Source organism: Lolium rigidum, chromosome 6, assembly GCF_022539505.1.
Source record: "Lolium rigidum isolate FL_2022 chromosome 6, APGP_CSIRO_Lrig_0.1, whole genome shotgun sequence".
In the NCBI taxonomy this organism is placed as follows: Eukaryota; Viridiplantae; Streptophyta; class Magnoliopsida; order Poales; family Poaceae; genus Lolium; species Lolium rigidum.
Window position 1 is genome coordinate 350132549 of NC_061513.1, and position 72089 is coordinate 350204637.

At 41.5% G+C, this 72089-nt stretch overlaps 1 protein-coding gene across 1 annotated transcript; it reads left to right on the forward strand.

Annotated features, from left to right (window-relative positions):
* Positions 1-2179: 2179 nt before the first annotated feature.
* On the forward strand, positions 2180-37018 carry LOC124664947 (uncharacterized protein K02A2.6-like; the record flags this gene model as incomplete). Its single annotated transcript, XM_047202358.1, has 4 exons — positions 2180-2371; positions 27264-27801; positions 27964-28047; positions 36648-37018. Coding segments are annotated over exons 1-4 (1185 nt in total), but the record flags the coding sequence as incomplete, so codon positions are not given.
* Positions 37019-72089: the final 35071 nt, after the last annotated feature.

Below are 72089 nucleotides of genomic sequence, written 5' to 3' on the forward strand. Positions count from 1 at the left end.
GTTGGATGATGAACACATTGCGTAGGATTACACGAACCCTCAATGCCGGAGTTAACAAGCTCCACAATTAATGCTCATGTTTAAGTAACCTTATAGTGTAAGATAGATCAAAGGACTAAACCAAGTACTAACATAGCATGCACACTGTCACCTTCATGCATATGTAGGAGGAATAGATCACATCAATATTATCATAGCAATAGTTAACTTCGCAATCTACAAGAGATCATGATCATAGCATAAACCAAGTACTAACACGGTGCACACACTCGTCACCTTTACACACGTGCAGGAGGAATAATACTACTTTAATAACATCACTAGAGTAGCACATAGATAAATTGTGATACAAACTCATATGAATCTCAATCATGTAAAGCAGCTCATGAGATTATTGTATTGAGGTACATGGGAGAGAGATGAACCACATAGCTACAGCGGAGCCCTCAGCCTCAGGGGTGGATTACTCCCTCCTCATCATGGAGGCAGCGATGGCGGTGAAGATGGCGGTGAAGACGGCGGTGGAGATGGCTCCGGGGGCAATTCCCCGTCCGGCAGGGTGCCGAAACAGAGTTCTGTCCCCCGAATTGGAGTTTCGCGATGGCGGCGGCGCCCCTGGAGTCTTTCTGGAGTTTCGTCAATTGGTACTGCGTTTTTAGGTCGAAAGGGGTTTTATAGGCGAAGAGGCGGCGCAGGGGGGCGCCTGGGGGCGCCACACCCTAGGCCGGCGCGGCCAGGGTCTGGCCCGCGCCGCCATGTAGTGTGGTGGCCCCCTGGCCCCTCTCCGACTCTTCTTCGGTGTTCTGGAGCCTTCCGGGAAAAATAGGAGGTTTGGCGTTGATTTCGTCCAATTCCGAGAATATTGCCCGAACAGCCTTTCCGGAACCAAAAACAGCGAGAAACAAGCAATCGGCCTTTCGGCATCTTGTTAATAGGTTAGTTCCAGTAAAATGCACGAATATGACATAAAGTGTGCATAAAACATGTAGATAACATCAATAATGTGGCATGGAACATAAGAAATTATCGATACGTTGGAGACGTATCACCTATCCCTGACCTCAACCACATCCATGTGGGTGCCAACTCGGGACCGGCTCCTGTAAAGAAGGCATTGGTGATCCCGTCAAAGAACATGCCCGTGCCTCGCAAGTTTTTTGATGGAATGTGGAATCCTATGCCAGACAACGAGGAATTCCATAAACCCATATGCTTGGTCGTCCATTATCATTTTCCAATGGCCTTGTGGTACCCAATGATCGACAGGAATACTATGCCGAAGACAGGGACACCTACATGCACGTTATGATCAATGGTGGTGGCTTCTTCCCGGATGATGGCATTGGGATAGAAGTAATAACTCAAGGGTACGACATCGATGTGGAGCCTTTGTTCGATCAATATGGACAGCCAATGAGCCAAGACACCGTTGTGGATGTTGATGCCAAGGGTGAGAGTGACGGCGATGGTGATGCCGACGGCCAGGACCTGGGCAGCTTCGCCAGCACCGGTGATCCAAAGAAGAAGGTGGGCCAAATGACCACTGGCTATACCGGCGAAGAAGATCAGTGCCTTTGAAAATATTGGGTTGCAATTAGCCAAGATCCTATTTGTGGTGCCGGGAAAAAAGGAGGTCTTATTGGAGGAAGGTCACCCAAAAATTCCCTGAGCGCCGGCAACAAGCTTCCTTCCGAATTCATAGCGACCGCAACCAACTATCAATCCAAAAAGGATGGGGCTACATCCAACAAGAAACAAGTTTTGTGCAGCGAATGATCGCTTGGTTTCCCACATGGTGTGTAGCCTTCGTGGTGGCCATGTGGTAAGGTCATTGCCATTTTCCTTCCGCCTATGAACATTCTTGTGCATTTTAGCACATCTAACGGTTTGCAAATGTGTGTGTTCCCCGTGCTTTGGAGTACTTCAAGGTTATTTGGAAGAAGGGATACCACAAGGTCCAGTGTTGGAGGAGGGTCAAGGATTGCCCCAAGTGGAGGCTAGGCTATATGAGGCCTACAAACATAGCATCAAGAATGGGAGTAGAGGCGACCATTGATCCTCGAGAAAAAGCCCCGGGCAAGGTGCCCTTCCATCTCAGCCAAGGAGCCACAAGGCCACCAAGGAAAATCTGATGTGTGATGCTTTGACACTTGTGTTGAGTGAGACCTTGAAGGCGTTAATGGCTGAGAAAGAGGAGGCCATTGTCAAGAGGAGGGAGAAGAGGTGCCGAGAGAAAGAGGCCATATGTGCCACCTTCATCGACCTCACCAAACAAGCTATACAAGTCCAAACGTTTGAGGCTGAGGGCAAGTTGCTCGTGGAGGAGAGCCAGATGCTCGCCGACTTGAGCCTCATGGTGCCAGGACAAAGGGTTGGTTTGAGAAGAAGCGAGCCATCATCCTCCATAGATGTTGGCTCAACACCTCTCGCTCCTAAGAGGAAGAGAATCAATCATCTTGAGTTGGTGAGCAAAGATTGGAAGGGTATGCCTACGGAAGAGTTTATCAAGGCCCGAATCAAATTTAATCCCTATGAGCATCCGCCAACTGATATGGATGAAATGTTATATTGCAAGATATGTCACCATATATATGAGTTCTTTTGTGGCGGATTTGCACACCCAGTTGTTCGCCAAAAACATATGGATGTTGATTTCATTGCTGAGCATTATCCAGAGGCGATGGCCATATGCAAGCATCATGATGTTGTCAAGCTCGAGCCCCTCGAGCAATACTACAGTGTTGAGCTAGTTATGCAATTCTATACTCTGCCGTTCACTTCCATGAGGATGATGCCGACTTGGATGAGTAGCAGAAAGTGGTACACTCGCACCTTGTGCATTGTTGGGTTATGAAGTGAAGGATCCATGTGACTCGTACTACAGGAGGATTCACTCTCCAAAGAACTCTTACCACTTTGATATGTATCTCTAAGTCTTCTATACCCCTGGAGATGGTGAGTTGTATGCTCCCTACATTGTTCATATGACTGATACGTCTCAAACGTATCTATAATTTCTTATGTTCCATGCTACTTTTATGATGATACTCACATGTTTTATACACATTATATGTCATTATTATGCATTTTCCTGCACTAACCTATTGACGAGATGCCGAAGAGCCAGTTGCTGTTTTCTGTTGTTTTTGGTTTCAGAAATCCTACAAAGGAAATATTCTCGGAATTAGACGAAATCAACGCCCAGGGTCTTATTTTTCCACGAAGCTTCCAGAAGACCGAAAGGGAAACGAAGTGGGGCGACGAGGCGCCGACACAACAGGGCGGCGCGGCCCAGGTCTTGGCCGCGCGGCCCTGGCGTGTGGGGCCCTCGTGTCGCCCCTAAACCTACCCTTCCGCCTACTTAAAGCCTTCGTCGCGAAACCCTCTGTACCGAGAGCCACGATACGGAAAACCTTCCAGAGACGCCGCCGCCAATCCCATCTCGGGGATTCAGGAGATCGCCTCTGGCACCCTGCCGGAGAGGGGAATCATCTCCCGGAGGTCTCTTCATCGCCATGATCGCATCCGGATCGATGTGTGAGTAGTTCACCCCTGGACTATGGGTCCATAGCAGTAGCTAGATGGTTGTCTTCTCCTCATTGTGCTATCATGTTAGATCTTGTGATCTGCCTATCATGATCAAGATCATCTATTTGTAATGCTACATGTTGTGTTTGTTGGGATCCGATGAATATTGAATACTATGTCAAGTTGATTATCAATCTATCATATATGTTGTTTATGTTCTTGCATGCTCTCCGTTGCTAGTAGAGGCTCGGCCAAGTTGATACTTGTAACTCCAAGAGGGAGTATTTATGCTCGATAGTGGGTTCATGCCTCCATTGAATGCGGGACGAGTGACGGAAAGTTCTAAGGTTGTGGATGTGCTTGTTGCCACTAGGGATAAAACATCAATGCTTTGTCTAAGGATATTTGTGTTGATTACATTACGCACCATACTTAATGCAATTGTCTCGTTGTTTGCAACTTAATACCGGAAGGGGTTCGGATGATAACCCGAAAGTGGACTTTTTAGGCATAGATGCATGCTTGGATAGCGGTCTATGTACTTTGTCGTAATGCCCTGATTAAATCTCATAGTACTCATCATGATATATGTATGTGCATTGTTATGCCTTCTTTATTTGTCAATTTCCCAACTGTAATTCGTTCACCCAACATGCTATTTATCTTATGGAAGAGACACCACTAGTGAACTGTGGACCCCGGTCCATTCTTTACATCTGAAATACAATCTACTGCAATACTTGTTCTTTACTGTTCTCCGCAAACAAACATCATCTTCCATACTATACGGTAAATCCTTTGTTTACAGCAAGTCGGTGAGATTGACAACCTCACTGTTACGTTGGGGCAAAGTTCTTTGATTGTGTTGTGCAGGTTCCACGTTGGCGCCGGAATCCCTGGTGTTGCGCCACACTACACTCCGTCACCAACGACCTTCACGTGATCCTTGACTCCTACTGGTTCGATAAACCTTGGTTTCTTATCGAGGGAAAACTTGCTACTGTACGCATCACACCTTCCTCTTGGGGTTCCCAACGGACATGTGTTAACTGCACGCATCAAGCACTTTTTCTGGCGCCGTTGCCGGGGAGATCAAGACACGCTGCAAGGGGAGTCTCCCACATCCAATCTCTTTACTTTGTTTTTGTCTTGCTTTACTTTATTTTATTTACTACTTTGTTTGCTCTTATATCAAAAATACAAAAAAATAGTTGCTAGCTTTACTTTATTTACTGTCTTGTTTGCGTTCTCTATATCAAAAACACAAAAAATTAGTTACTTGCATTTACTTTATTTTATTATCATGACTAGTCCTGTAGTTGTTACTCTATCACCTGAGGAATCGATCTTCACTTTTAAACAAAGTAGTGAAGAGAGTTTTAAAGAAGCTTGGTCTAGAATTTTTGATTCTTATAGTAAAACTGAACCTAAAATGACCCTAAGTTTGCTTCTTAGTAACTTTTATTTTGGGCTTATTCTTCGCTATAGATATGCCTTGGATGCTCGTAGTGGGAGGAGATTTCCTTCACTGTGATGGGGATCAAGCTTTTAATGCCATAAAAAAATTGGTTACATCATCTAGCTCCGCTAATAATTTTGATCCATCTCTTGTTAGCATTTATAATAGATTAAACACTCTTGAGACAAATGTATCTTGCTTAAAAGAAGGGTATAGTCGGATTCGTGAGCATTTTGATTATGTTCCAATAAACTCTGAACCTTCAAAGTGGGACCCTACTATTAAAGTTACTATTGATGGTAAAAAAAATTAATGCCCGTTGTGATATTATGACTGAATTTTGCCTTATGTCTGAAAGTATTTATGAATCTTTGACACTTTGGGGACTTACTGAAGGTGGAGAAGGAATAACTCTTACTGATAACTCTGTTATAACTCCTAAGGGAATAGCTGAAGGAGTATTCACAACCCTTCTTGGAAGAACGGTATCCACTGATTATCTCGTTATTGAATGTGTAGGGATAGGACAAATCACACTTGGAAGATCCCTGCTGAAACTCTTGGGAGCAACCATAGGTGTGGGGAAAGGCACTCTAAATTCCTTTGTACCGGGATGTGGTCATATACTCCCTAAACCAAAGAGTAAGAAGTAGAGTAAGAAGGGTAGGCGCAAAGCCCCTGGTAAGAATGCCAATGCTTCATCTCTTGATAATACTTGATTCACACTTTCTGCGCCTAGCTGAAAGGCGTTAAAGAAAAGCGCTTATGGGAGACAACCCATTATTTTACTTCTGCACTTTTGTTTTATATTTGAGTCTTGGAAGTTGTTACTACTGTAGCAACCTCTCCTTATCTATATTTTATTGCAGTGTTGTGCCAAGTAAGTCTTTGATAGTAATATTGATACTAGATTTGGATTACTCCGCAGAAACAGATTTCTTACTGTCACGAATTTGAGTAGCATTCTCTGTAGGTAACTCAGAAAAATCTGCCAATTTACGTGCGTGATCCTCAGATATGTACGCAACTTTCATTCAATTTGAGCATTTTCATCTGAGCAAGTTAAGTGCCCCAGAAAAATTCGTCTTTACGGACTGTTCTGTTTTGACAGATTCTGCCTTTTATTTCGCATTGCCTGTTTTGCTATGCTTGATGGATTTCTTTGCTCCATTAACTTTCAGTAGCTTTGTGCAATGTCCAGAAGTGTTAAGAATGATTATGTCACCTCTGAATATATGAATTTTCAATTATGCGCTAACCCTCTAATGATTTTGTTTTGAGTTTGGTGTGGAGGAAGTTTTCAAGGGTCAAGAGAGGAGGAGGATACAATATGATCAAGAAGAGTGAAAAGTCTAAGCTTGGGGATGCCCCCGTGGTTCATCCCTGCATATTTCAAGAAGACTCAAGCATCTAAGCTTGGGTATGCCTGATGCGTGCAGTTAACACACGTCCGTTGGGAACCCCAAGAGGAAGGTGTGATGCGTACAGTAGCAAGTTTTCTCTCAGTAAGAAACCAAGGTTAGCGAACCAGTAGGAGTCAAGGAACACGTGAAGGTTGTTGGTGACGGAGTGTAGTGCGGCGCAACACCAGGGATTCTGGCGCCAACGTGGAACCTGCACAACACAATCAAAGTACTTTGCCCCAACGTAACAGTGAGGTTGTCAATCTCACCGGTGATACGTCTCAAACGTATCTATAATTTCTTATGTTCCATGCTACTTTTATGATGATACTCACATGTTTTATACACATTATATGTCATTATTATGCGTTTTCCGGAACTAACCTATTGACGAGATGCCGAAGTGCCAGTTCTCGTTTTCTGCTGTTTTTGGTTTCAGAAATCCTAGTAAGGAAATATTCTCGGAATTGGACGAAATCAACGCCCGAGCATCTTAGAATTCCACGAAGCTTCCGGAACACCCGAGAGGTACCGGAGGGGAGCCCCGGTGGCCCCACACGTGTGGGCGGCGCGGCCAAGGAGCCGGGCGCGCCGCCCGTTGTGTGGTGGCCCCGGACCCCCTCCGACTCCGCCTCTTCGCCTATTTAAAGGTCCCCGACCTAAATCTTCGATAAGAAAAAGCCACGGTACGAGAAACCTTCCAGAGCCGCCGCCATCGCGAAGCCAAGATCTGGGGGACAGGAGTCTCTGTTCCGGCACGCCGCCGGGATGGGGAAGTGCCCCCGGAAGGCTTCTCCATCAACAACACCGCCATCTTCATCACCGCTGCTGTCTCCCATGAGGAGGGAGTAGTTCTCCCTCGAGGCTAAGGGTTGTACCGGTAGCTATGTGGTTAATCTCTCTCCTATGTACTTCAATACAATGATCTCATGAGCTGCCTTACATGATTGAGATTCATATGAGTTTTGTATCACTATTAGTCTATGTGCTACTCTTGTGATGTTATTAAAGTAGTCTATTCCTCCTTCACGGTGTAATGGTGACAGTGTGTGCATCGTGTAGTACTTGGCGTAGGTTATGATCATAATCTCTTGTAGGTTAGGAGTTAATTATTACTATGATAGTATTGATGTGATTTATTCCCCCTTCATAGTGTAAAGGTGACAGTTTGTATGCTATGTTAGTACTCGGTTTAAATTGCAAAGATCTATTATGCTCTAAAGGTTACTTAAATATGAACATCGAATGTTGTGGCGCTTGTTAACTCCGGCTTGAGGGAGCTCTTGTAGCCCTACACAACGAATGGTGTTCATTATCAAACAAGAGTATATGTAGCACAAAGGAAGAGAACTTATTTATTTATGTGATCAATGTTGAGAGTGTCCACTAGTGAAAGTATGATCCCTAGGCCTTGTTTCCAATACGCAATCATCGCTTGTTTACTTGCTTTTACTGCATCTTTACTTCCTGCAATATTACTACCATCAACTGCACGCCAGCAAGCACTTTTTTGGCGCCGTTACTACTGCTCATATTCATTCATACCACTTGTATTTCACTATCTCTTCGCCGAACTAGTGCACCTATACATCTGACAAGTGTATTAGGTGTGTTGGGGACACAAGAGACTTCTTGTATCGTGATTGCGGTGGTTGCTTGAGAGGGATATCTTTGACCTCTTCCTCCCCGAGTTCGATAAACCTTGGGTGATCCACTTAAGGGAAACTTGCTGCTGTTCTACAAACCTCTCGCTCTTGGAGGCCCAACACTGTCTACAAGAATAGAAGCACCCGTAGACATCAAGCACTTTTCTGGCGCCGTTGCCGGGGAGGAAAGGTAAAAGGCACTCATACTCCGGTCCCAGGTAACTAAGTACTTTTCTATTGCTGTTGTGTGTGTGCTCGAAGCTATTTCCTTCAGATCCTGCAATTGCATCTTTTTGTTTCTTGTTAAACACTAGTAAGGCATAATGGAAAACATCTGTGAGCTTTTTAAACTATTTCCTGAGTCAAGACATGAATGGTTTAATGCGAAAATTAAAAAACCTATGAAACCTTATTTGCATGCTAGTAGTAATATTAGTATGAACGTTTTGAACACCATTGTTGATAATGATATAGAAAATTCTAAGCTTGGGGAGGTCGGTTTTGATGAAAATGATCTCTTTAGCCCTCCGGGTATTGAGGAGAAAGTTTATGTTGATTATGATATGCCTCCCATATATGATGATTATAATGATAGTGGTCTTTTGGTGCCGCCTACTATGGAGGATAAGTTTAATTATGATTACAATATGCCTCCTATATTTAATGATGAGAATAATAATGATAGCTACTTTGTTGAATTTGCTCCCACTACAACTAATAAAATTGATTATACTTATGTGGAGAGTAATGATACTTTTATGCATGTGAATAAGAATGTTTTATGTGATACTTATATTGTTGAGTTTGTTCATGATGCCTCTGAAAGTTATTATGAGAGAGGAAAATATGGTTGTAGAAATTTTCATGTTACTAAAACACCTCTCTTTTTGCTGAAAATCTTGAAGTTGCGCTTGTCTAGTTTTCCTATGCTTGTTGCATTATGCCTACATGACTTGTTTATTTACAAGATTCCTTTTCATAGGAAGTGGGTTAGGCTTAAATTTGTTTTGAATTTGCTTCTTGATGCTCTCTTTTGCTTCAACTCTTATTTCTTGGGAGTGCATCATTAAAACTGTTGAGCCCATCTTAATGGCTATAAAGAAAGCACTTCTTGGAAGATAACCCATGTTTTTATTTTGCTACAGTACTTTTGTTTTATATTTGAGTCTTGGAAGTTGTTACTACTGTAGCAACCTCTCCTTATCTTATTTTATTGCATTGTTGTGCCAAGTAAAGTCTTTGATAGTAATGTTGATACTAGATTTGGATTACTGCGCGAAACAGATTTCGTCCGTCACGAATTTGGGCAGGGTTCTCTCGTAGGTAACTCAGAAAAATCTGCCAATTTACGTGCGTGATCCTCGGATATGTACGCAACTTTCATTCAATTTGAGTATTTTCATCCGAGCAAGTCCAAGTGCCTCTAAAAAATTCGTCTTTACGGACTCGTTCGTTTTGACAGATTCCGCCTTTTATTTCGCATTGCCTCTTTTGCTCGTGTTGGATGGATTTCTTTGTTCCATTGACTTCCAGTAGCTTTGGGCAATGTCCAGAAGTGTTAAGAATGATTGTGTCACCTCTGAACATGTGAATTTTTTGATTATGCACTAACCCTCTAATGAGTTTGTTTCGAGTTTGGTGTGGAGGAAGTTTTCAAGGGTCAGGAGAGGAGGATGATATACTATGATCAAGAAGAGTGAAAAGTCTAAGCTTGGAGATGCCCCTGTGGTTCATCCCTGCATATTTCAAGAAGACTCAAGCGTCTAAGCTTGGGGATGCCCAAGGCATCCCCTTCTTCATCGACAACTTATCAAGTTTCTTCTCTTGAAACTATATTTTTATTCGGTCACATCTTATGTACTTTACTTGGAGCGTATGTGTGCTTTTATTTTCGTTTTGTTATTTTCATTCTCTGAATAAATTCATGTTTGTGTGGGAGAGAGACACGCTCCGCTGTTGCGTATGAACACATGTGTTCTTAGCTTTACTCTTAATGTTCATGGTGAAGGTTGAAACTGCTTCGTTCATTGTTATATGGTTGGAAACAGAAAATGCTGCATGTGGTGATTGGTATAATGTCTTGAATAATTTGATACTTGGCAATTGTTGTGCTCATATAGATCATGTTTAAGCTCTTGCATCATGTACTTTGTACCTATTAATGAAGAACTACATAGAGCTTGTTAAAATTTGGTTTGCATGATTGGTCTCTAGAGTCTAGATATTTTCTCGGTTAAGGTGTTTGAACAACAAGGAGACGATGTAAAGTCTTATAATGCTTACAATATGTTCATATGTGAGTCTTGTTGCACCGTTTTATACTTGAGTTTGCTTCAAACAACCTTGCTAGCCTAGCCTTGTATTGAGAGGGAATTCTTCTCGTGCATCCAAATCCTTGAGCCAAAAACTATGCCATTTATGTCCACCATACCTACCTACCACATGGTATTTATCTGCCATTCCAAAGTAAATTACTTGAGTGCTACCTTTAAAATTCTATTCTTTGCCTTTACAATACATAGCTCATGGGAAAATAGCCTTAAAAGCTATTGTGGTGAAGAATATGTACTTATGTATCTTATTTCTTAATAAGTTGCTTGTTGAGCGGTAACCATGTTTCTGGGGACGCCATCAACTTTTACCTTTGTTGAATATCATGTGAGTTGCTATGCATGTTTGTCATGTCTGAAGTAAGGGCGATTTTCATGATCAAATGGTTTGAGTGTGCATATTGTTAGAGAATAACATTGGGCCGCTAACTAAAGCCATGAATCATGGTGGAAGTTTCAGTTTTGACACAAATCCTCAATCTCTTATGAGAATATTATCTGTTGTTGAATGCTTAAGAATTAAAAGAGGAGTCCATTATCTGTTGTCTATGTTGTCCCGGTATGGATGTCTAAGTTGAGAATAATCAAAAGCGAGAAATCCAATGCGAACTTTCTCCTTAGACCTCTGTACGAGCGGCATAGAGGTACCCCTTTGTGACACTTGGTTGAAACATATGTATGCAATGATAATCCATGTTAATCCAAGCTAATTAGGACAAGGTGCGAGCACTATTGGTAATCTATGCATGAGGCTTGCAACTTATAGGATATCTTATACATAACGCATATGCTTTATTACTACCGTTGACAAAATTGCTTCTATGTTTTCAAAATAAAAGCTCTAGCACAAAAATAGTAATCCATGCTTCCCTCCTCGAAGGGCCTATCTTCTACTTTATTGTTGAGTCAGTTTACCTATTCCTTCTATCTTAGAAGCAAATACTTGTGTAAACTGTGTGCATTGATTCTTACATGTTTACTTATTGCACTTGTTATATTGCTTTATGTTGACATTTATCCATGAGATATACATGTTACAAGTTGAAAGCAATTGCTGAAACTTAATCATCCTTTGTGTTGCTTCAATGCCTTCTACCTTGAATTTATTGCTTATGAGTAACTCTTATGCAAGTCTTATTGATGCTTGTCTTGAAAGTACTATTCATGAAAAGTCTTTGCTATATGATTCAGTTGTTTAGTCATTATCTTTACTATCACTTCATTCACTTCATATGCTTTACAATAGTATTGATCAAGATCATGTTGGTAGCATGTCACTTAAGAAATTATCTTTGTTATCGTTTACCTACTCGAGGGTGAGTAGGAACTAAGCTTGGGGATGCTTGATACGTCTCAAACGTATCTATAATTTCTTATGTTCCATGCTACTTTTATGATGATACTCACATGTTTTATACACATTATATGTCATTATTATGCGTTTTCCGGAACTAACCTATTGACGAGATGCCGAAGTGCCGGTTCTCGTTTTCTGCTGTTTTTGGTTTCAGAAATCCTAGTAAGGAAATATTCTCGGAATTGGACGAAATCAACGCCCAGCATCTTAGAATTCCACGAAGCTTCCAGAACACCCGAGAGGCACCAGAGGGGAGCCCTGGTGGCCCCACACGTGTGGGCGGCGCGGCCAAGGAGCCAGGCGCGCCGCCCTGTTGTGTGGTGGCCCCAGACCCCCTCCGACTCCGCCTCTTCGCCTATTTAAAGGTCCCTGACCTAAATCTTCGATAAGAAAAAGCCACGGTACGAGAAACCTTCCAGAGCCGCCGCCATCGCGAAGCCAAGATCTGGGGGACATGAGTCTCTGTTCCGGCACGCCGCCGGGACGGGGAAGTGCCCCCGGAAGGCTTCTCCATCAACACCACCGCCATCTTCATCACCACTGCTGTCTCCCATGAGGAGGGAGTAGTTCTCCCTCGAGGCTAAGGGCTGTACCGGTAGCTATGTGGTTAATCTCTCTCCTATGTACTTCAATACAATGATCTCATGAGCTGCCTTACATGATTGAGATTCATATGAGTTTTGTATCACTATTAGTCTATGTGCTACTCTTGTGATGTTATTAAAGTAGTCTATTCCTCCTTCACGGTGTAATGGTGACAAGTGTGTGCATCGTGTAGTACTTGGCGTAGGTTATGATCATAATCTCTTGTAGGTTATGGAGTTAATTATTACTATGATAGTATTGATGTGATTTATTCCCCCTTCATAGTGTAAAGGTGACAAGTGTGTATGCTATGTTAGTACTCGGTTTAAATTGCAAAGATCTATTATGCTCTAAAGGTTACTTAAATATGAACATCGAATGTTGTGGCGCTTGTTAACTCCGGCTTGAGGGAGCTCTTGTAGCCCTACACAACGAATGGTGTTCATTATCAAACAAGAGTATATGTAGCACAAAGGAAGAGAACTTATTTATTTATGTGATCAATGTTGAGAGTGTCCACTAGTGAAAGTATGATCCCTAGGCCTTGTTTCCAATACTGCAATCATCGCTTGTTTACTGTTTTACTGCATCTTTACTTCCTGCAATATTACTACCATCAACTGCATGCCAGCAAGTACTTTTCTGGCGCCGTTACTACTGCTCATATTCATTCATACCACTTGTATTTCACTATCTCTTCGCCGAACTAGTACACCTATACATCTGACAAGTGTATTAGGTGTGTTGGGGACACAAGAGACTTCTTGTATCGTGATTGCAGGGTTGCTTGAGAGGGATATCTTTGACCTCTTCCTCCCTGAGTTCGATAAACCTTGGGTGATCCACTTAAGGGAAACTTGCTGCTGTTCTACAAACCTCTGCTCTTGGAGGCCCAACACTGTCTACAAGAATATAAGCACCCGTAGACATCAACCGGCTTGCTGTAAACAAAGGATTAATTGTATAGTGTGGAAGATGATGTTTGTTTGCGAAGAACAGTAAAGAACAATTGCAGTAGATTGTATTTCAGATGTAAAGAATGGACCGGGGTCCACAGTTCACTAGTGGTGTCTCTCCCATAAGATAAATAGCATGTTGGGTGAACGAATTACAGTTGGGCAATTGACAAATAAAGAAGACATAACAATGCACATACATATATCATGATGAGTACTATGAGATTTAATCAGGGAATTACGACAAAGTACATAGACCGCTATCCAGCATGCATCTATGCCTAAAAAGTCCACCTTCAGGTTACCATCCGAACCCCTTCCGGTATTAAGTTGCAAACAACAGACAATTGCATTAAGTATGGTGCGGAATGTAATCAACACAAATATCCTTAGACAAAGCATCGATGTTTTATCCCTAGTGGCAACAGACACATCCACAACCTTAGAACTTTCCGTCACTCGTCCCGGATTCAATGGAGGCATGAACCCACTATCGAGCATAAATACTCCCTCTTGGAGTTACAAGTATCAACTTGGCCAGAGCCTCTACTAGCAACGGAGAGCATGCAAGAACATAAACAACATATATATGATAGATTGATAATCAACTTGACATAGTATTCAATATTCATCGGATCCCAACAAACACAACATGTAGCATTACAAATAGATGATCTTGATCATGATAGGCAGCTCACAAGATCTAACATGATAGCACAATGAGGAGAAGACAACCATCTAGCTACTGCTATGGACCCATAGTCCAGGGGTGAACTACTCACACATCGATCCGGAGGCGATCATGGCGATGAAGAGCCCTCCGGGAGATGATTCCCCTCTCCGGCAGGGTGCCGGAGGCGATCTCCTGAATCCCCCGAGATGGGATTGGCGGCGGCGGCGTCTCTGGAAGGTTTTCCGTATCGTGGCTCTCGGTACTGGGGGTTTCGCGACGAAGGCTTTAAATAGGCGGAAGGGTAGGTTTAGGGGCGGCACGAGGGCCCCACACGCCAGGGCCGCGCGGCCAAGACCTGGGCCGCGCCGCCCTGTTGTGTCGGCGCCTCGTCGCCCCACTTCGTTTCCCTTTCGGTCTTCTGGAAGCTTCGTGGAAAAATAAGACCCCGGGCGTTGATTTCGTCTAATTCCGAGAATATTTCCTTTGTAGGATTTCTGAAACCAAAAACAAGCAGAAAACAAGAATCGGCTCTTCGGCATCTCGTCAATTGGTTAGTGCCGGAAAATGTATAATAATGACATATAATGTGTATAAAACATGTGAGTATCATCATAAAAGTAGCATGGAACATAAGAAATTATGGATACGTTTGAGACGTATCAATGCCCAAGGCATCCCCTTCTTCATCGACAATTATCAGGTCACCTCTAGTGAAACTATATTTTTATTCAGTCACATCTTATGTGCTTTACTTGGAGCGTCTGTTTGTTTTTATTTTTGTTTTTGTTTGAATAAAATCGGATCCTAGCATTCTTTGTTTGGGAGAGAGACACGCTCCGCTGTTGCATATGAACACATGTGTTCTTAGCTTTACTCTTAATGTTCATTGCGAAGGTTGAACTACTTCGTTCATTGATATATGGTTGGAAATAGAAAATGCTTCATGTGGTAATTGGTATAATGTCTTGAATAATTTGATACTTGGCAATTGTTGTGCTCATATGGATCATGTTTAAGCTCTTGCATCATGTACTTTGCACCTATTAATGAAGAACTACATAGAGCTTGTTAAAATTTGGTTTGCATGATTGGTCTTTAGAGTCTAGATATTTTCTGGTTAAGGTGTTTGAACAACAAGGAGACGATGTAAAGTGTTATAATGCTTACAATATGTTCATATGTGAGTCTTGTTGCACCGTTTTATACTTGAGTTTGCTTCAAACAACCTTGCTAGCCTAGCCTTGTATTGAGAGGGATTACTTCTCGTGCATCCAAATACTTGAGCCAAAAACTATGCCATTTGTGTCCACCATACCTACCTACTACATGGTATTTCTCTGCCATTCCAAAGTAAATTACTTGAGTGCTACCTTTAAAATTCTATTCTTTGTCTTTGCAATATATAGCTCATGGGAAAATAGCCTTAAAAACTATTGTGGTGAAGAATATGTACTTATGTATCTTATTTCTTAATAATTTGCTTGTTGAGCGGTAACCATGTTTCTGGGGACGCCATCAACTTTTACCTTTGTTGAATATAATGTGAGTTGCTATGCATGTTCGTCTTGTCTGAAGTAAGGGCGATTTTCATGATCAAATGGTTTGAGTATGCATATTGTTAGAGAAGAAAATTGGGCCGCTAACTAAAGCCATGAATCATGGTGGAAGTTTCAGTTTGGACACAAATCCTCAATCTCTTATGAGAATATTATCTGTTGTTGAATGCTTAAGCATTAAAGAGGAGTCCATTATATGTTGTCTATGTTGTCCCGGTATGGATGTCTAAGTTGAGAATAATCAAAAGCGAGAAATCCAATGCGAACTTTCTCCTTAGACCTCTGTACAGGCGGCATAGAGGTACCCCTTTTTGACACTTGGTTGAAACATATGTTATGCAATGATAATCCATGTTAATCCAAGCTAATTAGGACAAGGTGCAAGCACTATTGGTATACTATGCATGAGGCTTGCAACTTATAGGATATCTTATACATAACACATATGATTTATTACTACCGTTGACAAAATTGTTTCTATGTTTTCAAAATGAAAAGCTCTAGCACAAAAATAGTTATCCATGCTTCCCTCTGCGAAGGGCCATTTTTCTACTTTATTGTTGAGTCAGTTTACCTACTTCTTTCTATCTTAGAAGCAAACACTTGTGTAAACTGTGTGCATTGATTCTTACATGTTTACCTATTGCACTTGTTATATTACTTTATGTTGACAATTATCCATAAGATATATATGTTGAAGTTGAAAGCAACCGCTGAAACTTATATCTTCCTTTGTGTTGTTTCAAAGCTTTCTACTAAGAATTTATTGCTTTATGAGTAACTCTTATGCAAGTCTTATTGATGCTTGTCTTGAAAGTATTATTCATGAAAAGTCTTTGCTATATGATTCATTTGTTTACTCATTGTCTTCATCATTGCTTCGAATCGCTGCATTCATCTCATGTGCTTTACAATAGTATTGATCAAGATTATGATAGCATGTCACTTCAGAAATTATCCTTGTTATCGTTTACCTACTCGAGGGCGAGTAGGAACTAAGCTTGGGGATGCTTGATACGTCTCAAACGTATCTATAATTTCTTATGTTCCATGCTACTTTTATGATGATACTCACATGTTTTATACATATTATATGTCATTATTATGCATTTTCCGGCACTAACCTATTGACGAGATGCCGAAGAGCCAGTTGCTGTTTTCTGCTGTTTTTGGTTTCAGAAATCCTACAAAGGAAATATTCTCGTGATGGCTATAGTGTGGTGAAGGATGTGGATAGTGTGATATGTGTTGGTCATTGATGCGTGCAGTTAACACACGTCCGTTGGGAACCCCAAGTGGAAGGTATGATGCGTATAGAAGCAAGTTTCCCTCAGTAAGAAACCAAGGTTTATCGAACCAGTAGGAGCCAAGAAGCACGTTGAAGGTTGATGGCGGCGAAGTGTAGTGCGGCGCAACACCAGGGATTCCGGCGCCAACGTGGAACCTCGCACAACACAATCAAAGTACTTTGCCACAACGTAACGAGTGAGGTTGTCAATCTCACCGGCTTGCTGTAACAAAGGATTAGATGTATAGTGTGGAAGATGATGTTTGTTTGCGAAGAACAAGTAAAGAACAAGTATTGCGATAGATTGTATTTCAGATGTAAAGAATGGACCAGGGTCCACGAGTTCGATAGTGGTGTCTCTCCCATAAGATAAATAGCATGTTGGGTGAACAAATTACAGGTTGGGCAATTGACAAATAAAGAAGGCATAACAATGCACATACATATATCATGATGAGTACTATGAGATTTAATCGGGGCATTACGACAAAGTACATAGACCGCTATCCGACATGCATCTATGCCTAAATAGTCCACTTTCAGGTTATCATCCGAACCCCTTCCGGTATTAAGTTGCAAGCAACAGACAATTGCATTAAGTATGGTGTGTAATGTAATCAACACAAATATCCTTAGACAAAGCATCGATGTTTTATCCCTAGTGGCAACAGCACATCCACAACCTTAGAACTTTTTGTCACTGTCCCAGGTTCAATGGAGGCATGAACCCACTATCGAGCATAAATACTCCCTCTTGGAGTTACAAGTATCAACTTGGCCAGAGCCTCTACTAGCAACGGAGAGCATGCAAGAACATAAACAACATATATGATAGATTGATAATCAACTTGACATAGTATTCAATATTCATCGGATCCCAACAAACACAACATGTAGCATTACAAATAGATGATCTTGATCATGATAGGCAGCTCACAAGATCTAATATGATAGCACAATGAGGAGAAGACAACCATCTAGCTACTGCTATGGACCCATAGTCCAGGGGTGAACTACTCACACATCGATCCGGAGGCGATCATGGCGATGCGAGGCCCTCCGGAGATGATTCCCCTCTCCGGCAGGGTGCCGGAGGCGATCTCCTGAATCCCCCGAGATGGGATTGGCGGCGGCGGCGTCTGTGGAAGGTTTTCCGTATCGTGGCTATCAGTACAGAGGGTTTCGCGACGAAGGCTTTAAGTAGGTGGAAGGGCGGAGTCGGAGGAGTCACAGGGGCCCCACACGCTAGGGTCACGCGGGCCCCCCTTAGGCCACGCCACCCTAGTGTGGCGGCGCCCCGTGGCCCCACTTCGTTTCTCCCTCGGTCTTCTGGAAGCTTCGTGAAAAAATAAGCCCCTGGGCGTTGATTTCGTCCAATTCCGAGAATATTTCCTAACTAGGATTTCGAAACCAAAAACAGCAGAAAACAAAGAATCGGCTCTTCGGCATCTCGTCAATAGGTTAGTGCCGGAAAATGCATAATAATGACATATAATCTGTATAAAACATGTGAGTATCATCATAAAAGTAGCATGGAACATAAGAAATTATAGATACGTTTGGGACGTATCAAGCATCCCCAAGCTTAGTTCCTACTCGCCCTCGAGTAGGTAAACGATAACAAAGATAATTTCTGAAATGACATGCTATCATAATCTTGATCAATACTATTGTAAAGCATATGAGATGAATGCAGCGATTCGAAGCAATGATGAAGACAATGAGTAAACAACTGAATCATATAGCAAAGACTTTTCATGAATAATACTTTCAAGACAAGCATCAATAAGACTTGCATAACAGTTAACTCATAAGCAATAAATTCTTAGTAGAAAGCTTTGAAACAACACAAAGGAAGATATAAGTTTCAGCGGTTGCTTTCAACTTCAACATGTATATCTCATGGATAGTTGTCAACACAAAGCAATATAACAAGTGCAATAGGTAAACATGTAAGAATCAATGCACACAGTTGACACAAGTGTTTGCTTCTAAGATAGAAAGAATAGGTAAACTAACTCAACAATAAAGTAGAAGAATGGCCCTTCGCAGAGGGAAGCATGGATTACTATATTTGTGCTAGAGCTTTTCATTTTAAAAACATAGAAACAATTTTGTCAACGGTAGTAATAAATCATATGTGTTATGTATAAGATAGCCTATAAGTTGCAAGCCTCATGCATAGAATACTAATAGTGCTCGCACCTTGTCCTAATTAGCTTGGATTAACACGGATTATCATTGCATAGCATATGTTTCAACCAAGTGTCACAAAGGGGTACCTCTATGCCGCACTGTACTGCAGGTCTAAGGAGAAAGTTCGCATTGGATTTCTCGCTTTTGATTATTCTCAACTTAGACATCCATACCGGGACAACATAGACAACATATAATGGACTCATCTTTAATGCATAAGCATTTAACAACAGATAATATTCTCGTAAGAGATTGAGGATTTGTGTCCAAACTGAAACTTCCACCATGATTCATGGCTTTAGTTAGCGGCCCAATGTTCTTCTCTAACAATATGCATACTCAAACCATTTGATCATGAAAATCGCCCTTACTTCAGACAAGATGAACATGCATAGCAACTCACATGATATTCAACAAAGGTAAAAGTTGATGGCGTCCCCGAAACATAGTTACCGCTCAACAAGCAACTTATTAAGAAATAAGACACATAAGTACATATTCAATACCACAATAGTTTTTAAGGCTATTTTCCCATGAGCTATGTATTGTAAAGGCAAAGAATAGAAGTTTAAAGGTAGCACTCAAGTAATGTACTTTGGAATGGCAGAGAAATACCATGTGGTAGGTAGGTATGGTGGACACAAATGACATAGTTTTTGGCTCAAGGATTTGGATGCACGAGAAAAATCCCTCTCAATACAAGGCTAGGCTAGCAAGGTTGTTTGAAGCAAACTCAAGTATAAAATGGTGCAGCAAGACTCACATATGAACATATTGTAAGTATTATAAGACTTTACATCGTCTCCTTGTTGTTCAAACACCTTAACCAGAAAATATCTAGACTCTAGAGACCAATCATGCAAACCAAATTTTAACAAGCTCTATGTAGTTCTTCATTAATAGGTGCAAAGTACATGATGCAAGAGCTTAAACATGATCTATATGAGCACAAAAATTGCCAAGTATCAAATTATTCAAGACATTATACCAATTACCACATGCAGCATTTTCCGTTTCCAACCATATATCAATGAACGAAGTAGTTCAACCTTCGCAATGAACATTAAGAATAAAGCTAAGAACACATGTGTTCATATGCAACAGTGGAGCGTGTCTCTCTCCCACACAAAGAATGCTAGGATCCGATTTTATTCAAACAAAAACGAAAATAAAAACAAACAGACGCTCCAAGTAAAGCACATAAGATGTGACTGAATTAAAATATAGTTTCACTAGAGGTGACCTGATAAGTTGTCGATGAAGAAGGGGATGCCTTGGGCATCCCCAAGATTAGATGCTTGAGTCTTCTTAAAATATGCGAGGATGAACCACGGGGGCATCCCCAAGCTTAGACTTTTCACTCTTCTTGATCATATTGTATCATCCTCCTCTCTTGACCCTTGAAAACTTCCTCCACACCAAACTCGAAACAAACTCATTAGAGGGTTAGTGCATAATTCATATATTCAGAGGTGACATAATCATTCTTAACACTTCTGGACATTGCACAAAGGTACTGAAAGTTAATGGAACAAAGAAATTCATCAAACATAGCAAAACAGGCAATGCGAAATAAAAGGCAGAATCTGTCAAAACAGAACAGTCCGTAAAGATGAATTTTTTAGGGGCACTTAACTTGCTCAGATGAAAATTCTCAAATTGAATGAAAGTTGCGTACATATCTGAGGATCATGCACGTAAATTGGCAGATTTTTCTGAGTTACCTACAGAGAACCCTGCCCAAATTCGTGACAACAAAAAATCTGTTTCTGCGCAGTAATCCAAATCTAGTATTGACTTTACTATCAAAGACTTTACTTGGCACAACAATGCAATAAAATAAAGATAAGGAGAGGTTGCTACAGTAGTAACAACTTTCAAGACTCAAATATAAAACGAAGTGCTGTATTAAAATAATGGGTTGTCTCCCATAAGCGCTTTTCTTTAACGCCTTTCAGCTAGGCACAGAAAGTGTGAATCAAGTGTTATCAAGAGATGAAGCATCAACATTATTACCTTGGGCTTTATGCCTACCCTTCTTACTATTTTTCTTACTCTTTGGTTTAGGGAATACATGGCCGCCTCCCGGTGTAGAGGTGAATTTTAGGGTGCCTTTTCCCACATCTATGATTGCTCCCAATAGTTTCAACAGGGATCTTCCAAGTGTGATTTGTCCTGTTCCTACACATTCAATAACAAGATAATCAGTGGATACCGTTCTTCCAAGAATGGTTGTGAACACACCCTCGGCTATTCCCTTAGGAATTATAACAGAGTTATCAGTAAGAGTTATTCCTTCTCCACCTTCAGTAAGTCCCCAGAGTGTCAAAGATTCATAAATACTCTTAGGCATAAGGCAAAATTCAGACATAATATCACAATGAGCATAAAAAGTTTCACCACCAATAGCAATTTTAACGGTAGGGTCCCACATTGAAGGTTCAGAGTTTACTAAAACATGATCAAGACGCTCACGCATCTGACCATACCTTTCTTTAAAGCAAGATGTATTTGTTTCAAGAGTGTTTAATCTATTATAAATACTAATAAGAGATGAATCAAAATTATTAGCTGAACTATGTGATGCAACCAATTTCTTTATGGCATTAAAAGCTCGATCCCCATCGCAATGAAGGAAATCTCCTCCCACTACAGCATCCAAGGCATATCTATAACGAATCATAAGCCCAAAATAAAAGTTGCTAAGGAGCAAACTTAGAGTCATTTGAGGTTCAGCTTTACGATAAGAATCAAAAAATTCTAGACCAAGCATCTTTAAAACTCTCCTCATCCCCTTGTTTAAAAGTAAAGATTAATTCATGAGGTGGAGAAGTAACAGGTTCAGAGCTAGACATGATAACAAAATAAACTAAATGCAAGTAGCTAAATTTTTTGTGCTTTTGATATAGGAAGTAAACAAGACAGTAAATAAGGTAATGCAAGTAACTAATTTTTGTGTGTTTTTAATATGAAGAACGCAAACAAGATAGTAAATAAAATAAAGTAAAGCAAGACAAAAACAAAGTAAAGAGATTGGAAGTGGGAGACTCCCCTTGCAGCGTGTCTTGATCTCCCCGGCAACGGCGCCAGAAATTTAGCATGATACGCGTAAAGCACACGTCCGTTGGGAACCCCAAGTGGAAGGTATGATGCGTATAGAAGCAAGTTTCCCTCAGTAAGAAACCAAGGTTTATCGAACCAGTAGGAGCCAAGAAGCACGTTGAAGATTGATGGCGGCGAAGTGTAGTGCGGCGCAACACCAGGGATTCCGGCGCCAACGTGGAACCTGCACAACACAATCAAAGTACTTTGCCCCAACGTAACAGTGAGGTTGTCAATCTCACCGGCTTGCTGTAACAAAGGATTAGATGTATAGTATGGAAGATGATGTTTGTTTGTGAAGAAAAGTAAAGAACAAGTATTGCAGTAGATTGTATTTCAGATGTAAAGAATGGACCGGGGTCCACAGTTCACTAGTGGTGTCTCTCCCATAAGATAAATAGCATGTTGGGTGAACAAATTACAGTTGGGCAATTGACAAATAAAGAAGGCATAACAATGCACATACATATATCATGATGAGTACTATGAGATTTAATCAGGGCATTACGACATAGTACATAGACCGCTATCCAGCATGCATCTATGCCTAAATAGTCCACTTTCAGGTTATCATCCGAACCCCTTCCGGTATTAAGTTGCAAGCAACAGACAATTGCATTAAGTATGGTGCGTAATGTAATCAACACAAATATCCTTAGACAAAGCATTGATGTTTTATCCCTAGTGGCAACAAGCACATCCACAACCTTAGAACTTTCCGTCACTCGTCCCAGATTCAATGGAGGCATGAACCCACTATCGAGCATAAATACTCCCTCTTGGAGTTACAAGTATCAACTTGGCCGAGCCTCTACTAGCAACGGAGAGCATGCAAGAACATAAACAACATATATGATAGATTGATAATCAACTTGACATAGTATTCAATATTCATCGGATCCCAACAAACACAACATGTAGCATTACAAATAGATGATCTTGATCATGATAGGCAGCTCACAAGATCTAACATGATAGCACAATGAGGAGAAGACAACCATCTAGCTACTGCTATGGACCCATAGTCCAGGGGTGAACTACTCACACATCGATCCGAGGCGATCATGGCGATGAAGAGCCCTCCGGGAGATGATTCCCCTCTCCGGCAGGGTGCCGGAGGCGATCTCCTGAATCCCCCGAGATGGGATTGGCGGCGGCGGCGTCTCTGGAAGGTTTTTCGTATCGTGGTTCTCGGTACAGAGGGTTTCGCGACGAAGGCTTTAAGTAGGCGGAAGGGCGGAGTCGGAGGAGTCACAGGGGCCCCACACGCTAGGGCCACGCGGGCCCCCCTTAGGCCGTGCCGCCCTAGTGTGACGGCGCCCCGTGGCCCCACTTCGTTTCTCCCTCGGTCTTCTGGAAGCTTCGTGGAAAAATAAGCCCCTGGGCGTTGATTTCGTCCAATTCCGAGAATATTTCCTTACTAGGATTTACGAAACCAAAAAACAGCAGAAAACAACAATCGGCTCTTCGGCATCTCGTCAATAGGTTAGTGCCGGAAAATGCATAATAATGACATATAATGTGTATAAAACATGTGAGTATCATCATAAAAGTAGCATGGAACATAAGAAATTATAGATACGTTTGGGACGTATCATCGGACAAAAAGCTGGACGTGAAGCTGGACATGGAGCTGGCCATGAAGCTGGACAAGAAGACATCCCATGGAAGCGCGAGGGAGGAGAGGGAGGCATGCGCGAGGGGAGAAGACGAAGTCCAGGCCGCGCCAGGCCCGGTCTGACCGGCCGGCGCGCCCGGTCCCAGGCCCGGTTCAACCGGGAGCCTGACCGGCCCAGCCCGGCGCCGACCGGATCCTCTGTTGGTGCCAACCGTGCACTATACAGTATGCACGGAACCGTATCCCGGTCACCACCCGGTGCCAGGCCCGGTTTCAACCGGCCTGACCCGGTCCTAGGCCCGGTCGACCGGCTCTTGAGCCGGCCGTATCCGAGTCTGTCTCGACCAGATCCCGATTTGGGTCGGTATTTCTTGTATTTTCTCGAACCCTGGTCGTCCTGAACCCCTATATAACTGCCCAGGACGCCCCCAAATTAGGTTTAGACCACGTTTAAGATAAACCCTGGTCGGCGGCTACGTGCGCAAGTGTGTGGAGTTGCGAATATCTTGCAGGATTGAGAGTTGTTGCATTGGCAACAGGGAACAATCGAGAGATCTCGTTGTGTCATACAAGTTATCATCCACTTCATCATCAAGTTATCTCCGCTGTGTTCATCCAGTGCTCATCATCACCATCGTTGCTTACTGAGAAGATCGGGCCACCCCTTATCATCTTGGTATCAGATTTCAGTGTTTCCTCGGTAAGCCATCCACAATCCACCCCATAGTTGAGTTGAGTGTTGTTCCTATCCAGAAAAAGCCAAAAATATTAGGGTTAGGATTTGCCATAGTCTTAAATTGCACTAATTTCGATTTTTAGTTGCTTTTCGTAGTTGTTTTTGCGTATCTTTTTCTTCCATCTAGTATTGTTAGGGTTTGTGTTTCCGCTATCATCTAGTTTTCAGTTTATTTCTCCGAGTCCACAGAGCATACAGTGTGCTTGTTCCCAACCATAGACACATCCTTTCGATATACATGACTAGGAACTTTTCCAAAAGAGACTAGTTTTACCGCTCGACAGGCTACTCGTTAGGTTTTCGGTGCTTTGCAATTTCTGTTGGCCGTGTTACAAGGAGAAGAGTCGTGAAATCAAAAAAAAATTACTGTAGCTACAGTAACCGTGAGAAATAGAGAAAAAGAAAAAGTGATTAAAAAAAGAGTGAAAAAAAGAGTGAAGTGCTAGTAAGATCAAGTGAAGGCCTAGTTTACTTTTCTGCACATGTAGTTGAGCAATCTTGTGGCTGTTTCGTTGAGCTTTGCTAGTGTCTCTCGAGTGCATTGCAACCTTTCCATCCATATAGTTGCATTGCCACATTTATCGCCTTGTTTGAGTATCATTGGTTGTCTACGGTCAGCGCTAGAGCTTGTTATTGGTGCAAATAGGTAGCCCACCTACAGCCCCACATATACCCTTGATATTCGCTTCGCTACATCCGTGCACTAATCGTCACTACAAGTGGTAAGCAATACTAATTCACTTTGGAGCGGTAAGATCTCCTTTTCTTATCAGTTTTGAGCGAGTTGTGAGAGTACCACCATATATATTTGTTTTAGTGCACTAACCTACTAACCATGTCTTCTAGTGATGAGAAAATTATTAACCAGAAAAACAAGGATGCTGCTGATGTGATGACATGGAGGGAGTATGAGGCTCTTCGTAATGAGATGCGACGTGAATTCCGCATTCAGGACGAAGAACTAAAGAAGACCGTTGATGAGGTTTCTAAAAAGCTGGATACTACTAATGAGACTGTCAATGCTATGCAAGATCAAATGACGGATATTCAGCGCAATATTCAAGCTTTAACACTCGTTGTCGATAATTTGACCCAATAACAACAACACCGTGAGAATGAAGATGTTGAGCTTCAAGATGAGGCACATGGTGTTGGTCGTGGTGTTGGCTGTGGTAACCGTGGTCGTGGTTTTGTTGAACTCGGACGCCATGGTCATGGGTTTGAGGAAGAAGATGGATTGGGTAAGCCAAAGTTCTCGATACCTAAATTTGAAGGAGGAGCTGATGTTGAAGAATATCTCTCTTGGGAGATGAAGATTGAGAAGTTATGGCGCTTACATAATTACACTGAAGATAGGAAGATCAAGCTTGCTTCTTCCGAATTTGATGGCTATGCATTGCGTTGGTGGGATGGACTTGTTCGTGCTCGTGAAGAAGATGGTGAGCTGCCTATTATCACATGGCGTGCTATGAAGGCGGCAATGCAAGCTCGTTTCGTGCCCACTAATTATTTGCGATCTATATATGATAAGTTGACCCTATTGCGACAAGGTGTGAAGACTGTTGATACTTATTTCATGGAGATGGAGATGCTTATGCAGCGTGGCCGTGTCCGTGAGTCACTTGAGATGACAATGCAGCGTTTTCTCAATGGTTTGAAGTATGATATCAAAGGAATTATTCGTCATTACAGTTACACCACTATGAATGAGTTGCTACATCATGCAAGAGAAGCTGAATCACAGTTGGCTGAAGAAGCACAAGTTAAAGGTCGTGCTACGGGAGCTGGGCGCTACACGCCTAGGGCGCCCCCATCTACGGCGCCGGCGCCATCTTCGCGCTCCGCACCTTATTCTACTCCATCTAACAAGCCGATCTCCAATGTGTCCAACACAAAGAAGCCCGAACCTGCTGCAAGTACGAGTGGTTCTAGCATGTCTAATGCGTGCAACCGTGATATGAATTGTCATACATGTGGTGGCAAGGGTCACTTCAAGAGAGATTGTCCTAACCGCAAAGTCATGATTATCAATGAGGACAATGAGTATGAGACTGGAGATGATGTTGATCCATATGCTCCAGAAGATGATGACTATGACAGTGATGGTGTAGATGCTTATCCGTCTGAAGCTCGCCCTATTGTTGTGTCTCAGCGTGCTCTTAATGTGTTGCCAAGTGCATCTACTCAGCGCTGCAATTTGTTCCAAACAAAGGCTTTAGTTGGTCCTGACAAGGCTAGCAAGGTCATTATTGATGGCGGAAGTTGCCGCAATTTAGCAAGCAAGGATTTGTATACCAAGCTGAAGTTGAAGTATCTACGACACCCGCATCCATACTATATTCAGTGGTTGAGCGACAATGGTGAGATGAAGGTAAACCACATGGTGCGTGTTGAGTTTGAGATTGGACCGTATAAGGATTCCATTGATTTTGATGTGGTTCCTATGACGGTGTGTCACCTACTATTGGGTCGGCCTTGGCTCTATGATCGTTCTGTGCAACATAATGGCCGAGCCAATACATATCACTTGGAGTTCAAGGGCAAGAAAATCAACTTGCAGCCTATGTCACCACATCAAATTGTCAATGAATCTCGTCAGAAAGTTGAAGTAAACTTGGAGGATGCACCTCTAGATAGGCTAGAGAGTTGTAATACCGTGAGTGATATAACGAAAAGTGAGAGAGTGAATTCCTTAGTCTTATTAGCCACCAAAGAAGATATGAGAGAATTTAGTGAGGATCCTACAGCCATGCCTCTTGTGCTCATGTACAGGGGTACGGTTTTGGTTTCTAACGACATGACCCCTATTCATCTTGGTGTTTCTAATGTGTTGCAGGAATTCAGCGACGTGTTTCCGGAGGAGGTGCCCGCAGGACTACCACCATTGCATGGTATTGAGCATCAAATTGACTTGATCCCCGGAGCTTCGCTGCCCAATAGGGCGCCATATAGGACGAATCCCGAAGAGACGGAGGAGATAGAGAAGCAAGTACAAGCGCTACTCGATAAAGGTTATATCCGCATAAGCCTTAGTCATTGTGTTGTTCCTGTTATTCTAGTTCCTAAGAAATATGGTACATGGCGCATGTGTGTAGATTGTAGAGCGATAAACAATATTACTATTCGATATCGTCATCCTATTCCCCGTTTAGAGGATATGCTAGATGAATTGAGTGGTGCTGCTGTTTTCTCTAAAAATGATTTGCGTAGTGGTTATCATCAAATTAGGATGAAAGAGTGGGACGAATGGAAAACAGCCTTTAAAACAAAATTTGGTTTATATGAGTGGTTAGTAATGCCTTTTGGTTTGACTAATGCACCTAGCACTTTCATGAGACTGATGAACCATGTTTTGCGTGATTTTATTGGCAAGTTTGTGGTTGTATACTTTGATGACATATTAATCTACAGCCGCAATGAATCTGATCATACTATACATATTCGACATGTTTTACAAGTGTTGCGTGATAATAAACTCTATGGTAATCTTGAGAAGTGCACATTTTGCAAAGATAAGGTCATATTTACAGGTTACGTTGTCTCTAAGCATGGAGTAGAAGTAGATGTGTCTAAAATTGAAGCAATTCAAAATTGGCCTACTCCCATGAATGTGAGTCAAGTAAGAAGTTTTCATGATCTAGTTGGGTTTTATAGAAGATTTGTGCCCAATTTTAGTACTATTGCTGCACCTTTGAATGATTTGAATAAAAAGGGTGTTGTCTTTGAGTGGGGCGCAACCCAAGATCATGCTTTTGATGAACTGAAACGATTGTTAACTTCTGCACCGTTGCTTGCACTTCCTGATTTCAATAAACAATTTGGGGATTAAATGTGATGCTAGTGGTATGATACGCGTTCAACACGCGTCCGTTGGGAACCCCAAGAGGAAGGTGTGATGCGTACAGCGGCAAGTTTCCCTCAGTATGAAACCAAGGTTATTGAACCAGTAGGAGCCAAGAAGCACGTTGAAGGTTGATGGCGGCGGGATGTAGTGCGGCGCAACACCAGAGATTCCGGCGCCAACGTGGAACCTGCACAACACAACCAAAGTACTTTGCCCCAACGAAACGGTGAGGTTGTCAATCTCACCGGCTTGCTGTAACAAAAGATTAACCGTATTGTGTGGAAGATGATTGTTTGCGAGAAAACAGCGAGAACAAGTATTGCGATAGATTGTATTTCGGTAAAGAGAATTGGACCGGGGTCCACAGTTCACTAGAGGTGTCTCTCCCATAAGATAAACGAGCATGTTGGGTGAACAAATTACAGTTGGGCAATTGACAAATAAAGAGGGCATGACCATGCACATACATATCATGATGAGTATAGTGAGATTTAATTGGGCATTACGACAAAGTACATAGACCGCCATCCAACCGCATCTATGCCTAAAAAGTCCACCTTCGAGGTTATCATCCGAACCCCTCCGGTATTAAGTTGCAAAGCAACGGACAATTGCATTAAGTATGGTGCGTAATGTAATCAACAACTACATCCTTAGACATAGCATCAATGTTTTATCCCTAGTGGCAACAACACAACACAACCTTAGAACTTTACGTCACTCGTCCCGAGTGTCAATGCGGGCATGAACCCACTATCGAGCATAAATACTCCCTCTTGGAGTTACAAGCATCTACTTGGCCGGAGCATCTACTAGTAACGGAGAGCATGCAAGATCATAAACAACACATAGATATAACTTTGATAATCAACATAACAAGTATTCTCTATTCATCGGATCCCAACAAACGCAACATATAGAATTACAGATAGATGATCTTGATCATGTTAGGCAGCTCATAAGATCCGACAATGATAGCACAATGGGGAGAAGACAACCATCTAGCTACTGCTATGGACCCATAGTCCAGGGGTAGACTACTCACACATCACTCCGGAGGCGACCATGGCGGCGTAGAGTCCTCCGGGAGATGAATCCCCTCTCCGGCAGGGTGCCGGAGGCGATCTCCTGGATCCCCCGAGATGGGATCGGCGGCGGCGGCGTCTCAGTAAGGTTTTCCGTATCGTGGCTCTCGGTACTGGGGTTTCGCGACGGAGGCTTTAAGTAGGCGGAAGGGCAGGTCAGGAAGGGGCACGAGGGCCCCACACCCTAGGTCGGCGCGGCCAGGGCCTGGGCCGCGCCGCCCTATGGTGTGGCCCCCTCGTGGCCCCACTTCATCTCCTCTTCGGTCTTCTGGAAGCTTCGTGGCAAAATAGGACCCTGGGCGTTGATTTCGTCCAATTCCGAGAATATTTCGTTACTAGGATTTCGAAACCAAAAACAGCAGAAAACGACAGAATCGGTACTTCGGCATCTTGTTAATAGGTTAGTTCCAGAAAATGCACAAATATGACATAAAGTGTGCATAAAACATGTAGATAACATCAATAATGTGGCATGGAACATAAGAAATTATCGATACGTCGCAGACGTATTAGCATCCTCAAGCTTAGTTCTGCTCGTCCCGAGCAGGTAAAACGATAACACAGATAATTTCTGGAGTGACATGCCATCATAATCTTGATCATACTATTTGTAAAGCATATGTAGTGAATGCAGCGATAAAAACAATGTATATGACATGAGTAAACAAGTGAATCATATAGCAAAGACTTTTCATGAATAGCACTTCAAGACAAGCATCAATAAGTCTTGCATAAAAGTTAACTCATAAAGCAATAATTCAAAGTAAAGACATTGAAGCAACACAATGGAAGATTAAGTTTCAGCGGTTGCTTTCAACTTATAACATGTATATCTCATGGATATTGTCAACATAGAGTAATATAACAAGTGCAATATGCAAATATGTAGGAATCAATGCACAGTTCACACAAGTGTTTGCTTCTTGAGGTGGAGAGAAATAGGTGAACTCGACTCAACATTAAAAGTAAAAGAATGGTCCTTCATAGAGGAAAAGCATCGATTGCTATATTTGTGCTAGAGCTTTGATTTTGAAAACATGAAACAATTTTGTCAACGGTAGTAATAAAGCATATGAGTTATGTAAATTATATCTTACAAGTTGCAAGTCTCATGCATAGTGTACTAATAGTGCCCGCACCTTGTCCTAATTAGCTTGGACTACCGGATCTTTGCAATGCACATGTTTTAACCAAGTGTCACAATGGGGTACCTCCATGCTTGCCTCGTACAAAGGTCTAAGGAGAAAGCTCGCATTTTGGATTTCTCGCTTTTGATTATTCTCAACTTAGACATCCATACCGGGACAACATGGACAACGAGATAATGGACTCCTCTTTAATGCATAAGCATGTGGCAACAATTATTATTCTCATATGAGATTGAGGATATATGTCCAAAACTGAAACTTCCACCATGAATCATGGCTTTAGTTAGCGGCCCAATGTTCTTCTCTAACAATATGCATGCTCCAACCATAAAGGTGGTAGATCTCTCTTACTTCAGAAAAGACGGACATGCATAGCAACTCACATGATATTCAACAAATAATAGTTGATGGCGTCCCCAGAAAACATGGTTATCGCACAACAAGCAACTTAATAAGAGATAAAGTGCATAAGTACATATTCAATACCACAATAGTTTTTAAGCTATTTGTCCCATGAGCTATATATTGTAAAGGTGAATGATGGAATTTTAAAGGTAGCACTCAAGCAATTTACTTTGGAATGGCGGAAAATACCATGTAGTAGGTAGGTATGGTGGACACAAATGGCATAGTGGTTGGCTCAAGGATTTTGGATGCATGAGAAGTATTCCCTCTCGATACAAGGTTTAGGCTAGCAAGGCTTATTTGAAACAAACACAAGGATGAACCGGTGCAGCAAAACTCACATAAAAGACATATTGTAAACATTATAAGACTCTACACCGTCTTCCTTGTTGTTCAAACTCAATACTAGAAATTATCTAGACCTTAGAGAAACCAAATATGCAAACTAAATTTTAGCATGCTCTATGTATTTCTTCATTAATGGGTGCAAAGCATATGATACAAGAGCTTAAACATGAGCACAATAATTGCCAAGTATCACATTACCCAAGACATTTATAGCAATTACTACATGTATCATTTTCCAATTCCAACCATATAACAATTTAACGAAGAAGAAACTTCGCCATGAATACTATGAGTAGAAACTAAGGACATACTTGTCCATATGCTACAGCGGAGCGTGTCTCTCTCCCATAAAGTGAATGCTAGGATCCATTTTATTCAAACAAAACAAAAAACAAAAACAAACCGACGCTCCAAGCAAAGCACATAAGATGTGATGGAATAAAAATATAGTTTCAGGGGAGGAACCTGATAATGTTGTCGATGAAGAAGGGGATGCCTTGGGCATCCCGAAGCTTAGATGCTTGAGTCTTCTTGATATATGCAGGGGTGAACCACCGGGGCATCCCCAAGCTTAGAGCTTTCACTCTCCTTGATCATGTTGCATCATACTCCTCTCTTGATCCTTGAAAACTTCCTCCACACCAAACTTAGAACAACTCATTAGAGGGTTAGCGACAATAAAAATTAACATATTCAGAGGTGACACAATCATTCTTAACACTTCTCGACATTGCATAAAGCTACTGGACATTAGTGGATCAAAGAAATTCATCCAACATAGCAAAAGAGGCAATGCGAAATAAAAGGCAGAATCTGTCAAAACAGAACAGTTCGTATTGACGAATTTTATCGAGGCCCCAGACTTGCTCAAATGAAAATGTTCAAATTGAATGAAAGTTGCGTACATATCTGAGGATCATGCACGTAAATTGGCTTAATTTTCTGAGCTACCTACAGGGAGGTAGACCCAGATTCGTGACAGCAAAGAAATCTGTTTCTGCGCAGTAATCCAAATCTAGTACTTACTTTTCTATCAAAGACTTTACTTGGCACAATAAAACACTAAACTAAGATAAGGAGAGGTTGCTACAGTAGTAAACAACTTCCAAGACACAAAATAAAAACAAAGTACTGTAGGTAAAAACATGGGTTGTCTCCCACAAGCGCTTTTTTTTAACGCCTTTCAGCTAGGCGCAGAAAGTGTGTATCAAGTATTATCAAGAGATGAAGCGTCAACATCATAATTTGTTCTCATAATAGAATCAAAAGGTAACTTCATTCTCTTTCTAGGGAAGTGTTCCATACCTTTCTTGAGAGGAAATTGATATTTTATATTACCTTCCTTCATATCAATAGTAGCACCAACAGTTCGAAGAAAAGGTCTTCCCAATATGATAGGACAAGATGCATTGCATTCAATATCCAAGACAACAAAATCAACGGGGACAAGGTTATTGTTAACGGTAATGCGAACATTATCAACTCTCCCCAAAGGTTTCTTTGTAGAATGATCAGCAAGATTAACATCCAAATAACAATTTTTTAGTGGTGGCAAGTCAAGCATATTATAAATTTTCTTAGGCATAACAGAAATACTTGCACCAAGATCACATAAAGCATTACAATCAAAATCTTTAACCTTCATCTTAATGATGGGCTCCCAACCATCCTCTATCTTTCTAGGAATAGAAGCTTCGCGCTCTAGTTTCTCTTCTCTAGCTTTTATGAGAGCATTTGTAATATGTTGCGTGAAAGCCAAATTTATAGCACTAGCATTAGGACTTTTAGCAAGTTTTTGCAAGAACTTTATAACTTCAGAGATGTGGCAATCATCAAAATTCAAACCATTATAATCTAAAGCAATGGGATCATCATCCCCAATGTTGGAAAAAATTTCAGCAGTTTTATCACGAGCGGTTTCAGCAGTTTTAGCAGTTTCAGGCAGTTTCTCGCGCTTTGCATTAGAAGTGGAAACATTGCTAACACCAATTTTTTTATTAGTATTAGTAGGAGGTGCAGCAACATGTGTAGCATTAGCATTACTAGTGGTGGTAATTGTCCAAACTTTAGCTACATTCTTCTCTTTAGCTAGTTTTTCATTTTCTTCTCTATCCCACCTAGCACGCAATTCAGCCATTAATCTTATATTCTCATTAATTCTAACTTGGATGTCATTTGCTGTAGTAACAATTTTATTATGATGATTTTCATTAGGCATAACTTTCGATTTCAAAAGATCAACATCAATGACGAAGACTATCGACTTTAGAAGCAAGTATATCAATTTTCCCAAGCTTTTCTTCAACAGATTTGTTAAAAGCAGTTTGTGTACTAATAAATTCTTTAAACATGGCTTCAAGTCCAGGGGGTGAACTCCTATTATTGTTGTAAGAATTCCCATAAGAATTACCATAGCCGTTGCCATTATTATAAGGATATGGCCTATAGTTGTTACTAGAATTGTTCCGGTAAGCATTGTTGTTGAAATTATTATTTTTAATGAAGTTTATATCAACATGTTCTTCTTGTGCAACCAATGAAGCTAATGGAACATTATTAGGATCAATATTAGTCCTATCATTCACAAGCATAGACATAATAGCATCAATCTTATCACTCAAGGAAGAGGTTTCCTCGACAGAATTTACCTTCTTACCTTGTGGAGCTCTTTCCATGTGCCATTCAGAGTAATTGATCATCATATTATCAAGAAGCTTTGTTGCTTCACCAAGAGTGATGGACATAAAGGTACCTCCAGCAGCTGAATCCAATAAATTCCGTGAAGAAAAATTTAGTCCTGCATAGAAGGTTTGGATGATCATCCAAGTAGTCAGTCCATGTGTTGGGCAATTTTTAACCAAAGATTTCATTCTTTCCCAAGCTTGAGCAACATGTTAAGTATCTAATTGTTTAAAATTCATTATGCTACTCCTCAAAGATACAATTTTAGCAGGGGGATAATATCTACCAATAAAAGCATCCTTGCATTTAGTCCATGAATCAATACTATTCTTAGGCGAGAGATAGCAACCAATCTTTAGCTCTTCCTCTTAATGAGAAAGGGAACAATTTTAATTTAATAATATCACCATCTACATCCTTATACTTTTGCATTTCACATAATTCAACAAAATTATTAAGATGGGCAGCAGCATCATCAGAACTAACACCAGAAAATTGCTCTCGCATAACAAGATTCGAGTAAAGCAGGTTTAATTTCAAAGAATTCTGTTGTAGTAGCGAGGTGGAGCAATAGGTGTGCATAAGAAATCATTATTATTTGTGGTTGTGAAGTCACACAACTTAGTATTTTCAGGGTTGGCCATTTTAGCAACAGTAAATAAAGCAAACTAGATAAAGTAAATGCAAGTAAATAATTTTTTTTGTGTTTTTGATATAGCAAACAAGATAGCAAATAAAGTAAAACTAGCAACTAATTTTTTTGTATTTTGATTTAGTGCAGCAAACAAAGTAGTAAATAAAACTAAGCAAGACAAAAACAAAGTAAAGAGATTGAGAAGTGGAGACTCCCCTTGCGGCGTATCTTGATCTCCCCGGCAACGGCGCCAGAAAAAGTCGCTTGATACGCGTTCAACACGCGTCCGTTGGGAACCCCAAGAGGAAGGTGTGATGCGTACAGCGGCAAGTTTCCCTCAGTATGAAACCAAGGTTATCGAACCAGTAGGAGCCAAGAAGCACGTTGAAGGTTGATGGCGGCGGGATGTAGTGCGGCGCAACACCGGAGATTCCGGCGCCAACGTGGAACCTGCACAACACAAACAAAGTACTTTGCCCCAACGAAACGAGTGAGGTTGTCAATCTCACCGGCTTGCTCGTAACAAAGGATTAACCGTATTGTGTGGAAGATGATTGTTTGCAGAAAACGAGTAGAACAAATATTGCGATAGATTGTATTTCGAGTAAAGAGAATTGGACCGGGGTCCACGAGTTCACTAGAGGTGTCTCTCCCATAAGATAAACGGCATGTTGGGTGAACAAATTACGGTTGGGCAATTGACAAATAAAGAGGGCATGACCATGCACATACATATCATGATGAGTATAGTGAGATTTAATTGGGCATTACGACAAAGTACATAGACCGCCATCCAACCGCATCTATGCCTAAAAAGTCCACCTTCGAGGTTATCATCCGAACCCCCTCCGGTATTAAGTTGCAAAGCAACGGACAATTGCATTAAGTATGGTGTGTAATGTAATCAACAACTACATCCTTAGACATAGCATCAATGTTTTATCCCTAGTGGCAACGAGCACAACACAACCTTAGAACTTTCGTCACTTGTCCCGAGTGTCAATGCGAGCATGAACCCACTATCGAGCATAAATACTCCCTCTTGGAGTTACAAGCATCTACTTGGCCAGAGCATCTACTAGTAACGGAGAGCATGCAAGATCATAAACAACACATAGATATAACTTTGATAATCAACATAACAAGTATTCTCTATTCATCGGATCCCAACAAACGCAACATATAGAATTACAGATAGATGATCTTGATCATGTTAGGCATCTCACAAGATCCGACAATGATAGCACAATGGGGAGAAGACAACCATCTAGCTACTGCTATGGACCCATAGTCCAGGGGTAGACTACTCACACATCACTCCGGAGGCGACCATGGCGGCGTAGAGTCCTCCGGGAGATGAATCCCCTCTCCCGGCGGGTGCCGGAGGCGATCTCTGGATCCCCCGAGATGGGATCAGCGGCGGCGGCGTCTCAGTAAGGTTTTCCGTATCGTGGCTCTCGGTACTGGGGGTTTCGCGACGGAGGCTTTAAGTAGGCGGAAGGGCAGGTCAGGAAGGGGCACGAGGGCCCCACACCCTAGGTCGGCGCGGCCAGGGCCTGGGCCGCGCCGACCTAGGGTGTGGCCCCCTCGTGGCCCCACTTCGTCTCCTCTTCGGTCTTCTGGAAGTTTCGTGGCAAAATAGGACCCTGGGCGTTGATTTCGTCCAATTCCGAGAATATTTCGTTACTAGGATTTCGAAACCAAAAACAGCGAGAAAACGACAAGCGGCACTTCGGCATCTTGTTAATAGGTTAGTTCCAGAAAATGCACAAATATGACATAAAGTGTGCATAAAACATGTAGATAACATCAATAATGTGGCATGGAACATAAGAAATTATCGATACGTCGGAGACGTATCATGGTATTGGAATTGGTGGTGTGTTGATGCAAGAGGGTCGCCCAATTGCATATTTTTCTGAGAAACTTTCTGGTGCTAAGTTAAACTATCCTATATATGATAAAGAATTGTATGCTTTAATTAGAGTTCTTGAGGTTTGGCAACATTAGTTGTGGCCAAAAGAATTTATCATACATTCTGACCATGAAGCTTTAAAATATTTGAAAGCTCAATCTACTTTGCATATGCGTCTTGCTAAGTGGGTTGAGTTCATTGAGTCTTTTCCATACATTATTAAGCATAAGAAGGGAAAAGATAATATTGTTGCCGATGCTCTATCTAGAAAAAATATGCTATTAACTCAACTTGATGTTAAAATTCCTGGATTAGAAATACTATGTGATTTGTATGCTACTGATCATGATTTTGCTGAACCATATCGCTTGTGTTCTATTGGTAAAGCATGGGAAAAATATCACATACATGATGTGTTCTTGTTTAGAGCTAACAAATTATGTGTTCCAGAATCGTCTGTGCGTTTGCTCTTATTGCAGGAATCTCATGTTGGAGGTTTGATGGGTTACTTTGGGCGTGAGAAGACGCTACTCATGCTAGCTGACCATTTTTATTGGCCAAAGATGAGGCGGGATGTGGACAGATATGTGAAGAGGTGCATTACTTGCAACAAGTCCAAGTCCAAGCTGAAGTCTCACGGTTTGTATACTCCTTTACCGGCACCTACTACACCTTGGGAAGACATTAGTATGGATTTTGTGTTGGGTTTGCCGCGTACTAAGAGAGGCCATGATTCTATATTTGTGGTAGTGGATAGATTCTCTAAGATGTCACATTTTATTGCCTGCCACAAGAGCAACGATGCGTCGCATATTGCTAACATGTTTTTCAGGGAGATTGTACGTCTACATGGAGTCCCGAAGACTATTGTTTCTGATCGTGACGTGAAGTTTATGAGCTACTTCTGGAAGACGCTTTGGAGAAAGCTAGGGACGAAGCTACTTTTCAGTACTACTTGTCATCCCCAAACTGATGGTTAAACTGAAGTGGTGTAGAACATTGTCACAACTGTTGAGATCCATGATCAAGAATTACCTGAAGGAGTGGGAAGATTGTGGATTTTTCTTACAACAAGGCGGTACATTCTACCACATAGTTGTGTCCCTTTGAGGTGGTGTATGGTTTCAAACCCATTACTCCGCTTGATTTGTTGCCTCTACCCATACATGAGAGAGTCAATATGGAGGCATCCAAGAGGGCAATTCTTTCAATGTGGCTGATTTGACACCATATGACGGAGAAGACCATGGAGCGTCGAGGTCGACGCCTTTTGAAGGGGGGAGATGATGAGGACATCCCTACGACACTAATACCTCCGTCATTGCAAGATGAAGACGATGCTGATGTGAAGCTCAAGTCCAATGAAGTCAGGACTGGACCAATGACACGAGCTCGTGCGAAGCTACTTAAACAACAGGTGAACTTGTTCCTAAGTGATACTTTGATCGATGAGAACTTTATACTGCCTAAGTCCTATTACTTATGTATGATCAGGTATGAGGAGGGAGCAAGCATTGCACGAGGAGGAGAGGAGCAGCTGGACAAAAAGCTGGACGTGAAGCTGGACATGGAGCTGGCCATGAAGCTGGACAAGAAGACATCCCATGGAAGCGCGAGGGAGGAGAGGGAGGCATGCGCGAGGGGAGAAGAAGAAGTCCAGGCCGGCGCCAGGCCCGATCTGACCGGCCGCCATGCCAGCGCGCCCGGTCCCAGGCCCGGTTCTACCGGGAGCCTGACAGGCCCATCCCGGCGCCGACCGGATGCTCAGCTGGTGCCAACCGGGCACTATCCAGTATGCCCGGAACCGTAGCCCAGTCACCACCCAGCGCCAGGCCCGGTTTCAACCGGCCTGACCCGGTCCCAGGCTCGGTCGACCGGCTCCTGAGCCGGCCGTATCCGAGTCTGTCTCGACCAGATCCCGATCTGGGTCGGTTATTCTTGTATTTTCTCGAACCCTGGTTGTCCTGAACCCCTATATAAGTGCCTAGGACGCCCCCAAATTAGGTTTAGACCACGTTTAAGATAAACCCTAGTTCGTAGTTGATTGCTTTGCAACTCTATTGAATTCCTACACCATATTGCTTTGATTTGGTGTATACCCTGAAAGTCTTGTGTGATCTGTTGTTCCATTGGGAATTAGACGGTTGCAACTTACCGCTTCGTGGTCGGCTGCTACGTGCGCAAGTGTGTGGAGTTTCGAATATCTTGCAGGGTTGAGAGCTATTGTATTGGCAATAGGGACCAATCGAGAGATCTCGTTGCGTCATACAAGTTATCATCCACTTCATCATCAAGTTATCTCCGCTGTGTTCATCCAGTGATCATCATCACCACCGTTGCTTACTGAGAAGATCGGGCCACCCCTTATCATAAGGGCATGGTTAGGAGTTGGTTGATCAACACTATCTACTACATTGGGAAGATGAAGAAGATTGACATCATGTACTATATGTACAATGAGATGATTCAATGTGTGATTGAGAACAAGTGTTGCATATATGCTTCCTATATTCAGTTGCTCATTGAGGATGGCATTGGTATTACTATGGCAAAAAACTTCTTGAGGATTAAGCACGAGGCTCTTTGCATCTCTCTTCCAGTGAGTGCGAGGGAGAAGAAGGCCAATTCCACCAACTCAAAGCTCTGCATGAACGAAAAAGGTCCGGGTGTGGAAGAAGCCTTCCTCAATACTCGTGGTTTGGAAATCAAGGAATCTTGGAAGACCAAGCTCAGGAAGATCTTTTTTCAAGGCATTGACATCAAGGACCAAAAATATGCACTTCGTCAAGAGAACAAGATCATTCGATGCCAAAACAAGGAAATAATGAGGAATATGGGCATTCCCACTACTAGTGTCTCCAAGGATAATCTCACCGCTTCGGATGAGTGGAAGGGAAAGTACACCGATTGGGATAATGATGCATCTTCTTCAAGGCAAGCTGTCGCACCTGGACGTGAAGAAATCTAAAAGAAGGATGAGCATGGAGAAGATGAGTACGCCGAGTGATATTCATGGGCACATCACTCTCTTACTTTTTGGTGTCTCGATGCCAAAGGGGGTGAAGAGGTATATTATGTTGCCATCATGGATTTGCTTTATCCATGGGAGTTGCATCTCTTTGCCTCTATCATTTGCCTCACATTTTATCATTTGAAGTTAAACTAGTTTCCTTATGTTGAGTTTGAGAATGTTTGAACTATTTGGCCACCGTATGGTTATTGTAAGACATATTATTATGGCTGGTTATATATGTGGTCAAGACTATGGTGAGCTATCATCTATCATTTCATAGTATTTTCTGGATGTATTGCTATGTCTTTACTTTGTGATATTCATAAGCATGGTTATTGTCGTGGATATGCTAACTACGTGTATCACGATAGGGCCTTGATTCCGGCAAACCCGGGTTGCTCAATAATTCTAGACAAGCAGCTGGACCTCGCCATTGTTGTGAGGATTCCGAAGATGGGTAGATTGTGTGTCCCCGTCCTGGTGACTCCTCTCCCTATGGCTCCCCTCTCTCTCCCCTTTACGAGGATCCTCTCACCGGAGTATCATCGAATACGCAACGGGAGTTATAATGTTATTTACTCTCCATAATGCTTGTTGTGTCCATCTAGTGCAATGGTTAGGCTTCTTGTTATTAACTATATTTCTCTAGTTGTTCGTTATAAATCCGGGAGCTTTTGATCCTAGTGTGTGCATTTTGTATTCAAAAGCAATTCTCTTAAGTAGTACACACATCTAGGATAGCCCCTCTATATTTTGTAAACACTTTTTCTATCATATACTATGTGGTTGAAAATCCATGTGTTGTCATCAAACACCAAAAAGGGGGAGATTGAAAGGGCATTTTGTCCCCTAAGTTGGTTTTGATCTTTGTTAGCAACACTTGGATACTAACCGTTTGCTTGAGCATGACTAGTTGATTCTAAATTGAGAAAACGGAGTGGAGTATTCCTGGTTTCATGAAGCATTGTGATGGGAAGCCCGACATTTTTGTTTTCTGTTTGTAGCTATAGGCTTCATGTACTATAAAGAGGGGATAACAAGAGGTTGGAACGGTGGTTTTCTGATCCGTTACACTTCCTATAAACCACCTATGGCCATACTTATAATTTCCTAGGTAAAAATCTTGTCGTTGGGCTTGCGAAGAATGTCGTGGGCATGTTGGCGCGCTCCTACCGAAGTGGTCCTGCCATCCAAGACCAACCAGCCCGGAGTGGTTTGTCCTAGGTCTATGATATGGCCAATGCACTTGGCATCCTTGAAGTATTGTAACCGATATTGTTCCGGCCGTCCCGGACCAGTCCGGCCCAGGCGACAGGTCTAGCGAGCGGGAAAACTGCCTTCTTTTCTGAACGACTAGAATTCACCCCCACCTATAAAACAAGGTCTTTGTTCCTCCTTGCAGCTTTGCTGACCCGCCTATCTCTCTCCACCATTACTACACCTCATAAATAATCTAGTTCTCCTTCACTAGCCACCCAAACAGCTTGATGCTTTGAGGAATGAAGGAGAAGCTCTATTTCTACAATCCTACCAAAACGATTGTTACCATCGCTCAAATACATTTTGAATCTTGTTACTCCTGGGTTCTTTTGAGCCCTAGGCGGAAGAGGTAGTCTCGAAGCTAGTTCTATGTGTAAAGCTTCGTGGGCGTCTTTTGGGAGCCTGCAATTTGGTTGTGGATGTGTGCCCTAAACTTTGTGTAAAGGTTTCGGTTACCACCTTGAAGGCTGTCCCTCAGTGGAGCATGAGGTACCCTTTGTGGTTTGCTCACCGGAGAATAGGACGAGGCCTTTGTGGTGTTGGTTGGCCTCGTGACACCACACCCCTCTAACGCAAACGAATTCCTCTCAAAGGGAAGGAACTACTGTAATCAGCCCTCGGAGCATGAGGTACCCTTTGTGGTTTGCTCACCAAAGAATAGGACGAGGCCATTGTGGTGTTGGTTGGCCTTCGTGGCACCACACGCCTCCAATGCAAACGTAATTGCTCTCAAAAGGAAGGAAATACGGGAATCAACCCTTGTCTCTCTACGTGATTCACTCCCGGTTACCTCTATAATTTTATCGCACTTTACCACTTGTATTGTGTATCTTATGTGTTTGCTTGTATATTTTCATATAGGTAAATTAACATAGTTGCATATCTAGAGAATTTACTTTTTGTGTCAAACCTAAATTGAAAAAGAATTAAAATTTTATTAGCAACTATTCATCCCCTCTCTAGGGACCCATATGATCATTTCAATGGCGGAAAAAACAAGCTCAAGAGTTATGTACATTTGTGGAATACGGCCGCTTAAGTAGGTACCCTAAAAATCCAACTATTATGTGCAGAAAACGCCATAGGGCTGAAAGTTCCGACTAGACTAAAAGACTGCCCAAATGCTACCTTAGGACTAATCTCTGGAAATAGTGAAAACCTCATAGTAACGAAAGATAGCCAAAAATCACATTTGCAGATGTAGCACCGAAAGTAAGGCGGAACTCTGTTTACAAAAACACCAAAAACTTGAGATTGGAAACTCCGATTGAGGTGAAACCAATTTTCTTGGAAAGATAATGACAAGAGATACCCCACAAAATCTTAGTAACAAGTATGGGTGATTTTTTCATGAAATTATAGGTGATAACCTCCTCCAATGAAAACCAATAAAAACTCCAATATCGAAAAAGCAATAAGTTTTTCGTATGAAATCCATTTTAATGAACTAGCGCTTGTCATGAGAATAACCACAAGCTCTAAGTCACCATACGAATAATGACAAAATAACAACCAAGAAAGAAGATGCCAAATATGCAAAGGTTTGAGCTCTCTCTGAACAATTAATACGATCAAGTTACTCACTTGAGAGCCCTCTTGATAGTACGGATAACAATCCTACAAACAAGTCTCCCAACTAACACCACGAGACCGGTGAGGGAGAAATGCTAAAAGGAACAAACATTTTCTTTAAGCATTCCACTTGATCTTAGTGGTGAAGATATTGACCGCTCCATTTTCTTGATTGTCTTGCTTAGTGAATTCTTCCAAATTGCCCCCCTATACTCCACTATGGGAGAGCATCTTCTTTGGCACATCTTCACATATCCAAGATTACCATATGGATGTCAAGCTCAAGCATATGCTCTCTTCTAGATGACTCATATCTTGAACTTCAACTTGAACTTGCACTTCATTTCACTTCGTTATGTTGATATGTTTGATCTTCTCATGACTATCACCTTGGTCATCACTTTATCTTCTTTAATTTCTCCTTCTTTCAACTTTGAAGCCAACATGTAATTCCAGCATTGGCTTTGTACAAAACCTACAAGTGTAACTCGATGTAAACATTAGTACATAGGGATTATCATTAATTACCAAAACCACACATGGGGGCTCCATGCACTTTCAGACACTCTCCTTGCTTTTAGGTAAGGGCGGCGACCGCACCTTATTTGTGGGGGGCATCAAGTCTTCCCCCTCTCCCAAGAAGTCCCCCTCCTCTGGCCTCCTATATAAACCCACACCCCTCTCTCATGCACCTCCCTAGACGGTGAAGCTCTATGGGATTGCTTAACTGGACGCGTGGATACTGACTGAGAAATCGTCTGTTTGATCTGAAGGAGCAAGAAGGAGATATCCTCGTGGTCGGGAGGATTTTCCTAGCTACGGGGATCGCTCAGTTCAGAGTCGTCATCGAGCACTTCCACTTCAATCTAGGTGAGTTAACCTAGATCTAATCTCTTTGTAGCATCTCCATATTTATATCTTGGTGGTTCGTGTAGTATAGAACTTTTGTCTTCTATGCACATAATCCAACATCGTAGAGGCTCGATTTGTAGCTCGATTGGAGGCTCAGTTGGGAGGAATCAACAGGGGGACGAAGCCGGAGCCGCACCGGGAGGTGTCGAGGCAGGGTGGCCCACACTGACGACTAGGCTGCAACGGTGGAGCCGAGGGCGTGGTCAGGGATAGAGGTGGTCTTCGAAGAGTGGGTCGGTCTTGGGAGTGGAGTGTGGTGGTCTCGGGAGAGGCGGGCAGCCGTTGAAAATTTTCCATCATTATAGTTGGGTTCGCGTTTGTGTGCTTTTGGGGGTATTCGACGGTACAATAAGGTGTGCCGCAATCTTTTAACTATAAATGGTAGACAACACGTTTTGGGCATGTGTGGTTTCTAGCCATAATTTTCCAAGCCAAATTTGATAGCCGCATGTGTTTGCTTTTTGCCACACTTTATCTTGCCACATTTTATTCCATATATGGTCCATTTGTCATAGACTGAACATTTGTACGGAAGTTTGGTTTTAATATTTTAAGCCACACACTTTAGTGGCTAACCATACTTTAACTTGGCAAATTGTGGCTAGAACAAATAGACCCGTTGAATAGTGGCCGGAAACTCAAAATGGATGCTGAGCTACATATAGAATTTTATTTTCAAACATTTGAAATTAGTAGTTTGAAGTTTCAATAAGAAACGAAACAAAAATATGAATGTAGCCAATGATGTATTTTACAAACATGCAAAATCTCAATACGAATTACTTTGTATTTTAGGCTATTCAAAATCACTATAAAGTTTGTTAGACTTTTCATTTTTTATAGTCTAGAATATAAAGTATTCCGTATTGAGTTTCTACATGTTTGTAGTATACATCACTAGCAATCTGTACAATATTTTCCCGATGTTTTAATCTTCAGAACATGATTTTGAATGTTTCAAAATAAGGTATAGCTCGGTTTTCGTTTGTCCACTCCCCATGTTGGGTAATCCGGTCGACGCTGATTTTATCTTCACCTGCATCTCTTTTTGGGCCAAACCTCAATGCTTTGTGCAATACTGTTTTTGTTGTCGTTGATGTTTTTAATTTATGATACTTATATGAATTTTTGCTACTACAACTTGTTCGGTGATGTACCCGCAAAAAAAAAACTTGTTCGGTGATGCTCCGACGTGCGTGACGAGGATGAAGATGATGGTGGAACCCAGCGATGGGCAAGTGGGACACGAGTTATACGGCATTTGATTGCGTGACGACGCGCTGCCAAACAATCTACCGCAAACGTCCGAAAAAAAGAACACTTTCTTTTACGTTCCGTTCTGGCATGGTATGGCCGATGGAACAGCTGCCACGTCTCGTGCCCAACTGACACGTACGTATCGGCGTATCGCCCCAGAAGAAAAGAGATCCGACCACGCTTTCCTGTTCCTGGGCTCCAAGATGCAAGTACGAAACGGCCTAAATAAAACATGGCCCACCTTAAAAGGCAAGCCCAGCCAACCACAGGTCCTAAAATTCATATGAGACAAGATTTTGGAGCAATGGCGATCTTGGAGGTGACTTAGGTCTGGACTCTGGAGCGCCGCTGACGCCGCCGGCTGCTCTTCCGGTGCCGGCCGAGGCATCGTGGTACTTTTCCCGTCTGGGGTTTCTCTTCCTCTCCTTGGACGCTGTTCACGGTTGAGTATTTTTCCCTCCCCTGGATCCGTCTGGCGGTGAGGTTTGGAGATTGATTTGGAGTTTGATTGAGTTTTTGCGAAGGGTTTTGAGGAGATTCGACCTTGCCTGACTGGTTTGGCGCCTGGGCAGAAGGTCTGCTAAACCAGAAGCGAACGAAAGGTGCCCAGCTGGGCACGGAAGGCGTCAACCAAGCTGCATCGGCGGGCTCCCTCGAGGAGTACTGCCGGGTCCAATGAGTCTGTTGGTTTGGAATTGTCGTGGCTTGGGCAACGACGCGACAATTCGCGAACTTCGCAACTTAGTTGCGCTAAACCGCCCCTCGGTGTTGTGTGTAATTGAAACTCAAATTCAGAGAAACCGAAGTTCTCTAGGGTTTGATAATTGTTTCGCTGTGAGTAGCGATGGTCATAGTGGAGGTTTAGCGATGTACTGGAACAACCATTTTGGAATGGAATTGATCCACTTTTCGCAGTATCATATTGACATGATTGTATCTGAACCTGAAAAGGTTGCATGGAGACTGACATGCATATATGGAGAGGCAGAAAGGCACTTACGTCAGAAAACATGGGATCTGATGAAGTTTCTATGCACGGAATCAGACCTCCCATGGATATGTGTCGGGGATTACAATGAAGTGCTCAGACCTGAAGAACATCTTGGCATCGGTGACAGGGATCCAGCGCAGATGAGAGGCTTTCGTGAAGCGGTCGATGTTTGCGGCCTCATTGACCATGGCTATATTGGCCGTGATTGGACATTTGAAAAAAAGGTTAGAGGTGGTACCTATACGAGGGTTCGTCTGGATCGTGGCCTAGCTACGCTACCATGGTGGGAACGATTCCCAGATGCAGTTGTCCGACATCTTACGGCGGCGAAATCTGACCATTGCCCTCTACTGGTTGTTCTAGAACGTGTGGAGAGTAGCCATACTGGAGCTGATCGTCCAAATCAGTTCCGCTATGAGCTTATGTGGGAATCTCATGAATCGTTTCATCCATTCATTGAGGAAAGATGGAAAGACAAGGTGCGGGCTGCAACTATGTGTGAGGTAACATCAAAATTACAAACCTTATCTGGAGAATTAAAAAGCTGGAGCAATGATGTTTTTGGTCATGTTAGAAAGGAGATACACCAGCTCACGGAGAGGTTGGCAATACTTAGAGATGATCCTCGCCGCACGGGACCATCACATGAGGAGATAAAAATATGTGACCGAATTGTGGAATTAAATCACCGCGAGGAGATCATGTGGCGACAGAGGTCCAGGGTTCAGTGGCTCCGCGAGGGTGACAATAACACGAAGTTCTTCCACCAGAAAGCATCCATCCGAAAACGCAAAAACCGTATTGAGCAGCTTACTAGGGTGGATGGTTCGGTTACAGAAGATGTGGAGGAGATGTGATCCATGACTAAAAGCTTCTACCAGAAATTGTATGAAACGGACGGTACATCAAACATGGACGCAATGCTCAACACTGTACCATGCAAGGTTACAGATGACATGAATGCCAAGCTTCTCACGATTTATACTGAAAAAGAGGTTAAAACAGCCCGGTTTCAGATGTTCCCAACAAAAGCTCCGGGTCCTAACGGTCTTCCGGCGCATTTTACCAGAAGCATTGGGATTTGTGCGGTTCTGAGGTTACATCAGCAGTGTTAAATATCCTCAATGGCGGTGAGTCGCTAAAACATATTAACCAGACCGTCGTGGTCCTTATCCCAAAGGTACCACATCCGACATCTCTGCCACAGTTTCGACCTATAAGCCTATGTAACGTCATTCTCAAGATTGTCTCAAAGGCACAGGCTAATAGGTTAAAGGAAATATTGCCTGACATTATATCGGAGGAACAATCGGCTTTCGTCCCAGGAAGGCTTATTACTGATAATATCATCACAGCTTTCGAGTGTCTACATTTTATGAAGAAGAAGCGCTCACGGAATTAGCAGTTCTGTGCGTTAGAACTCGACATGATGAAGGCTTACGATCGCATTGAATGAAATTACTTAGAAGCTATTATGTTGAAGTTTGGTTTTAATCAACGGTGGGTTTCATCAATAATGAGGGTGGTAACTTCGGTCACCTTCTCTGTCCTTTTTAATGGTTGTAGGTTGGACGATTTCACGCCTTCGAGGGGGATCCATCAAGGAGACCCCATATCACCTTATTTGTTCTTGTTAGCAGTTGAAGGTCTGTCCTGTCAGAAAATTTAGTGGGCATCCAAGTGGCGCCAATTGCACCCCCGATCAATCATCTACTCTTTGCAGACGACATCTTGCTTTTCTTCAAGGCAAATTCTAGTGCAGCAGCGGAGGTCAATGATGTTTTGCAATTATACTGCCAGGCGTCTGGGCAGCGTATAAATTTTGGCAAATCTTCCATACACTTTGGAAGGAGATCAAGTTGCTTCTTGAGGTAACAAATGAGTCTTTGTCGGAGAAGTATTTAGGAATGCCAACGGATGTGCGGAAATCCATGAATGATGCTTTTAAATATATTAAAGAGAGAATTTGGAACAATATAATGGGCTGGATGGAGAAATTCTTATCTTCGGGTGGCAAAGGAGTACTTATCAAATCAGTTATCCAAGCCATCCCCACTTTCTCAATGTCTTGCTTTAAACTTCCGAGAGGATTGTGTGAGCATATTAACTCAATGATTAGAAGTTTTTGGTGGGGCTCTAAACAAGGGAAACAGAAACCACATTGGGTTTCATGGAGTGAAATGACAAAACCAAGATTTGATAGAGGTCTTGGCTTTAGGGACATGGAGCTATTCAATCTGGCGCTATTGACACGCCAAGCCTGGAGGCTACTAACCAGCCCAAATACCCTAAGTGCGCGAATTTTGAAAGCAATTTACTACCCAAATGAAGACATTTTGTCAGCTGAGCTAGGCTCGCGCCCATCTAAGATTTGGCGCGCTATCAGTGAAGGAAGGGATGCTCTCCGAGTTGGGCTTGTCGAGCGAATTGGGACAGGGGAACAACCAATCACTGTGATCAAAGAGTCACCGCCAGTGTGGGTTTCACAGCTGATTGATCATTCGTCCAGATCATGGAACTTGCGGCAGCTCAATGCTGTTTTTTTGCCCTTGGATGTAGAGATTATCCATTCGATACCGTTGGGAACGGTCAGCCACGGTGACTTTTGGGCTTGGCAGTTTGAGAAACATGGCAACTTCTGGGTCAAGTCTACATATCGAATGCTAACCAAAACAAAGAATGAAAGGGAGGCATGGTTAGAAGAGAGACCCAGCTCGAGTGGCTGTAATGATCAGAAGCATTGGACGTCTCTGTGAAAGACAAAGGTCCCTTCGAACATTAGAGTGTTTCTTTGGAGGCTATCGCATCAGTCCTTACCAACGGGTACTGTACTGTACCGGCGTCTCATGTCTGATGACAGTTCATGTGGACTATGTCATGCCCCTAATGACTCTTGGAGGCACTCACTTTTAGAGTGCAATATGGCCAGCAGTACATGCTGATGAGGATCTAGCAGAGCACCTTCTGGCAAACAATTGTGGTAGTGCAAAGGAATGGTTGTTCTTCTTAATTGAAACGCTGTCTCATGAGGATTTTGTCAAGGCAGTCGTGACACTTTGGGCGATCTGGACAGCAAGGCGTAAAGCTATACATGAGCAGATTTTCCAGAGCCCTCTATCTATCTATGGATTCATCAACTCTTTCCTGTGCTGATCTCAGAGTTGCAAATGATGTTCAAAGAGCACGTACCACGGCAAGTCGTCAGACGCGATAGTCGACAGCCTGGCTGCCGCCACCTCCTGGTATGTGCAAAGTCAGTGTCGATGCCGCTCTGTCAAAAACGGCTATTGCAGGTGCGGCAGGAGCTATTTGCAGAGATAAAATGGTGTCTTCATGGAAGCATCGGCGAGAGTTATCGATGGTATCAATGACCCTGCGACGTTGGAGGCTTTTGCATGTTCTGAGGGGCTAGCTCTGGCTCAGGATCTCAATATTACAAATATCCAAGTGACTACAAACTGCCTAGTTGTCTCGCCAGAAATCAATGATGGCAGCTTAGCTTCATATGGTTCTATATTGAAAGAGATTGCAGAGCGACGCCGGCATTTTAACAACTCCAGGGTGGTGCATGAACGAAGATCCTTCAACACAGAAGCTCATAATTTTGCTAGATCTTCAGTAGCTTTACAAACCGGCCGTCATTTGTGGCTTGGTATTTCTCCTGATCCTGTCTTTGTACCCATAAACATTATTACTTGAATAAAGATGGATCTTACCAAATAAAGCCAACCACAGGTGAACGACCTGAGATCTTTGTTCTCTACTCGAATACTAAAATTATCTCCATATATGAACCCAAAAAAAAGAGATTAAAATCTTCCCAACAAAAGGAAATGGCAGGGCCGGTCCTGAGATTTCGGAGGCCCGGGACCGAACTAAAATTTTGGGCCCCTCTTACTATAATTTTATTTTCGCTTGTATGAGATGCCGAAAAATAAATACTATAAGTACACCCAGTTGCAATATTCATATAAAAATAATAATGTTTACATGATACCTTGAAATTTTCTCCGCCATGTTAACCTCGCTCCCTACAAATAAGAAGAACAACATGTTAACTTCTCTGATAGGAGTATAGGACCCTTCTACACTAACATGTCCCTTTCATTGTTACCAAGAGTATCCCAATTTGTCGGATCATAAATATCCACACCAATTGGAACCGGTTCATCATCAACACTAGCAGATTTATCATGATGATCACTCACATTGTCACTATCCGTGTTAGCGTGAACTTCGTCCTTTGTACAGACATCATCTTCTACATCAACATTATTCTGCTCCCCCACAACAACTAACGCTAACTCATCTAGATTGGTCGAAGTGCTCGTGTTGCTCTTAAAAAATTTAAACATAGACCCTCTCTGTGATTCTATTAATTTGTGTTCTTCATGTTTCCTTTTCCTTTTCTTAGCACCGGATTCAGGCACCATAATCAGTTAACCTCGCTCCTACAGATAAGAACAACAACTACTAATCAAAATTCAGAATGCAAATTAGGGCATATAATAGAATTCCAAAAGAACTGCGGTGGACGTTCTTATCTTCTATGATCCTATCTTAATCTTCAACGCAGATTGGGTGATTGCCTGATTGGGAATTGCCGGACTGGGAGTCTGTGACTGTGGCGGCCAGCGGACCAGCAGGAATTCCCGCAGCAGATCGTCGCGTGGTCACGATGGGCGAGAGCAAGAGGAGGAGCAGGGGCCGCCTTGGTGGTAGCCGGGAAGTTTCGTATCGATCAATCAAGCCGATTTGGCTACGTTTCGTATCGATCAGTAGATGGAATTGTACTTGCATTGAGCGAAGTCATGGCCGGCCGGCCGGATCGGAAACAAAAAGAACAAAGGCCCAAAGTATAGACCCAAGCCCGTCTTAAAACCGTTAACTGTTTTTTTTTCTGCGATATATACTAAGCCTATATAGAAAATACGGGCCCCTGATTTTTCTGGGCCCGGGGCGGCCGCCCCGCCAGACCCTCCCCAGGGCCGGCCCAGGGAAATGGTGAAAGGATTTTTCAGTAAAAAAGAGAGAGATTAGAATGGTATAATCGAGTGGAGTTGCTTGCCGAAGATCGATGTACTTCCGAAGCATGAACTGCTTGCGTATGGCCACGCTTAATATGACAGTAAGCTATGGCCACGCTTAATCAAGGTTGTTGTATTCCTTTTCCAACTGCAGTGAACATTGTTGTATTCCACTATTCCTCCCGCCGAGGATGGACACGTCTTAAGCGGGCGATGATTGCCGAGTTCAGGAAAGCAAAGAGGCAACGAAACTAGCCAAACGATCGACCCACAAAAATTCACTGATGGGGAAGACTGCCTGTCTGGTAACCACAGCTTCTGCTTCCAAATTTATGTCTACTGCAATACTTCAACTTAAATACCGTGTTTCGGGAACGTGAAATCTTTTACTATTAAACGCGGATGCGACCGTCACACCCGGCGGGGCCGTCGCCGCCTCGAGCTGAGCGATGCCAGGCCGGTTCCTCCACAGAATGCAGCGCAGCGCTAGGACATGAAGGGACGAGGAGGGCCACGGCCGCGCGTGCCGGGACAGAAGGAACCGCTGGGGCGTCGAGGAGACGGGAGATGGCGCTGGGCAGCGATGATGATGTGCTGAATCCTACTCCTCTTGGAAGAAGAAGAAGAGCCATGCTCGCTCCATCTGAGCTCGGTGGCCACCACCGAGCTCAACCCACGCGACGGTAAATCGGGGCCAAGGAGCTGCACCCACTCGATGGATAATCGGCGGCCACCCAACGGTGGCTCGGCCTTGCGGACGCGGCTCTGCCCAACGCAACGACGCTTTCTGCCCCGGTGGCTATTAGGGGATAAGATTGACTCACGCGGTAATTACAAAACTCACGTGGAGGCGTGGAGCAAGTAAAGCAAGGCTTATCCAAGAAAAATTCCCCGTGTCTCAGGTATTCTCGATCTCTGTATCTTTCGTTTACACCATACGTTTCCATCTACTCAATTGTTTAGTATTCAAGTGAAGTAGCTTTGTAGTTTTACTGCTTCTGTATGATGTTCAGTACTGGCTTTGCGATACAGCCAAGATATATAAATTCAGAACAATTTTGCAGTCGCACCCACTCGTATATGCATGTATACTGAAGATATGTTCACGTTGCAAAGGAATGGGTGTAACACAGTACTACTGCAACTACGTCAGAACATGTTCCTTAATACTACCTTCATCCCAATGCAGGTTTTTTTAATAAGTCAAACAAGTAAAAATTTAATCAAACATTTAGAAAAATCTATCAATAAGTACGATATTTTGTAGAGACCATATAAAATTAGATTTTATTATCTATTTAATGATATTGATTTTGTACTTTACATGATAGTGATTTTTGATAAAAACTTTATCAAATTTGACATTGCTTGACTTTCTAAAAAATATAAGCCTTAAGCCTTAGGATGTCGATAGTACTCAATAATTTGATGCTTAGTGATGAGCAACATAGAAAGGAGGAAAATGGGAGAAAGCGATGCCTAAAACCATATAAGATCATCGACATGGTGACGATACATCAGAAGAGGGAGAAAGATTAACATTAATAAATGGAGAGATGTGGAAAAAATAACATTACCTTATAGTGATATGGTTCAGAAATACTTTTCATGGAGCTCACTCTTAATGTGGTGTTCATGAAAATAAAATAATCATCTCAGCAATATTTTTATTTAAACTATTTTATATTGTTTCGTGCAACGCATGTGCATTGTATTAGATTGTTATTCTGTAGCAACGCACGGACATTCAACTAGTTTTGCATTAACTAACGATCGAAGCCAAGATGCTCGCCACCACGGTCCACAACCTGACATTGAGCCCTTCAAGTTTGTCAGATTTAAGACGCCCCACTGCTGCAGCAGTGCGATGAAAGGAATTGCAACTAAGAGGGCAATACGACACTTTTATATTAGAGGTTTTTTTTTTAAAAAAAGCCCAACCTCGTCGCATCAATTGATGCACACAATCTTCTTTATCACGAAGTTTGAAGTATTAAGTTATTACATCTCAAGGATCAAATAAGATTGATACAAAAATCAACCATCCAAAGAGTAAAAGCTAGATATATATCTGCAGCCTACTAGTATGTCGCCAACCAATCTGGCTCATATTATGATTGACCATCAGTACACATGCGCATCCAGACGCATCCAGTAACCATAAGTTCAGCTGATTTGCCAAAAGCATAGAAGACCATAGCTGGTTCTAGTGCGTAGACATGCGAATAATCTGCATTTTTTTTTGAAACTCCAGCCTTGTAAAAAACCATATTGTTTCTCAGTTTCATATATACCAACATAAAGCAGAAACTACAATGTGTATTCTAGCTTTAGTTTTTTCTATCGATTCTACTTAACTAACCAAGAATTTTTTTTTATATTGGTTGGCGGTGGCATATTTTAAATTAGAAATATAATTCGCCAAATAATCAAATGGTCATGAGAGAAATAAATGTTCAATTGTCTCCTTCAAGTCACAAAAGCAACATTTGTTCCTCTCGTCATTTTCTCTTTAGCAGGCTATCTTTTATGAGTATTGAGGAACCACATGAAAAGAATTATCTTTAGTGAGATCTTTAATTTTCATAGGTATCTTCCATGAAAGCGATTAGGCATATTCATTAATTCTTTGTACATTGAATTCACAGAGGAAATTCCTGATGTAGATGAAACCATTGGAACCATTTTGTGTCTATAAACGTCCTTCTGAACCCTATGTTTAGAGGCAAGGGTTAGAGTATCAGGATACTGCTAGGTAGTACTAGTATCTTTTTCTTGCCAGCGATATTGTATCGTAGAATTATATTATAGTATCACGATACTATGTGACTTTCTTTTAAATGAAAATATATTATATTTTACAATATATCTTAAATATATTTAAATTTAATGTTTAATTTGAATTTTGTGCACATTCTATATCTTTCATCGGGGTTGATCATGTAAATAATTCATTTATATAATATAAATATGACTCGTCTTGTCTAATCCACGATACAAACATAATTATTTTTAAATATGAACCCACAAAGCAAAAGATTGGGTCCATACGCTTGAAAATCAGTACACAAATATCTAGTTAACTTCTTTGTTGCACTTAGAAACTCTTTTTTATACCCATCTCGCCAAAACTAATGAACTTTGTATTGGTTAAATAATTAATTAGCATAGAGACTATAAAAAAACTTTCAATCCTCAGCTTGCCACGCCATTGTGTTCTTATTTTTTAGTGTAGGAGTGGGATCATATTATATCGACTTTGCATCAGGATACTACTAACCAGGATAAAATAAGATACTAAATGATTAAAGATACCATCACGATATGTATGGATTAGGGATGGTACTATCATAATATCATAAGATACTATGATACATATTGGGATATGACAACCATGTTTAGAGCTGCATGGGATAGAAAATTATGAAAAAATAATACATTTTCTTATGTTTCACAATATTATAAAGCAAGGGATATTGGATGGCCAGAGACGTCTCTGCTAATCACACATCATCCCAAAATCTAGTAATCCTACCATTACCAATTATGAAAGACCCTCTACTAAAGAAATCCTCTTTGACTCACATCAACCTTTTCAAAATGGTGAATTCATTAGTTTTACTTGGACTTGGCCACTATTTTATTTTTAAGGCATTAATTATGTATATCAACTCTTGACACACACCTTCTTCTGTGAGGAGTTTAAACAGCCATTTGTTGAGTAAATATATATAGAGCTTAAATACCAAGATCATACAGATCTTTTGGTCTACAAATAATGTTCCACTTTATCAAACGATATTTATTCTTAAATTTTGCCAAAAAACATTGATCTAAAAAATACAGTCTTTTACTTAGCCCTCTTTGGGTATCTCAATAAAGATAACATAAACATAGACATACATGTTAGAACGAAATTTATCAAAACAAGTATATGTTACCATATGGGAGTAGCTTGCTTTCCCAACATTCTAGCTTTCCTTCAGAATGATTTTCTGCTAGATTCCATTCTGAATTCCTTAGTTTTCTATAGTGAATATGTACCCCCAAGGTATCTAAACAGAAGTGAACCTGATTCACAACCAAATAATTTCTTATATTGCTGTTCTTCATTATTTTCTTTTCCAAATAAAAATCTAACTTTTATGAAAATTGATCTTTAGCTCAGATAATTGCTCAAATATGCATAAGATTAATTTCATGTTGATAGCCTTTGTAAGTCGTGTTCCGTGAAAAGAATCGAATCATCCACATATTGTAGAATAGAAACACCCATCAACTAAACAAGGGATTATTCTTCCTACTTGGGCATCTTGCAATAAGGATGTCTAGCATATCAATAACAATGTTAAAGAGCATAGGGTATTGCGGATTGCCCTCTCTTAGGTCTTCTTTAGTTTGGAAATAATGAACAATATCATCATTGACCCTTATTCTGATACTTCCTCCTTGCACAAAGTCCTCAATCCATTGACACCACTTCAAATGAAAACCTTTCATGAGCATATCTTGTGGCAGAAAGGGCCACTTAACTTTATTGTAAGCCTTCTCAAAATCGATTTAGAATAGAACCCCATAATTTTTCATCCTAAGAAGTTCGTGGATGGTTTCATGTAAGAAAAATACCCCTTCTAGATATGTCATCCATGCATAAAAACCGTCAAAGTAGGTCTAATCACTTTACGGGCGATCCCAGTAATGTGATTCGTTGCTAGTTTAGCGAATATTTTAAAGCTAAATAAAATTTTCTATATTTTTGTACTTAAACCACATTTTCTTACTTGGGTAGAAGATTAATAACTCCAAATTTCAACTTGAACAACGATAAATCTCCTGTTTACAATTGAGGGAAAAAGCCGGTGAATCATTTTTATTGACCTCCCAAAATTTTGGTCAAATTAAGTGGGGAACCCATCAGGTCCCGACACCTTATTATGCTCAATTTGACATAGCACGTCTCACTTACTTATATATGAAGTTTAATGTAATAATGACATTATCCTCATTTGAGAGTTGCGGTATGTTATGATTATTTTCCTCCATTCAAGAGAAACTATTTCGAACCGGCATGCCAAATAGTTTCTTATAGTATTATTGAATATAGACCTTTAAATTGTCCTCTCCCATTCTGGTTCCTTCTGTAGGATAACGTAGCATAGAAAACAAAAAATTTCCTACCGCGAACACGAAATCCAAGCCAAGATGCAATCTAGAAGACGGTAGCAACGAGGGGATTATCGAGTCTCACCCTTGAAGAGATTCCAAAGCCTACAAGATGAGGCTCTTGTTGCTGCGGTAGACGTTCACTTGCCGCTTGCAAAAGCGCGTAGAAGATCTTGATCACGATCGGTTCCGGCGCCACGAACGGGCAGCACCTCCGTACTCGGTCACACGTTCGGTTGTTGATGAAGACGACGTCCACCTCCCCGTTCCGGCGGGCAGCGGAAGTAGTAGCTCCTCTTGAATCCGACAGCACGACGGCGTGGTGTCTGTGGTGGTGGAGAAATCCGGCGGAGCTTCGCTTAAGCGTGCGGGATGTGGTAGAGGAGAGAGACCGCTAGGGTTTGGGGAGAGATGGGGAGGCTAGGGCGCCGGCCAAGGGCAGCCCTAGGTGGTGCGGCCAAGTGTTGGCAACCCCTCCCTCTCCTCCTCATTATATAGGTGGAAATCCCCAAGTGTTGGTATCCAAGTCTTCGAATAAGACCCCAACAATGAAACCTCCCATATGTAGGGAAACCTACCCAAGGTGGGAATCCCACTTGGGGTGGGATTCCCCCTTTCCATGAGGGGGGTTGGCCGGCCACCCTAGGGGAGTCCACCTTGGACTCCTCCCCTTTAGGGTTGGCTGGTCATGCATGGTGGAGTCCCTTCGGGACTCTACTTTCCATGGTGATTTCTTCCGGACTTTTCTCTAGAACCTTCTAGAACCTGCCATAAATGCACCGGATCATTTCCAAACTTGGAATATGACTTCCTATATATGAATCTTATTCTCCGGACCATTCCGGAACTCCTCGTGATGTCCGGGATCTCATCCGGGACTCCGAACAAATATTCGAACTCCATTCCATATTCAAGTTCTACCATTTCAACATCCAACTTTAAGTGTGTCACCCTACGGTTCGTGAACTATGCGGACATGGTTGAGTACTCACTCCGACCAATAACCAATAGCGGGATCCGGAGATCCATAATGGCTCCCACATATTCAACGATGACTTTAGTGATCGAATGAACCATTCACATACGATACCAATTCCCTTTGTCATGCGATATTTTACTTGTCCGAGGTTTGATCATCGGTATCACTCTATACCTTGTTCAACCTCGTCTCTCGACAAGTACTCTTTACTCGTACCGTGGTATGTGGTCTCTTATGAACTTATTCATATGCTTGCAAGACATTAGACGACATTCCACCGAGAGGGCCCAGAGTATATCTATCCGTCATCGGGATGGACAAATCCCACTGTTGATCCATATGCCTCAACTCATACTTTCCGGATACTTAATCCCACCTTTATTACCACCCATTTACGCAGTGGCGTTTGATGTAATCAAAGTACCTTTCCGGTATAAGTGATTTACATGATCTCATGGTCATAAGGACTAGGTAACTATGTATCGAAAGCTTATAGCAAATAACTTAATGACGAGATCTTTATGCTACGCTTAATTGGGTGTGTCCATTACATCATTCATATAATGATATAACCTTGTTATTAATAACATCCAATGTTCATGATTATGAAACTAATCATCCATTAATCAACAAGCTAGTTTAAGAGGCATACTAGGGACTTCTTTGTTGTCTACATATCACACATGTACTAATGTTTCGGTTAATACAATTATAGCATGGTATGTAAACATTATCATAAACTCAAAGATATATTATAATAACCATTTTATTATTGCCTCTTGGGCATATCTCCAACAGTCTCCCACTTGCACTAGAGTCAATAATCTAGTTTACATTTGTAAAGATATAACACCTTGGCCTTCCGGTGCTTTATCATGTTTTGCTCATGAGAGAGGTTTTAGTCAACGGACCTGACATGCTCAGAACCGTATGTATTTTGCAATTCATTTGCGTCTCAACGCATCACTCATTTCCAAATGAGTCGGCATTAAATATGTTTGGTCTTCTAGTGGAACCTTAATTCCGCGGTCTAAAATATGTCACTAATATTGTCACACACAATATAGCTTCAAAGTTCTGACCCTGTCGGAACTACACCAAGCTCTCAAAGAACTTCTTGACTTAACATCCTTTGCCATTGTCAAAACAATGACATACTCTGCCTTCTTTTGTAGAATCCGTCACAATATTTAGAACTCTTCTAAATCTAGCATAGACAACTTCTAGCTCATTGTGCTACCTTTTAAACAACACTTAGTCTAATTTGAGATTGAAATTATATTTTATATGTGACAAAACCAATATCGGTGTAACACCTTACAGCGATTTGTTTGTCATTTCTTCATACAAATATATATATATATCCTTAGTTCTTCTAAAGTACTCAAGGATATTCTTACTGTCGTCCAATGATCATCATATGAATCATTCTGGTATATGCTCATAACACTTTATAGCACATGATATCTGATTGTGTACATATTATTCGTGATCTATAATCACTCATGTGTTTTTACTCATTGAGTGTCAGATACATTCAAGTCTTGTTAAACCTTCACATGACAAGAATATTTTCTTAATATTTCTATATTGAACTACTTCAATATCCATCATATGTACTTTGACTTAAACTTATTTATGTGTTTCAATCTATCTTCATAGATCTTGACACTAAATTTGTTTCAGTCCATATCCTTTCATTGAAGTTAATTCTCAATGAAACCTTTTAATCAAGTATATAATTACATCATTTATAACCAACTATATGTCACCTACATAAAGTATTATAAATGTGTCTTAGCGCTCCCACTTAATTTCTTGCAAATGCAAGCCTCTTCATCGTCTCTGATGAAATCAAAAACTCTTTGACTATTTCATCTGGTGAAGATTCCAACTCTGTGATACTTACTTCATCCAATTGAAGCTTGTATACCTATCTAGTATTCCACGGACCAGCAAAACTCTTGGTTGTATCTTGTATACATACTTCTGTTAAGTAGTGTATTTTGCCATCCTACTAGCAAATCTCATAAAAGAAATATGTAGTGATTACTAGAATAATCCACATAGACTATAAGCATTGCTACAGAAGATCTAATCTTATCGTATTCAACTCTTTGAACTTTGTCGTAAACAATTTTTCGACAAGTCAAGCTTTCTTCAAGAATATTTCATCCAAGTCTATCAATTTCATAGATCCATTTACTTTCATAAAGTATTCATCTATCTTGGATTTCATGGCGTATAGCCATTTTAACGGAGTCAGGGCCCATCATAACTTCCTTGTTTGTAGTTGGTTTATCATTGTTCAAAATCAATCCTTTGTCCATAAATCATTTATTTGATCACAAAGTAAACCATACCTACAAGGTTCAATATGTACTTCGATCTCCATGACTAAAACACTTTGTAGTCATGGGAGCCATGATCGTTGTGGCCGCTTCGAAACCAATTCCGATGCTGTGCTACTCGATCATTATGCTCGGGTTCATAAACCTTATCAAATTATATTGTCCTCCCACTCAAATACTTCACTAGAAACAATTTCTCGGAAATAAGAAACATTGACAAACACTTTTGTCTTTGTCTCGTGGGAAGAATTCCCAATCAAATCTCTGGGATAACCAACAAAGACATTCATCCGATTTTGGTTGTAAACTTATTTACTTATGCTATGCATACCAAAATTTAAGAAAAGACTATCAGGTTTCTTACCTATGCCATAACTCGTATGGTGTCATTTCAACGGATCATGATGATGCTCTATTTAGTGTAAAAGCGGTAGTCACTAAAGCATAATCCACAAAAATATAATGGCTTTATTTTATTTTATCTCATCATTAATCCAACAAAGTTTGGATACATCTCTTGGATACTTCATCATCACTATGATACTCCAAGAAACGTGAGTTGTAGAACAATTTCATAACTCTCTTAGATGTTCGCTAAAACTCGTAATTCAAATATTTCCACCATGATCCAATCATAGATATTTGACTTTTCTATTACGATGATTTCCACTTCATGCTGAAAATTATTTGAATCCATTCAAATGTTTCAAACTTCTTCCTTATCGAATATATCCACATATACTCAATTCATTGTTTGAAAGTTTTCATGAAGTAGAAGAATCTCCCGCACACAACTATGCCCAGTGAACCACATACATCATCATGTATGTTTTTCACTAAGTTAGTTGCCCGTTCAACTCTTGGCCTATGAACGGTATTTTAGTCATTCTCTTTTGAAAAGATTTGCAAGTGCCAAATGATTCAAAAATCAAATGACTCCAATAATCCATTTGTATGGAGTTTCTTCATGCGTTCCTTTCCAATATGACCTAAATGGCGGTTCCACAAATAAGTGGAATTCAAATCATTTGCCTTATGGCATTTTAGCGTCAGTATTATGTGTGTGTGTTTCACCATTAAGATTTATAATAACTTATCCATCGTATATGGAGTAATGTCATAATTTGAACAACTCATTGTTTTCATTTGACCAGAGCAAAATAACAATTATTAAGTTCTTTATTATAAATTCTAAGGGCTAGATAGAATGCTAACGACGAACATAATAACACTTTATTTTGTTCTAGTCGTGCATTCCTATCATATTCCTTGTCGATCACTTAGGCCATTGTATTCTTGTATTGCGTTGTTTTGTATGACACTTCATACCAACCAATATAGTACTAATACCCAAGAATTTCATTGTGTGACCTAACTAGGAATACAACCATAACATGTATATCATTTATATACACCTGAGCTAGACTTTCTAGTCTTTTCTTTTCTCTCTGCCAAAATATCTTTTGTAATTTCTCTTTTAGCTTTCCTCATTATTCAGAAAACACTTCATCTTCAATAACTTCTAGGTTTGTTGGTCAAATACCAATAACCTCGAGGTTCTTACTTTGAATTTGATCATCATATGACAAGTGTTCTAGATTTCACTATTAGTAACTTTGTAATACGATGAACAATTTCACTCATAATTTTATCCATCAATTCATGACGACTTTCTGAGACCATGTCTGTACATGCTAGGCTCATAAAGTTTAACCTTAGTATTCGCATGTGCAAATCTGGCTTGCACCCGTTGTATGCACACGTAGAATCTATAACACCCGATCATCACGTGATGCTTCGATACGACGAGTCTTAGCAACGGTGCATACTAAGGATAATAATTTCATGGATATGCGAATATTGTTAGTGCCCCAATAGTTGGAGGATTGGGACGCCTTGCGTCTTCAACCTTCGTACATTCCCATAAAACTTATGAGTTTATGTAGTCTCACCAAATTATATTCTATCATCTTGTAATAAGGTCTTTAGATATCACATATATCTCATACCTTGATTATTTCTGAAAAACTAAATTCTCAGCTCCTTACTATTCAAACAGATTTGAACGGAGACAAGATAACTTTAGGTACTAATTGAAAACATAGCTCTTTGAATCAACAATGTGAGGTTTACTAAAAGTTTGCAATAGGACTTAATCAATTCTTGATTCTTAACAATACGGTACCAATCCGTAAAGTTTCTTGTCAGATTTTAACAGTATTTCTACCTCAATTACAAGACTAGCGCATAGTAGTAAACGGATGCCAAAACTACAAAATTAATTCAAAATACTACTCAGACTAAGTTTATGATAATTAGTTCATGTTTTTAATCTAATTACTAATGAACTCCCACTTAATACAACATCCCTCATAGTTGTTAAGTGGTACACGATCCAAATCCACTACATCAAAACCGATCATCACGTGAGATGATGTAGCTTCAATGGTGAACATCAACATGTTGATCATATCATCCATATGACTCGTGTTCAACCTTTCGGTTTCGTTGTCCCGAGGCCATGTCTGTACATGCTAGGCTCGTCAAGCAAACCCAAGTATTCCGCGTGTGCAACATGGCTTACACCCGTTGTATATGAACGTTGAGTCTATCACATCCGATCATCACGAGATGTTTCGAAACGACGAACCTTGGCAACGGTGCATACGAGGGAGAACACTTTATTATCTTGATATTAATGTGAGGGATCATCTTATAATGCTACCGTCGCGATCTAAGCAAAATAAGATGCATAAAGGATTAACATCACATGCAATTCATATGTGATATGATATGGCCCTTTATATTTTGTGCCTTCGATCTTCATCTCCAAAGCACGGACATGATCTCCATCATCTTCGGGCATGATTTCCATCATCGTCGGCGTAGCGTCAAGGTCCATGATGCCGTCTTCATGGTTGTTCACCTCATGTAGCAACTATTACAACTACTTTGAAATACTACTCAACATGAAATTTAAAGACAACCATAAGGCTCCTGCCGGTTGCCACAATACAATAATGATCATCTCATACATATTCATCATCACATTATGGCCATATCACATCACAAAACCCTGCAAAAACAAGTTAGACGTCTCTAATTTGGTTTGCATATTTTACGTGGTTTAGGGTTTTCGAAAGAGATCTAATCTACCTACGAACATGAACCACAACGGTGATACTAGTGTTGTCAATAGAAGAGTAAATTGAATCTTCACTATAGTAGGAGAGACAGACACCCGCAAAGCCACTTATGCAATACAAGTTGCATGTCGAGCGTGGAGCAAATCTCATGAACGCGGTCATGTAAAGTTAGCCCGAGCCGCTTCATCCCACTATGCCACAAAGATGCAAAGTACTCAAACTAAAGATAACATAAGCATCAATGCCCACAAACCATTGTGTTCTACTCGTGCAACCATCTATGCATAAACCTGGCTCTGATACCACTGTAGGATAACGTAGCATAGAAAACAAAAAATTTCCTACCGCGAACACGAAATCCAAGCCAAGATGCAATCTAGAAGACGGTAGCAACGAGGGGATTATCGAGTCTCACCCTTGAAGAGATTCCAAAGCCTACAAGATGAGGCTCTTGTTGCTGCGGTAGACGTTCACTTGCCGCTTGCAAAAGCGCGTAGAAGATCTTGATCACGATCGGTTCCGGCGCCACGAACGGGCAGCACCTCCGTACTCGGTCACACGTTCGGTTGTTGATGAAGACGACATCCACCTCCCCGTTCCAGCGGGCAGCGGAAGTAGTAGCTCCTCTTGAATCCGACAGCACGATGGCGTGGTGTCGGTGGTGGTGGAGAAATCCGGCGGAGCTTCGCTTAAGCGTGCGGGATGTGGTGGAGGAGAGAGACCGCTAGGGTTTGGGGAGAGAGGGGGAGGCTAGGGCGCCGGCCAAGGGCAGCCCTAGGTGGTGCGGCCAAGTGTTGGCAGCCCCCTCCCTCTCCTCCTCATTATATAGGTGGAAATCCCCAAGTGTTGGTATCCAAGTCTTCGAATAAGACCCCAACAATGAAACCTCCCATATGTAGGGAAACCTACCCAAGGTGGGAATCCCACTTGGGGTGGGATTCCCCCTTTCCATGAGGGGGGTTGGCCGGCCACCCTAGGGGAGTCCACCTTGGACTCCTCCCCTTTAGGGTTGGCTGGTCATGCATGGTGGAGTCCCTTCGGGACTCTACTTTCCATGGTGATTTCTTCCGGACTTTTCTCTAGAACCTTCTAGAACCTGCCATAAATGCACCGGATCATTTCCAAACTTGGAATATGACTTCCTATATATGAATCTTATTCTCCGGACCATTCCGGAACTCCTCGTGATGTCCGGGATCTCATCCGGGACTCCGAACAAATATTCGAACTCCATTCCATATTCAAGTTCTACCATTTCAACATCCAACTTTAAGTGTGTCACCCTACGGTTCGTGAACTATGCGGACATGGTTGAGTACTCACTCCGACCAATAACCAATAGCGGGATCCGGAGATCCATAATGGCTCCCACATATTCAACGATGACTTTAGTGATCGAATGAACCATTCACATACGATACCAATTCCCTTTGTCATGCGATATTTTACTTGTCCGAGGTTTGATCATCGGTATCACTCTATACCTTGTTCAACCTCGTCTCCTGACAAGTACTCTTTACTCGTACCGTGGTATGTGGTCTCTTATGAACTTATTCATATGCTTGCAAGACATTAGACGACATTCCACCGAGAGGGCCCAGAGTATATCTATCCGTCATCGGGATGGACAAATCCCACTCGTTGATCCATATGCCTCAACTCATACTTTCCGGATACTTAATCCCACCTTTATTACCACCCATTTACGCGAGTGGTGTTTGATGTAATCAAAGTACCTTTCCGGTATAAGTGATTTACATGATCTCATGGTCATAAGGACTAGGTAACTATGTATCGAAAGCTTATAGCAAATAACTTAATGACGAGATCTTTATGCTACGCTTAATTGGGTGTGTCCATTACATCATTCATATAATGATATAACCTTGTTATTAATAACATCCAATGTTCATGATTATGAAACTAATCATCCATTAATCAACAAGCTAGTTTAAGAGGCATACTAGGGACTTCTTTGTTGTCTACATATCACACATGTACTAATGTTTCGGTTAATACAATTATAGCATGGTATGTAAACATTATCATAAACTCAAAGATATATTATAATAACCATTTTATTATTGCCTCTTGGGCATATCTCCAACACCTTCATCTTGTTCCGACTAAATTTTTGTTCTTCTTTCTATGTTTTCCATTAGCAATAAGATGAAAGTATTTGGTATCATTCCCCCTTCTTGAAAATGTTTCACCTTTGCACGATGGCCCCATCTAATTTCCTCATCTCATCTAAGTTTAGAGACAATTTCATTAGCATCCCACATTGTGTTTCGGTCGGCTATATAAATAGGAAAAGATTTAGGCTTGATGTATCGATCATCAGTTATAGCTACAAGTCTCTCCTTTTCATTTTTATATTTACCACTTAGATTTTTTTGTCCACCCCCTAAGGAAACGACGATTTTGTCGTATTTTATTTTTCCAATGCTCAATGGGTGCATCACCATGTGACACGGCAATCCATTTGGCTCCAACCATATCATAGAAGCCATCTTCTGGCAACCAAGACAACTTAAATGAGAACCGTGCAATTTCCCTTAGGGAACCTGATGCCCAGGATCTATTAGTAACGAAGTATTATCAAACCCGGATTGAGTAAGAGAATGTACCGTCAGTAAGGGAAACTTATGTTCCCACTCAACACTAGCCAATATTAGCAGTGACGGAGCTTGACGAGAAGTTCTAGGGGAGGGGGGGGGGGGTAAAACACAAGAATTTATTGTCTTGGGGTGGCAAATTGATTGAATTTTCCTATCCTAGGCCTTGTGGAATTTTTTTCTTCAGTAATTGCCAAAAAGTTGGGGGTGGCCCCCCTGAATGCTTTATAACTACGCCAGTGAATATTAGGTTAACCTTTCCATGAGGGAGCACATCTCGATGATTTGGCCATGTTAATTACCTTCCTGAGAGAGCTATATCTCTAAGGTCTAGGTTTTCGATGATCTCATAGTTCTGGTAAGATCTAAGTAGTTTCAAAGAGAAACCAGATGAGTTCCAGATTGTTGTTTGAAATGTTTGGAAGGCGTCCAGATTTTTCTAGGAATTCTGGAATGTTCTAGTTGGACAAAATGGGCTGCCTACTTCGCTGGGTCGAATGGGGCAGCCGAATGAGCCTCTAGGGGCCCATTATGTGGCACTCCACTTGTCTTGGAGGCTCAGCCGGCGGCAGCTAGGGTTTCGGGCACCCTCCTTTCCTTGTTGTGGCGACCCTAGGGGCAGACACCAACCTCCTACGCGCCCACCTACCCCTATCCAATACAAATAGAAGAGGGGGAATTCCTCTCCCCACGTTCTATGCCTGACTCCTCCCTCCCCTCTCTCTCCACCCTATGCCGAAAGGCTACGCTAGTACCTCTATAGATCTTCGTCCTGAACGTCCATGCCCTTATGGACTAGTGACTCCGTATGCATGGATACCGATGGATGTATCGTACTCGCAGCTCGGAGGGATACGTCCAGCTGCGGGTCACCTTGTTCAGAATATTCACCGACTATCTTCCGCACTTTGTTGGTGAGATATTTTCTAGATCTAATCTTGTATTACATCTTCATAGATAGATCTTGGGTCATTCACGTATGTCGTTTTTCTGTTTTTTATCACATTCCCCACACTAAATACGTAGCATAATTAGTATATCTATTTTACCTAGTACTTTCCGTGCGGATATCCAAGATAAGAAAGAAAAAACAGAAATTTTCCATTCCCAAATATTTCCTTCGGAGATCCAATGAACATGCGAACGGAAAATTAACCATGGGTGCTGGTTGAAATTTGGCATCTAGTTAATTACTTCATGCTCTAGAATGCGACAATGTTTCCATTCGAGTGCCACACGACGACACATCTAAGGCTAACAAATGACCCAGATTTGTTCAAGTCAAGACCCTGATATGACCGGATTTGGGTTAAAATCCTTGCAAAAAAGTATTTTCCTGAAAACAAGCTATAGGTAAAATTGTACGATTTAGAAGCAGCAACAAGGGGAAGCCCTCGTTCTCTCTCTCTCTCTCTCTCGCTCTCCCTGGCAATCTCGTCATTGAGTAAGGAGTGTGAAGCGGTGCCTCTCATGGTGATGTGTACATGGGGCAAATGACCGGAGATGTACCTCTCGTACGACATCGCCACTCACAAGGGCAGGTGCCCCAAATGCGCGTGAAGGCTTTAGTTGGTGCAACAAATAGTATGGAATCAATATGTATCCTTTTAGTTTAATAGGATGGTATCTCCATAATTAGTATCTAGGTTTTTTAGTCATTTCCAAGTTTGTTAGGATTTTGGCCTTAGGCAAATAATGTCTTTTTCGTGTACGTGGGCTATTTGATGCTTGCCTCTAAACCCATACGAGCAATCAATAAAGAATCAGATCTATCATCTAACCAACCCACCTACCTCTTCCTTTGCCTCCGTTGCGCAACTAGCCCTCTCCAGCGGGAGTCATGCTACAAAGGTCCAGGGTTCGGCGTATACCCATTACGTGACACTTGTAGAGATGGACGACGCGAATGTCGTGCCGTCATTCATGCTCATGATGCCTCCCATGGGCATTGATTACTTTCTGGTTCTTTGATAGCTTCTTTGGCACCTACTCCATGTTGTTGTCATGGGGATCCATGATGAGCTGGTCGACAAATCACTGCAATTCCTGCAATTTCTTGATGACCTCGAGAGTAGTTAATGAAAATTATGACCTTGTGTATCTAATTGGAGACTCCCACAGAGCCACCAGGTTAATTCTAGAAATACTTTCAAAAAAAAAAGGTTAATTCTAGAAATAAGATGTTATTAGCCGTACGATCTTCTAGCTTAACTATTTAGATGGTTTGATCATCCCGTGGTCCGAGGTTTCTTTCCTATCTCAACCAACTCACCCGGAAGCCTAGATGCATCTCAAGAAAAGAAAAAAGCGAAGACTAGGGCGCCGCCGCTCCTCGACTTCGCCGGGATCCGCCAATTTCTCTCCTCATCCCAGTTTCCGGCCGCTGCAAGGCCGCATGTTTCGATGCCCATCGCCATCCTGGTATCCTCCATGTACCGTGAAGCTTTTTATTAAAGAACGGTGATATCCCCAAGGCAAAGTATTTTTCCACCGCATTGACTGGGTACCTTCTTCTTCACATAGGCAAGGATTTCAAGGGAGTACATCAAATAGCATTCTTGCCAACCGCCGGACAGCCATGCATGTCCATGTCAGTTTTTGTCTATATATACGTACTTGACATCGCAGTGCCTCAAGGATATCTAACAAAAGTATATTATACTATATCTGTAAGTGTTTGTTTGGTCAATCTAATATATTCACATATCAGTTTATGTGTGCACTGAACTATCCAATTAGCAACAATTTACATTGATGATTAATTTCCTTATATGATGTCAACGCAGATGCGTAAAGTTGTGGTGTATATATGCACAGTCGATTTGCTAATGGCCGGCCTGATGGAGTCTCTGCCCTAGGCATGTAAACCAGGCGATGATCACACTCGGTAGTTTCTTTTTCTGAGGTAAAGCAAACATACTCATCAATTTTCCACTACTGGCTAACGGAGAAGCAATTTTTACATACACGAAGAAAAAGAGGGATTTACGAATCAGGTATACATATAGTATTTTTATGTATATAAGAAAGTTCTCTTTCCGATTCAAAATAGTTGCCTGAGAGTAGATATATATATCTAGACATGTCTTAGTGTGCATATGCATCGGTTTTTAGTAATTATTCGAACCAGAGGGAGTAACTCTTTGGTACTTCCATTACTAAATATGGGACCCAAACATTATCTCCGAAAATTAAAAGAAAATCATGTTTACTATAAAATAAAATCCTAGAATCGCATCCAGAGAATTTGTATATATTATCTATCATACTTCTATTTTCCTAAATGGTCTCCAAAGAAACAGAATATAAAAACCATATATCATTGTTAAATATTGCCTGAATTCTACAAATGCACACGGGGAGATACGAATTTTCTTGGATCTTAGATTAATTTTGTACTAAATATCTTATGGCGTACAAATGGGAGTTCTTTTTAAGTGATTTGAACTACTATATATGTATGCCAACATGACTTCTTTGAAAGGTGTGGTGGGAAAAATAATATATCTTGCTGATTTAAATATAATTTCAACATATTCGTTGTGGTAATTTTTTCAGAATATAAAGTTTTGTAATTTGCAACTAACATGTACTTCTTCCTTTAGGGATAATATGGCCTGAGGGACAATTCGCTAAGACCAAGAAACTCCATAATTCACACCACTAATTACGAAATGCACCAATAATTTTACATGCATGAGAAAAGAAAGGAAAAAAAAGGAAAACATGCATTGTTGGAGGAACAAAAATAAATGAGATACAATTTATAATGTCTAACAATTTTAAAAAACTCATAAGTTTTCTAATCTCTAACAAAGAGAGTACATGCGAAAAGTTGCAGCCAAAGATACTAAAGATTATTCACTTCACTAAACTTCATGTATTTATAGCGATGGGGGTGATAATCAAAAGTCGTTGCAAATATCTGAAGATGATAACAAATGAGTTCTCTTTCCGTGGTGTGTATTACTCTCTATTTGTGTCAACATGAGTTTCTTACAGGGCGTGGACCCCAACTTTGCTGCCTAGAACACAGATTTTATTAAGTTGCTACGCTTTGATTAGTAACGAGCAAGTCCAAGCAACTAATTTACATTGAATTTTGAGATTAAAAAATCCATATATGCTTGTTTTTTTACAAAAGGCTAATGTTACAGGTTGAATAAATGTGCACAGACATAAAGTAAGAATCTGATGTTGGATAGAAAATGTTTTACTGAGTTGCAACCTTTAAAATATTATTTGAACTAATAAGTGTAAATAGAGATACAACCACGCTCACACAGTTCAACCAATACCCACAAATTGCTGACTCACCATATTATGAAAGAATTATGAATGCATACCCAAAATTGTTTACATATGGACTAACACAAGAAATTTAATTTTCTTCAAACTATAAAAGTTAATAATATAATATTCTAAACTTTTTTCGGCGCATGATATATATAATCCAATAAGAAATATAGTTCAAGCCCGTGCAGGGCACGGGTTGATGACTAGTTACTATTAATAGTAATATCTTATTAGGAGTAAACTTATATCAATTCCCTTCTCTCATGCTTGACGAAATTTCCATAATTTTTCATTAATTAAACTTGATTTTGTGTCTACGGGAAACCATGTGATGAGGATTTTGGATGAAATATTGTAGATTTCTCTGAAGAATCCCAATAAATAAGAGATCATGCATACCCTAAGCAATTTTTCCCATTTCATGCCTAACACTAACAATATATGCAGCTTAAAACTGGAAAATCGAAACACAAAGGGTGTGAAGGTAGCTTGATCCAGCCTCTGGATTTTCTAGACATAGTAGTAAAATAGAGAAAAAGAGGAAGCATCACCACAAACTCCTTGCCACGGTACTTCATGGCCCTTTAGGTAGTGCCGCAGTTGGCGAGCGTTAGGTACTTCTCCAGGACCATCATGAAGATACCCGAGGAGCCGACGAGCATTCCACTCTCGGCCCTGGCAACCAACTCGTCGTCCAGAAGCGGAACCCATCTAGGACGATCTTCCTCCACCAGTCCTCGAGGTCATGAGGGAATTGCGGGGACCGCTGAGGTTCGCCGACCAGCTCTTCGTGCATCCCCATCACGATGATGATATGCGGCCGCCTGCCAGGTGCTTCGTGGAGTAGGTGCCGAAGAAGTCGTCGAATACCCTGAAGTATTCCAAGCCCATGGGTGTCGACATGTGCATGAACGATGGCATGACGGTCACGCGTCCGTCAGCGCAGAGCACCTTCCCTTGAGAGCGGCGATGTCCTATGAAAGGTACATCTCCAGGCATTTGACTCATGCCCACATCTCCACGAGAGACACCTTTTCCTACTCCTCACTCGACGATGACATTGTTGGGGAGAGGGAGACAGAAACCGGGCTTTCCCCTTGCCGATGCTTCTGAATGCTACAATTTCAACCGATACCTTGTTTTTAAGCAAATCTTTTTTTTTGTGAGGGATTTTAAGCAAATCCTTGCATACTAGGATCTTGACCTGAACAAATCCGGGCCATTCCTTGGCTTCGGATGTGTCTCTGTGAAACTCGAAGGGGAACACTGTCCCATTCTGAAGCATGAGGTCATTACAGCTAGGGCCCGTTAACGAACTGCCAATTCTAACCATCACCCTTGTTTAACTCTTCGCTGGCAGGTTCACCGGATCTGCCCACGGAAAATATTTGGCAATGACTAATCACAACGCGTCTATCTTTTCATGTTTTGAAATTCTCCACGTTTTCTTTTTTTATTTAGGGAAACCCATCATGCCAACTTTATTGATTCTCAAATAAGGTTACATCGTTTATCAAGCTAGAAACAATAAAATCAGGAGGATCTCCCATCCAGACACAAGTCTGATCCCCTTCTAAGCGAGCAACAAGAAAATAAGCTACAGTATTAGCTTCCCAATTACAATGCTAAAAAATAACATGATCACAACCTCTAGCTAAAAAATTACATTCTTCATAAATTGCGGAGGCTTCGGTAGCTGAGATGCCACCATCATGCATTGTCTGAATAACTTCCAAGCAATCAGAGTTGATAATCATCTTAGAGCAACCAATTTGATCCGCTAGGATGAGTCCATCCTTGAGTGCCCTTGCTTCAGCTCTGCCGAAGTAACATGGGGAATATAGCTATTACTTGCTGCTAAGAAACCTCCCATGTCATCTCTGATTACCGCTCCCGTAGCTCTCACTTCATTTTCCAAGTTAAATGCTGCATCGACATTCAGTTTGACTTAACCTTCACACGGTTTAGACCAGGCACCGCGTTTTACACTACATTTTGATCTCATTTTCTTGCCATAGTTTGATGTAAATGTCGCAATAGCTAGTGATGTCTTTGCAGGCAACTGGGATTGCTACCCCGTAGGTTACTTGGCGACGTTGCCACCATGTGTACCAAAGAGTGGAGGCTACGAGTTCCGAGACACCAATCATCGGGAAGAGGCTCACCTCCTTTTTAGGAATACAAAGTGGTTCTTCCAAGACCACGGAACCAGATCTATCCACTATCAATGCTTTGGTTATGATCTCCTCAAGCCCGAGATTTTTCATACTTCTTTCAATCTCACACATCCGAAGCATGCATGCTTTTTGTATTCACAGAAAGTCTTGCACAACGGGCATGTGGAGTTAACTAGGACATAACGATTCGCCAGCACTGCATAACAAGGTAGAGTCCCATGCAAAAATCTTCAACAATGAATTTAAACCTTGGCTGGTACACGAAGCGCCCAAAGGTTTTTCCAAACTGGATTGTCACTAGCATGTATTTCCACTAGTTCTCGCTAGTTTTATGCCATGTTGATGCCACCACTCCGTGTTTCCTTGTCTTTACTATTAAGGTGAAATCTACAATGTCACACTCTCCGCGACGTCATACTTCTCACTATTTACGCAAAAGATACCACCGCAACAACTCTTCCTTTCTTTCCGATTGCGAACGCAACTAATTAGCCCCTCCTCCTACGGACTCCATCCACTGTTAGGGGTTGTATGGATACCGAGATTGTGGGAAAACAATTTCTCCTAAACGCATTTGAGAACTGTGTTTGGTCAGCCTACTGCCTAAAAACAACGTCGTGCATTACCGAAAACCTGTTTTTAAAAGCAACTTCACCTACAGGAGTGGCGTTAGCAGTGATGTCATCCATGTGGTGATCAATTCTTTCACAAAATTATGAAATAATTCTGAAATATAATTGAAGCTTAACTGAAACATGAATATTTTTGTGAAACAAACCGGAGTAACGTCAGCGGTGACGTCATTAGCTTCACTTTTTGTCACAATGTTTCAC